This window comes from Macrotis lagotis, chromosome 1 (genome assembly GCF_037893015.1).
Source record: "Macrotis lagotis isolate mMagLag1 chromosome 1, bilby.v1.9.chrom.fasta, whole genome shotgun sequence".
NCBI classification, from domain to species: Eukaryota; Metazoa; Chordata; class Mammalia; order Peramelemorphia; family Peramelidae; genus Macrotis; species Macrotis lagotis.
Genome location: NC_133658.1, coordinates 838969370 through 839033966, shown reverse-complemented (window position 1 = coordinate 839033966; position 64597 = coordinate 838969370). Strand labels below are relative to the sequence as shown.

The 64597-nt window shown below is 36.7% G+C and overlaps 4 protein-coding genes across 6 annotated transcripts; all 4 read left to right on the top strand.

The window, feature by feature from the left end:
* Positions 1 to 4029: 4029 nt before the first annotated feature.
* LOC141489084 (olfactory receptor 51E2-like) lies at positions 4030 to 4992 on the top strand. Its single transcript, XM_074189735.1, has one exon. It carries the CDS (start codon positions 4030 to 4032, stop codon positions 4990 to 4992), a length of 963 nt encoding a protein of 320 aa, XP_074045836.1.
* A 7721-nt stretch (positions 4993 to 12713) lies between these two features.
* On the top strand, positions 12714 to 36578 carry LOC141508626 (olfactory receptor OR51C1-like). Of its 2 annotated transcripts, XM_074217404.1 has the most exons (3): positions 12714 to 12780; positions 13552 to 13641; positions 32176 to 36578. In XM_074217404.1, the coding sequence occupies exon 3, from the start codon at positions 32534 to 32536 to the stop codon at positions 33635 to 33637; it is 1104 nt and encodes a 367-aa protein (XP_074073505.1). In that variant the 5' UTR covers positions 12714 to 12780; positions 13552 to 13641; positions 32176 to 32533; the 3' UTR covers positions 33638 to 36578. The 2 variants fall into 2 exon arrangements, with proteins under 2 accessions (XP_074073505.1, XP_074073506.1); XM_074217405.1 differs by lacking the exon at positions 13552 to 13641 and having other exon boundaries at positions 12732 to 12780.
* A 7439-nt stretch (positions 36579 to 44017) lies between these two features.
* LOC141489073 (olfactory receptor 51I2-like) lies at positions 44018 to 48957 on the top strand. Of its 2 annotated transcripts, XM_074189713.1 has the most exons (2): positions 44018 to 45111; positions 48844 to 48957. In XM_074189713.1, the coding sequence occupies exons 1-2, from the start codon at positions 44042 to 44044 to the stop codon at positions 48914 to 48916; spliced, it is 1143 nt and encodes a 380-aa protein (XP_074045814.1). In that variant the 5' UTR covers positions 44018 to 44041; the 3' UTR covers positions 48917 to 48957. The 2 variants fall into 2 exon arrangements, with proteins under 2 accessions (XP_074045814.1, XP_074045823.1); XM_074189722.1 differs by lacking the exon at positions 48844 to 48957 and having other exon boundaries at positions 44018 to 45211.
* Positions 48958 to 53887: 4930 nt separating this feature from the next.
* LOC141489068 (olfactory receptor 51I2-like) lies at positions 53888 to 54847 on the top strand. The gene has a single exon (XM_074189701.1). It carries the CDS (start codon positions 53888 to 53890, stop codon positions 54845 to 54847), a length of 960 nt encoding a protein of 319 aa, XP_074045802.1.
* Positions 54848 to 64597: the final 9750 nt, after the last annotated feature.

The window sequence follows — 64597 nt, the reverse complement described above, 5'->3', positions numbered from 1 at the left end:
GTTTGTTTTCTCTTGTTTAAACCTCAGGGAATAGAGACCACATCTGAGCTGCTATTCTTCATCTACTAATCCTAGCCCTTGGAGACTATTAGTCTGAAAGCCATAGAGAATTAGAGATTGGAAGGGTGTCAGGAAGCCAGAGAAAAGCATCTCTATGCTTAAATCATTTAAGGATAGGTCCCAAAAAGGAAATATGATAGGACAATGTAGTAATGACATAAACCATTCTTTCCTGGAAACAAGAACTTAAGTGTCTTCTACTTTCCTGGCAACAATAGGAAGAGTAAATATTTGAGCTTGTTCTTTTCATTGCTACTGGAAGAAACAAAGTGGAAAAAACTGGTGTATATTGAGGTCTCACCCACTTCTTTTATTGTTGTTAAATTATTTCAGTCATGCCAGATTCTGTGAGACCTCATTTGAGGTTTTCTTGATGGGGATACTGGAGAATTGTGCCATTTTCTTCTCAGATTCATTTTGTAGGTGAGAAACTAAGGCAAACAGGATTAGGTGACTCACACAATTTCATGGAGATAGTAAATGTTTTCAGTCAGTTTTGAAATCAGGAAGATGAGTCTACCTGACTTCAGGTCTGACACTCTATAACACTGCTCCACTTACCTACCCCATTCAACTCTAGGGGAGCATCAAGGAGGTAGATAGAGACCAAGATCAGGAGGAAGAGAATTCTTATTAGGAGAATAAATTCATCTCAAATTAATTCAATAAATATCTCCCAAGTGCCTATACAAGTCCTACACTGATCTCTCATTCATAGAACAATTAGATAGCGTTCCCCATACAAAGCATACTGTCTTAGTTTATATGTAGACATTGCAAAGATGCAATACCAATGAGACATCTTTTTCCCTGGGTTTCCCAATCTGTCTACTTTTTTGGGGATAACTGTTTTTGTTTGTGTGTTTTCTTCCCATAAACCTCATTCTGAAGGTGTCAGATTTGATTCTCTAAAGCAAAAGCTTCTACCTGTCTCTCCTTGATAAGAGGGGGCCCTCTATCTCCACATCTTATGTCAATTAACTACATAACAATGACAAAGGGACAGTGTTAAATAGGAAATAATTGCCCTTCTCCATATTCAACGGACTTTTTCCCTATCTCATTAGGTAAGAGGAAAACTTGGCTGGAATATTAAACCACAGATTTAGTAAACCATTAAGACCATAGCACCTTAAAAAGTATCTGGGAAACATTATATCTTCATGACTGAAATATTATAAATGCATTACTTACATGTTCACACACAATATTAAATGATGGTTATACAAACAGATCTATAACTAGGAATTCTGAGACTGGGACAAGGTATATTAAATAACCTAGGAAGAAATCAAGAGACCTGCCTAGGAAGGGAACGGTTTAGGGGCAGAGTCACAAAAAAGGAAAAGGAGAAGCAAAATTTTCTGATTCAGGAAGGGTCATCTCTTTTGACTCAGAAATATAGTGAGGACTTCCAGCCAAGATGGTGGAGAGAAGACAGGCACAGTTGTAAAGTCTGATCTTTCCCCATCTATCATATGAAAAAAACCTTAACAGAAATCCAACCCACAAAACCCAGAAAGAAAAACCAGAAGAAAGAACATCTACCTCAGGATTTGTCTCCAGCAGCAGCATTGGCTGAATTCAGGCAGGTGAGTCTGGGCTCAGAGGGAGGATCAGCTCCAATCAGCGAGATTAGCAGCTGAAGTGGATCCTGGAGTCTGAGGGCCTGAGAGTTGGACCTGCTGGATCAGCGGTGGGGCTAGAGGTCAGGGGCTTGAGTCAGCTAGGGAGCAGAGGCACTGGTGTTGGTGCTAGCCCCCCGAGCTTGCAGACAGGGCTGGGGGGGGGAGAGTTCTGGTGCAGGAGAGCTGCAGACACCATCCCTGGGCTCCTCTGGTCAGAGGAACTCTCCTCCAAGCCTCCATTACAGCTGAGACCTCTTCCCAGAACAAACATTTGCAGACTACTTCTGCCTCAGGCCCAGGTGTGTGAGCAGAAGAATCAGCCCAGCTGACAATCCAGAGTGAATGACCTCAGGCTAGAGTATAGCCCACCGTTGATTGAAGGCTAAAGAATTCAATAGCTCCAAATCCTCCCTTCAAGCAAAGGGAGAAGGCCTCAATCAAGGTCACAGACACTCCAGAGAAAGCAACCAACACCTCCTACTGGCCAGCCAGAGAAATTGCATTCAGTGAGAAATATAGTGAGAATTGGCATGGGGGGCTGCCAGTGTCAGGGTAAAGAGAAACTGCAGAAACAGTGGGATTATGGGAAAAGTAATGAGTGAAATGGGAAAATATTCTCAGTTTTGGTTCTTAATCTTCATGTTTTCAATTCTTTCATACCTTTCTGAAGTTATTATGGGCAAAGGGCAGATAAAACTCTTCCAAACATATTGAAAATCTCCTCTTTAGTCTGGGTTAGGAGTTGAAAGGAAAGCATTTTCTTGTTTGTTTCTAGAATAGAAGCCCAGGCAAAAGGTTTTCACACCTCACATGATCTACTCCTGAATCTGGACCACAAAGTGAATGAGTTTGTAAACTTGGAGTGTGACTTAAAATATAAATATGAAGCAAATTTTAATTAATTTTCAGAGGCCTTACTTCCAAAAAAAAATTTACTGTGAGTGTAAAGGGAATGATTTTTGAAATGTTCGTCATATTAAAAATATTCAGATCAGAAAAAAGCTAGGGCTAAGAATCAAGAAACCATTTACCTTAACAATATCCCAGATGTTTTTGCATGTGATAATATTAGTAAAATTTTCTGTGACTACAACTAAGGGAGAAAGTAGTATCCCATGAGTCAAAACCCTGCCTTCCCCTTTCTTATACTAAGTCTGGATCCATGAATCAATGTGGAAAGCATCATAAGAAAGCTATAAAAAAGTCTTGTTGGAGTTAGAGGAGAGAGAGAATATTTAATTGGCTGGGAAGGAGATAATGAATTGGATCTTGGAGGATCTCGGTGGGAAGAGAAAAAGAGCTTTCATAGGAAAACCAAAGGGAGGAAAATGTTATATGAGTATGAGGAAGCTGAGTAGAATTATGGGATTTAGAGCTAAAAGATAACTGAAAAAACCATCTAACCATTTTTACCCAAAAGAATGAACCATGTGACTGGGGCCACACAATGATTGAGAAACAATCAAGATTTTGATCTAAATCTTTTGATTCTGAAGTTAATATTCTTTCTACCCTATCAAGTGACAATTTGCTTGGAAAATAGAGCATATGTAGGAGTATGGTGAAAAATAAAGCATGGAATTAGATCTTGAATGAATGAATGAATAAGGGAGTTGGAATAAGTAAAGGGTTAAGGAGTTTGGACCCTATCCTGTAGAAGTATTTGAATAAGATAGTAATATGATCAAACTGTTCTTTAGGAATATGAATCTGTCCATGGATTCCATGATAGATTTGAGCCAGGGAGACAAGATAGGAATCTGCTATGATAGTTTATGAAGTTCATAATCAGTCTCTGAATTGGATAGAAATCATAATAGAAATGTGGTTGAAATGTGAGCAGAATCTTCCCTTCAGGATATCACATAAGATGTAACTGCCATTTTAACAAATATATTTTCCAGGATTTCTCATCCATCCATCTACAAGACAAATGGAAGTGTTGTGTTCTGAATGCTACATAAAGGGCAAGGTACACTCTCAACACCAGAGTAATAAACAGGACAGTCTGCAAAATTGCCAGATAGTGCCTATGCCTTAAATTCTCTCCTTTACTTACCTAAGTGCTTCAGACCCTGAAATTGACCCAATAGAGGGTCTTTCTTTTAAGGTAGCATTTCTTGCTGAACTACAGTAAGAATCAGTTCATTTGACATTACTCTCCATGACATAGCCCTGGATGTTCTAAATTAATAAAAGAAGGAAAGAAGAGTTTAAAAGAAAGTGATGGTGAAGCACTGGAAAGAAGAGCTAGGTCTGCTTTCTCTAATTATTTCACTTTGACTCCTACAGGCACTGTGACCTTACCCCCTTCTTCAGATTCTGTCTCTTACTACCAACTATGAACCCCTGCAACTTCACCCACACCACTTTCATTCTCATAGGCCTTCCAGGACTAGAAGCTGCCCAGTTCTGGATAGCTTTCCTCATACTGTCCATGTATGTTGTAGCAGTGTTGGGCAATTGCACAGTGGTTTTTATTGTGAGAACAGAACATAGCCTTCATACCCCCATGTATCTCTTCCTTTGCATGTTGGCAGCTATTGACCTGGCCCTCTCCACTGTCACCATGCCCAAGATCCTTGCTCTATTCTGGTTCAACTCTCAAGAGATCACTTTTGATATGTGTCTCACCCAGATCTTCTTCATCCCTGCTCTTTCAGCTACTGAGTCCACTGTTCTCTTGGCCATGTCCTTTGACCGTTACATGGCTATTTGCCAGCCTCTTCGGCATGCAGCTGTGCTCACCAACACTGTCACAGCTCGGATAGGCATAGTAGCTGTGGTGCGGGCTTCTCTTTTTTTCTTGCCATTTCCACTGCTTATCAAGAGGCTTCCTTTCTGTGGCTCAAACATCCTAACCCATTCCTACTGTGTGCACCAAGACATGATGAAGCTAGCCTGTGGTGACACCATGCCCAATGTGGTTTATGGGCTTGCTGCCATCCTGTTGGTTATGGGCATTGATGCTGTGCTCATTTCATTCTCTTACTTCCTGATTATATACACAGTGCTTCAGCTGCCATCTCGGACAGAACGGGCAAAGGCCTTTGGAACATGTGTCTCACATATTGGTGTGGTTCTGACTTTTTATGTGCCACTAATTGGACTATCTGTAGTGCACTGGTTTGGGAACAGTCTCAATCCCATTGTCCATGTAATGATGGGTAATGTCTACCTATTGGTGCCTCCAGTCATCAACCCTATCATCTATGCTGCCAAGACCAAGAAGATCCGTTCCCGGGTGCTGGCCATGTTTAAGCTCACCTGTGGCAAGGAGCTTCAGATTGTTAGAAGTAGTTGACACTTTCTAGGTTGAGGCTCCATGATGGTTTCCCCTCAACCACCTGGAAATCACAGACCTTTTAAAATGATTTTTATATTCCTAAGTATATCAGAACTGCCAAAACAGGACAGTGGAAAGCATACTAGCTCTGGTGTAACAAAACCTAGCTCCAAATTCTTCATGTAAAGCTACCTGTTTTAGTAACTTCTTTTATGACCTTGGACAAATAGTTAATTTCCTGGTGTTCCATTTCCCTCAAATGTAAAATAAGAGGATGAGAATAGATGGATTCTGAGATATTTTCTAGACCTAAATCATGTGATCTTGAGCAAATTGCTCTCTGAACTTCATGTTTTTCACCTCTGAAATAGGGATGCACTATTTTTATTCCTTTTTCCCTAGGGTGGTTATAAGATTCAAATGATACCATAGGAGAAAAAGAATCTAAAGAAGTGAAAAAATACTTGAGTGCTTCAAAAGTTCTTTGATTTCATGTTTCAGGAGCCAACATAATCTCCTTAGAGCAGATAGAGGTTTGGCTTTGCAAACAGGAAGATATAGATTCAAATCTCAGATGCATACTGCCTTTGTAATCCTGAACTAGTCATTTTATCTTTGGATGCCCCAGTTTCATTTTTAGTAAAAACAGTGGATAGGTTGTAAGATCTAGAGTCAGGAAGAACTAAGTTCAAATGTAGCTGTAGACGCTTACTATGTGGCCTGGACAAGTCATTTAACTCTGTAAAATGAGTTGGAGAAGGAAATGACAAAATACTTCAGCATATCTGCCAAGGAAACCCCAAATGGGGGCATAAAGAGTCTGACATGACTGAAATGATTGAACAATAACAAAGAGCTTCAAAAAAAGAGTTTCTTCTGTCTCAAATTTATGATCTTATGATCTTTATTGGAATTCCTGCCACTGAGGGGAAGTAATCACATTCAGTTATGGGGGGGAGTATCATGAAAGAGACATTATATTTGTCTGTAGAATATGTCTACTGAACACAAGAATTTTCTTTTGGGACTTCTATTTTGTCTTTGAGTTATGCATGCATGTTACAATGAAAAGAACAACTGTTAGGGACTGTTGTGTGTGGGACCACTGCAAATTATCATTACCTAGTGTCCTTGAGCAACAGAGCCTTATCTTACTAAGTAACATGGGAGTGGGAGTGGATTAGAGACTGGAGAGGTATTTAAGCACTGGTATTTGGTTCAATAAATGGAGACCTTGGAGACCTTGGAGACCTTAGTGTATAGGGAGAAAATTGTCTTCCTTGTCTTCCACCCCTCCAACATTTACCTGGGGAAGATTGAGGGAGTCAAGAAAAGAGACTCAACAAACAACAAATCTGGAGTCAGATAGATTTGGTTCAAATCCTGTCTCTGTCAATAAATGCTTGGGTATATCTGGGCAAGTTAATAAAGTTTGTTAGGTCTCAGTTTCCTTTGAGTGGCTTGATTTAGATGAACTCTGTTCTTTTCATGCTCAATTTTTTTCACTATCATCTTTGTACTATTCCTCATGGCTAATGCAATTCCTTCTAAATATTAGACATCTAATAAATGTTTCTTGAATTAAATTGAATTCTGCTTTAGTCTGCCAGTAAAAAATAGGAGCAATGAGTGGACATTGCAGAAATCCAGGATTCATCTTGTTTTATAACAATTAGAACTGTCCCAAATTGGAAAGGGTTTTACTCATAAGGTAACGAGTTCTCCATACTAATGGTTTTCAAAAAAAAGAATGATCTCTTTTTTCCTTTGGGATTTTGTAAAGGAGATTTCAATTTGGAACATGTTGAGATGGATGATTTCTGAGTCTCCTCACTCTTAGTTTCTTCTGTAAAGTAATTTAACATCTTTGAACCTTAGTTACCTCTTCTATAAATTGACAGAAATTCTAAATAATTACATCATGAAGTTTCTGAAAGAAAAGTACTTTAACTTTAAAGAGTTATGTCACTGAGTCACTATATTCATTGTTAGCATATAATTTTCTTTCAAACCAACAGATTTTTCAGTTCCCTTAGATTGATTATTCAGGGAATTCAGAGCTCCTCCAACCTTCTTCAAACTTGTAGCAGAATTATGAAGGAACATAAGGATTCCCTTTTCCTTCAGGGAAGAGTCTCATGGGTTTGAATATCCTAGAGTACAGATGTGATCACTTTGGGGTCATGCAGTCCCTTAATAAATAAAAGAACCTGAATTATGACTTCTGATAGAGTGTGATGACTAGATTGACATTTCTCATCTCCTTTTGTGAAGATGAAACAACAGAATTCTTGTATGCTATATATCAAGTATCATATTATACATAAAGATGAAGTTCTACAGTTAAGGAATTGATTCACTAACCCTAATGACCTATGGGAAATGAAAGATTGGACAAGATGACTACCAAAATTCCTCTAACTCTAATGTTCTTTGCTAAGTTTTCAGTTTATGACCAAAATAATTTTGTGAAGTCACTGGTCCGTTAATTTCTCACTCCTTAAATGTCTTAACACTTCAGGGCTAGCTTCTGTCAAAATTGAGCAGTTGAGGATGTTTATCATCTTTTTTTATTCAAGCATCTTCTTTTCTGCTCCCCCTTCATTTTTCTGACCTCCTTCAGTCTTCCTCTCATTTTTCTTATATAATTGAAAAATGCATCACTAACTTAAGTGTCATGGACACTTCACTTCCTAAACCTCACTTTGTCCTTTTGTGAAAAGAAAATGAAGAGGGTGATTATCTCTTATAACCTAGGTTATTAGATCATAGAAAAATGATAATTTATCTAAACCTTCAAAAGATATGAGAAGGTGAATTGAAAGTATAATCCTATTTCTCATAGTTATTTACATTTTAAAATAAATCTCTTGAAAATGGGGTGAAATATTGCCATTATCTAAAGAAATGATCAATGATCATTTACTAGTAAAACTTCAGATTCATTGGCAGGCTAATTGAGAGATTTTTGTGAATATCCTGAATAAACAATCCTTAGTCTAAGTACAAGACTAGTACCTGAGATCAACTTGGACAGTATAGAAAAGCACACAACACACACACACAACCCTTACTGCCATTCACTGGGGAACAGAAAAATTGTCTTTTCCTAAGAGGCCAAGAGGGTCTTCCCATTATAGTTCAATAGACAAAGTCCCATGAGACATATAGAGGCCAAGTGTGAATTTAACTGACTCATGACAGAAAGGAGACAGGCACTGGGTTAGGGGAAGAAAAAAAAAACAAAACACAGGCTCTTTTCTTGACAGAGATGTAACTTGAGATGGAAGCTATATGATAAAGCATTGCCAAATAGAGAAAAGATATCCTTCTAATCAATTCTTAAGCCCACTGAGTTGAGGATCATAAGATTTGTAGCTGAAAACAATCTTAGATATGTCATTGTCATATATGTAGTAAGTAGCAGATCTGGAAATGGATTGCACATATTTTTGTCTCCAATCTTACTTACCACTATAACCTAAACATGAATTCAAACTTTTCTGAGTTATTACTTAAAGTTGTTCCTAAAAATTACTTAGAGAAAAGAAACCCTAGGAGGCATTCTTAATGTCTCCCAAATCTTGAAAAAGTTATCTCCTTTTTAACTTTATTATTTTAGGGATGTATCACTGTAAACTTCTTGCATTAAAAGAATGAGGAAATAAGAGTATGGGATACTAGGAAATCTCCCTAATATTAACTCCTCCAAAAGGCTCCAACCATCTCCAAGACTTTAATATCTCACCATTATACTCTTTTCAAATCTTTCCCCAAAGGGAAGCCTTCAGTCATGTCTTCTCAATACCCCATATCTTTAGAGCAACAAAACCCTTTCTGTTCTAGGAATAGTACTATTTGGCCACATATTCTAAATAATAGAATTATAATAGCTAGAATTTATAATAGGATCTATGGCATCTAGGAGTCACAATGGATAGAGCACTGGGCCTGGAGTCTAAGTTCAAATCTACTCTCAGATATTTACTAGTTCCCTCATTTAACTCCAAATCACTTGCATATCATAGTAGCATCTCACTGATATCATGATCCTCTTCAAGAACTAAGAATAGGGGGTAGCTAGGTGGCTCAGTGGATAAAGCCCTGGCTCTGGAGTCAGGAGTACCTGGGTTCAAATCCTGTCTCATTCACTTAATAATTACCTAGCTGTGTGGCCTTGGGCAAGCCACTTAACCCCATTTGCCTTGCAAAAACCTAAAAAAAAAAAAAAAAAACTAAGAACAAACAACAACTATTTGAACCTAAGTCAAATCTGATTCAATGTCTTCATCTATAAAATGGAAGTGTGATGATCAGGTGAGATAATGTTTGTAAATCACTTAGCACAATGACTGGCATATAGCATGCTCTATATAAATATTATTTATATTATGCTTTAAAGTTTACAAATTGTATCTTAATAATTACCCTGAGAGATAGGTACTAATATTATTATTCCCATTTTCTAGATGAGGAAACCGAGGCTGAGAGAGGTTAAGTGATGTAGCTAGCATCATACAATCAGTATCTGAGGCAAAATTTTAACATAGGTTCCCTGTACTCTATCCATTGAACCACCAGATTTCTATCAGCAGAGAAAAACAGTTTAGAGTTCAATAGGAACTTTCTGCAGTAAGTGTAGTGAAGCTATCGTTCTGTATTTAATTATCTCAGTAGTCCCAGAATACAACTATTGAGGTCTTTGTGGTGGATTCCATCTGTCTCTATCTCTGTCTCTGTCCCTGTCTCTGTGTCTCTGTGTCCCTCTCTCTCTGTCTCTCTCTTTCTGTCTCTGTGTGTGTCTGTCTATCTGTTTGTCTTTCTCTTTCTGTCTTTCTCTTTCTCCCAACAACCACCCCTCTGCCCTTTAGTTCAAGGAGAGATAGGAAAGACAGCTCTTTAGCAATAGAAGTCTCCACTTATCATAGTTATGATTCTCACACCCCCTACTCACCAATAAAATTTCTTGCTTGAGTTCCATCCTCTATAAAAAGGGTTCTCTCTGACTACTGGGTGACAACACATTAATGTCATATCCTAATGCTGGAGAAATCCTAAATGAGAATGGCTTCCTCTCAAAGCAGACCTTCCCTTCCTCCCCTTTCAAATTCAAATTAATCTAACTAGTCTTCCTAAGTGCCTAAAGGGAGGTTTAGAAACAACCACAACAACAACAACAAAATAAAACAAACAACAAAAAAAACTTTGCTTAAAAGTCATTCCCTGCCCTTGTGGTGGAATTTAGACTTTTCCTGGAGGAGGGAAAACCAGACCAATAAAATACCAGCCCAGGATGAGTGGAGTCTCCGACAAAGAAACAACTCTGGGAATGTTTGAGAGAAAGAACACTTCTGCTTGGAGGAAGGGATGTGAATTGGAGTGAGGGAGGGGTGTCAGAAAAACCTGCAGGAATCCTTGGAAACTGAGTGAATCTTTGAAGGAAGAAAAGGATAATGAGATGGAGATGATGGGGAGTATATTTCAGATGTGGAAAGACATGTGGGAATACATGATGTCATGTAATGTTGGTTTCAGGAAACAACTATATTTCAGTTTGCCTGAGTCTTACTTGGATTCCTGGAAGGGGAGCTGTGTCAATGAAGCCTGGCCATTTATCTTATAGGAGAGATTCTAATGGGGATGCCTGGGAGTATCTCTCTCTCCCTCTCTCATTCTCCCCCCACCCCCCACCCCATTGATGTGGGGGTGGGAGTGTTCAATTTAGGAATTTTCAGAATCAAGTTCAAGTTCAGATAGACAGGCAAAAATAGATGTCTGGATTCCTGAGAAGCTCATAATCCTCCAGAGAGACATAATACGTATTTTATTGCATTAACAGAATTGTCAATAAGGAAGCTATCAAAGCAAAGATGAGACATCAGAGTGTTCTAAAAGTATTTGAGAATTTCAGGAAAGAGAACACAATCACAAGGGAGGTCGTCAACAAGAAGCTATTAATCACTTCTATATTCCAGCACTTTGAGTGAGTGCTGGAAATGCACAGAAAGGTTAAAAACACAGTCTGCTTTCTAGGAGCTTACACTTTAATGGGGGAGACAATATGAAAAAAAATAAGTACAATCAAGATATGTAAGGGGTAAATAAAATAATCTCAGAGGGAAGGTACAGGCAGGAGGGGAAGGGCACTGAAAATGTCTTTTGAAGGTGAGGTTTTCATTGAATAGAAAGCAAAGCAAGGAAGTTGAGGCACAGGTGAGGAAAAAGAGCATTCTAGATATGAGGAAAAGACTTTTAAAAGGGGACTGGAAGGGTCATGATGTAACTTGAGATGGAGGCATTATACTATGTACTTAAACATTTCAATTGATCTTCCCAAAAACTTGGAAGGCTGGTGCTATTATTAAACCATTTGGCACTTGAAGAAATTGAAGCAGATGGGATAAGTGATGTACTTTATTTAAGATCACACATTTAGGGATGTTAATTTTGGATTCAGGTTTTCCTGACTCAAGACCCAGCTCTCTATATACTGGGTCACCTAGCTCCAGGGAGGATAGAATCTGGGGGTGAAAGATCAAATGAAGTTATTATCACTAGATCACAGAGTACCTGGGAGTAGAGCATAAGATGGAAAATAAGAAAGCATTTAACTATTAGGATCAAGGAAGGCTTCCAAGAAGAGGAGGCACCTGAACTGAAACTTAGTAAAAGGATGTATGAGGTTTTGGGAGCTTACAAGATTCATGTGGTTCTATTAACTTCCCTCAGGGGATGACCGCACTCTGATGACAGACTCTGAGAGGTGGTAAGCACTTCAGGACCTAAGTAGTCTAGCTCAGTCATGGATACTTCACTTCTCTAGTTTCTCATCCTTCATTTAGATAACCAATTCATTTCTAAATTCTCTTCTACTACCAATTTCCTTATTCTATCACCTCTCAGATCTTGCCAACTCTCCTCCCTGTCTTCTGCTAGTGCCTCTTCTTGTTGACTTTCAAATGGATTAGAAGGTACTGTTCAACAATGCTGACTCCATCCTGTAAAAGTCTTATTATGCAATCTCAGCTATGTCCTTATCAAAATAAAGCATTCCCTTCATGCCTACATGATTGATTCTCTATCCTACTACCCTCAAGAACTGTTTCAAATCTTCACTACATTCTCTAATCTCCTTTACCACCTCCCTTAGGCCACCATCATAATTGGAGAATTTAGTGCATATTTTTTTGATAAAATAGACTATTAACAAAATAGAGACTTTTATACGTAAGGTCCCTCTTCTTGTCATCTCACAACCCTCTAATTTCAACTGTCATTCTCTCTTTTATCTCAGAGGCTTATGTTGAAATGCCCCTTCTCACCAAAACCAGTTTCTAACTGTACACTTGGATGTCATTCCTTCCTATTTTGTCCATCTGATTGCCTGTTCCCTTTGGACTTTCTTGTAGAAACCCTTCAGAATCTGAGGCTTCTGATTCTATTCAGACGTCACATATTTCTTTTTTGCACTTCCTTCCCTGCCCCACCCCCAATCCTAGCTAGAGCATAAGATGAAATTTCTCTAATTAATTATTATCCTTGTCATCTCTCCTGCCACCCAATCTTCTTCTATTCCTGAAGTTTCAGTTTCCCAAATATCACTAAATTCTTGGCTCAATCTATCATTTTTTTAACATGTGGACCAGATGGTTTCTGTCCTGTACAGGATTCCCAAGTGGCTGATTGCCTGCAGTTGGACTGGGTCCTAAACCAGGGCTGGAATATAAATACGCTCCTCTGAGTGGCCTGTGCCCTGCCCTTCACTCCATCTCAGCACTAGAAACAGGCTGCTGTCACCAGGAGGGGGTAAGTGACTGTATGGATTTACTAGTGTATAGGGGACCTGGAAGAGAAATTCACTAGGAATACCCATATAAAAGGGTGGAAATGGGGATGTCAGTGGTGGTGGTAGGAGGAAAAGGAGAAAAGAGCTCAAGGTAAGCTGCAACAGGGTACCTGGAAGGTAGGACCTGAAAAGAAGGATCCAAAAGGGAAATCTGGAGAGCAATCTAGGGAAAATTATGTGGAAGACCCTTTCTAAGGGTCTAAAAAAGAAGAGGGGGTTAGTATGGTATGAACTCTAGTTCTAATATCAAGGTTGACTGACCTTAGACCTAAAGACCATTAGGGTGATGTTGGGTCTTGACTTCCTCAGAGGACAGCTGAGTTGAGCAGACAAGGAAGAGAAGGGACTGATAATGTCACAGAAAACAGGAAGTTTTCCTTGTTTTATAAGCTCTGAGGTTCTGGCCATATCCAATGAGTGAGAGTAGAGGGACAAACATGAGATGAAAGAAAAGCAATCAGTCCATCCCTTTTCCCTCCACAGGTCCACCCCTAGAGCAGCAAAATAGTGAATTGGGTGATTGAATCGGTAGGCTTCATCCCTGTCTATATACTTACTCTTCATTTCAATATCCCTTTCATTAATCACCCCAAAGATATTCTCAGACTGCTTTTTTGCCATTTGTCCTGAAGAAGGTATAACTGAACTGAAGGTGCTGCTCAGCCTTGGGTGGGTGGGTGGGGAGACAGTAATTGAATTGAAGAAATGAATTTCTAATAATATGATTTCAGGCCCTATGGTGAAGATCTGGCCCTGCCTATTGGAAGATTACTGCTAGATCTCTAACAATACCATACTTCTAGGTTATATTCCTTCTTGGGGTAAGTTTGGTCTTTACATTCTAGAAAATAGATAGCCATCTTGGTACAAAGGAAAGATTTGGGAGTTAGAGAATGTGAGTTCAAATTTTTCCTCCAATATATACTATCTGTGTGGCCTTGGACAAATTACTTTATCTCTCTGTAGCTCCATTTTCTCTATTATAAAGAGAAGAGGTTGGACTTGAGGTCCTGCTAAATTTAAACCTAGAATTCTTTGAAGCTGGGGAGATGCTGACAATTTGCTAGTAAAAATGTGAACAGAGCAGTGGGGAATATAATGAACAGTGATAGATTATGGCTTGTTATAAGAAAAAAATATTCCTAACAATTCACCTATTCAACAATCATTTATTCAACAATTCAACATTACCCATTGTAATATAGAATGTTATGCTAAGTGCAGTAGGAGATTCAAAGTTAAGATTTGCCAGCCTTCTCTTAAGAGATCTTAAAGTCTAATAGAGAAAGACATACTCATAACCATTAAGTAAAGGAATACACACACACACACACACACACACACACACACAAAGTAGATAATTATAACACAAAACTTAATTTTTTTTTCTTGATAAATGTTTTCCAGATGTCCAAAATGCTATGTAACAGGGTGTGTGGGGGGGTGTCTAAGAGGTAAACTGTCAGGAAAAAAACTAAAGAAGGTTTCATTTAAGAGCTAACATTTCCTTTTGATTTTTAAGGATTAAACAGGGGTTTAAAGGGCAAAGGTGAGTAAGAATGATATTCGAGGAAAAGTGAATGACATAAGCAGAGGTATGAAAGAAGCAAAATACAGGCACTGTTTGGGGATGATAGTAAAGGTAAATCAGAATATAGACTATGTGAAGAGGAAGAATATGGGATAAGAAGGGGAAGGTTCCAAAGTTCCACTTTTAATACAAAGTTTGGAAAGGATAATAGGAACCACTGAAGACTTTTTATTTTTTTTGTAAAAGAGATTCTTGATCAGGTACAGGTTAGATTAAATTGTCTCTGAAATCCCTTCCAATTCTTGTAATTCTGTGAATGAGTTTGGTAACTGATGCAATAGGAAAAGGAAGAGAACTCCAATGTGTCTAACATGGGAGACTGAGTGGTGCCACAAATACAGTTAGTGAAGTCAGATGGAGGAATAGCTTTAGGGAAGAGGTAATAATTTCAGTTCAGGATATGGTGATATTTTGAAATGAATATAGAAGTCTAACACTTGGGATGCTGGTTCATTAACTTGTTGTGCAATCTAACATGCCTTTAAATTTTTATCTCTATCTGTATCAATCTGTTTATCTGTAAGGAGGGAAAAGGATGATAGAGTTCCTAGAAGAAAGTTTTTTTTTTCTTCTAGGAAACAATAACAACAACAGCAATAGATATTGCAAAGTTGTTTGAATGTAAAATCTCTGGATAGATTTATATAAATATTAGTGCCCTAAATAGACATTTAGCAATCATAATCAAGATTGGATATCAGGAAGAATGTACTGTAAGAATCATAATGGTAGGGGCAGCAAGGTGGTGCAGTAGATAGAGCACTAACCCTGGAGTCAGGAGGACCTGAGTTCAAATTCGGTCTCAGACAGGTAATAATAGCTTAGTTGTGTGCCTTTGGGCAAGCCACTTAACCCCGACTGTACCCCACTGCTTAAAAAAAATAAAAAAATAAGAATCATAATGGGGAAAGGAAGCTGAGAAATTTCTTTCACTATCAATCTCTATAAGTGGGTAGAAACTCCAACTTGTCTAAGCTTGTCTAGAATAGCATGGTATAGAGTCAGGTAATTAATGATGAATTCTCTGAAAGAAATCAAGTACCTGAGAAATCTCAGGTTTGATATATGCTTGGCAGCTAGGATGAGCCTCCCTTATTTATTCTGTTGGGTGAGAATTTACCAACTGCCTCCCACCTGTGGATCAGGATTAGGGAAACTGTTTCATGAAAACTAAAGAATATCCTCTGAAAATTGATCCTATTTGAGGGTAAACATGCTATTATTGGCTCTCACTTTCCTCCACAGTTATATGGTTAGCATGATATCAATGAGAGTTACTGTTATGATTAAGAGGAAAGCATAGACACAAGAGTAGAATCCTGTTGTTATTAGGATCCTTCATCTCATTCCAGCTCCTCCTATCTTCCCATACACTAGCTTTAGCATTCCAGGAAACACCTGATGCAGAAGAACCCTGGTTGGAATGAAGGGAAGACTTGACTAGGTCATGGGCATGATGTTATGGTTTCAAGTTTGGTATAGATGCTGTTGCCTTAGGACTGTCATTCTAGTGATATTTTCTTTCAAGCCCCTCACAATGCCTCTTCCTCACTCACTAAACAGAAGACTTCACCTCATGATTTGGTTTTTTTTTTAAAAAAAAGAGCCTTAATGGTGATAAGAGCTTCCTTTTCTTCCCCTATTAGCCCATCTTTTTACTAGAGACAAATATTTTTAATCCCATCTCCTCCAGCAAATTGATCCTGCTGTCACCTCATCGCATCCCCGCCCTCAACCTTTAAGCTTTTGTTATGATAAAGTTGCTTGATGATATAGACAGAGAGTTGGACTTGAAACAAGGGAAAACTTTATTCAAATTTATTCTAAGAAAAATTCTAAGAAAATTATTCTAAGAAATATCTAAGTTGCCTTAACCGTTCTTTTTTGTTTTCTTTATTTGTAAAATGAGGAGGATGGATTTGGTGACTTCTGAGGTCAAATTCAACTCTAAATCTTTGATGCTATCTATTCTTAATCTGTCAGTCAATTAAAAATCATTTGCTAAGTACCAATTCTGAGTTAGACACTGTAGTAACTGAGTCACAGAAGACATCCCTAGGACTGTCTCTCAAGGAGCTCACAAGCTGGGGGGGGGAAACAACAAGTAAATAAATATGCATAAACAAGTTCTACATGAAATAAATAAGAAATGATTAAAAGAGGGAAGCACTAGAATTTGGAGGGTTTGGGGAAAAAAAGTTTCCTATAAAGGATTCAACTTTAAGTGGAACTTAAAAGAAGCCATAGAAGCCAATTCCAGAGAAGATCATTCTAGGCATGGGAGACAGCTCTTGGGGGGCTAGCCTCATTGAAAAAACTATCTACTCTGGCTACCTTCTCCATCTCTTCTCTGTCTCTGTCTTTTCTCCTAAATGCTTTGCTATCTAGTTTCCGATCTCATAGTTCAAATGAAATTGCTCTCTTCAAAATGATCAATCTCTTTATTGCCAATTCTAATGATCTTTTCTAATGTACTTGTAGTATATAAACTTTTGTGACCCTGCTCTCTACTGGTTCTCCTCCCATCTGTCAGAGCATTTTTTTTCCATTTTTGCTGGGGTTTTTTCCTTCTAAGTCATACATATTAGCTTTAGGTGTCCTCAAGATTATTCTGGGTCCTCTTTTCTCCTGCCTCCAAACTATTTAATTCAGTACTCTCATCATTTTCCATAGATTCAGTTATTATCTCTATCCAAATGATTATGTTATCGATTTAGTCCAAATCTATCTATGTAACTCCAGTGAGCACCACCTGCTGCCTTTTCACTACCTACAACTAAATGCAATTCATACAGCATATCCAAAGCAGAACATATTTCCATCCTTTCCAAAATTTTCCATTAATCTCAATTTTTCTAATGTTGTTGAGTATACCACTATTCTTGTGGATATCTAGGTTCACAAATCAGAATTATCCTTAAATCCTAACTCATTCAACCCATATATGCAGTCTTTTGCCAAATATTGACTTTCAATTTCTCAGCATCTCTTCTCTAAATCTTCTGTTCCCTACTCAAACAGCCACTAACCCAATTCATCTCTTGCTTGAAATATCACCAAAGTCTAATTGATCTCCATGGCAAAAAGTCACATACTACTCCCAATCATCTTCCACTAAGCTGCCTAAGTGATTTTCCTAAAGCATAAATCTGGCCTATGATCTATGATCCCCTACTCAATAAACTCCAGTAATTCCCTGACCATTCATGATAAAATACAAATATGGATCCATGTGAATTTTAAAAGGCTTTTCAAGATGACACTTTCCTACCTTTCCAGTTTTAAATACATTATTCCCCTCCACAGTCTATATTATCTATATTTAACTGGACAATGAAATATTTCATCTTTAGTCTCTGTGTGTTTGACCTAGCTAAATCCAATTCCTGGAATATTCTCTCTTTTCATCATTTTTCTATTAGAATTTCTGCTATCAGGACTCAATTCATATCTTCTTTTTGGCTGAAGCATTTCCTGGTCTACAGTCCCATCCCTCCCACCACTGCTCCCAAGAAGTGTTTTTTTGGTTTCTGTTTTGTTTGTTTTGTTTTGTTTTGTTTTTTGGCAAGGCGATGGGGTTAAGTGGCTTGCCCAAGATTACACAGCTAAGTAATTATTAAGTATCTGAGGTCGAATTTGAACTCAGGTCCTCCTGACTCCAAGACCAGTGCTCTATCCACTGCACCACCTAGCCACCCCTCCCAAGAACTGTTAATACCTTTCTGTCAGAGCCTTGTATATATTGAGTGATTTACATTACATTCCTCATCTATTCCAAAGTGAACTCCTTGAGAGAGCAGACTTTTTTTTGCCCCCTATGAATCTCCAGTGCTTAGTATGGCACAAGAAGCTAAACACCTTTAATAAATATTTAATACTGACTAACAGTCAGAATCACAGATTTAAGGTGCCCCAAGTGTGGGAATATTTATAAACAACCCCCTGCCCCATTTCTCACTTTACCATGAAAAGAATGGGAGAAGTAATGCATCTAGGGAAACTCCACTAAGCTATTTAAGCATTTTTTTAATTTTAATTTAAATTTTAAAAATAATTTAAATCTCTATCACAATTTGGAAATCCATATGAAAAGAATCCTGCCTGACTTATTTTTAATCCACAAAGTCATTATTTTCTTGTGTTTCCAGAACACCAATATTGAGAACTGGAAGTATAAACTATCACCCTCTTTACTGCTTCTTTCTGTGAATGATTAAATTAAGAAGTAGGATCTCAGAGAAGTCTGAAGAATTTTCCTTACCCTCCCCCTACCCCCCCAAAAAATCTCACTTTCTTAAAGTGACTAAAATTAGGCACTTTGCTCAGCAGTCTTCACTGGTCCAGCTCAATTCAATGTTAAAAAAGGTCCCAGATTGTAAACTCATGACCACATTGCCTCCTTCTACTCTTCTGTAGAAGGAATTTTTAGAAGAGTAAGCTAAATTTGCAGACCTCTCCCTAGGAGACAGGAAACTACTATTTTTGTTCCAGAAGGTTAAATCCTGGGAGTTTTTCCCTCTGCAAACTTTACTAGTCAGGGTAAAATTTCTTGCTCTTATGCCACAGTTCCAGATGACTGACAGGTATTTCTCCCTCTCAAATCTGCTACATCCCACTTTGAGATTAAGCAACTTTTCTGCACTATTCAATAATATCCAAGAGTGTCAAGAGTCTCTTGGAGCACCTTACTTTTAACTTACTTGAAGAAAATTTTCAATCAGAGTAAATCAACAAGCATTTATTAAGTACCTTCCTTCCTTCCTTCCTTCCTTCCTTCCTAATTTTCTTCCTTTCTCCCTCCTGTCTTTCCTCCCTCCCTTCTTCCCTCTTTTCTTTCTTTCTTTCTTTCTTTCTTTCTTTCTTTCTTTCTTTCTTTCTTTCTTTCTTTCTTTCTTTCTTCCTTCCTTCCTTCCTTCCTTCCTTCCTTCCTTCCTTCCTTCCTTCCTTCCTTCCTTCCTTCCTTCCTTTCTTTCTTTCTTTCTTTCTTTCTTTCTTTCTTTCTTTCTTTCTTTCTCTTTCTTTGTTTCTTTTTTCCTTCCTTCCTTCCTTCCTTCTTTCATTCTTTCTTTCTTTTTCTTTATTTAATGTATCCTGAGTTTGGAGTGACAAGGAGCACATTTTCACTGAATCACAGTGTATTGGAAGGGCTAAATGTATAATAAAAGTGGAAACATAGATAGGGACCAGGTTAGAAGGGACTTGGAAAGAAAAAAAAACCTTATATTTGATCCTCTAAGTCAGGGGTGGGGAATCTTTTTTTCTGTCAGGGGCCAATATTTGGTCAAACATTAAATTAATTTACCCCTCAAAAACCCCAGGATTTATTGAATTTCAAGCCCTTTCTGTGGTTACCATGGCAGAACCAGAATAAATGATTTTGTGGACCATATAAGATCCACTGGCCAGATGTTCCCTGCCTTTGCTCTTGGTGATAAGGGACCATTGAATTTTATTGAATAAGAATGTGGTGTCAGATGTGTACTTTAGGAATAAAAGTTTGACAGTTCATTGGAGGATGGATTGGAATAGAGAGGGTCTTGAAAAAGAAGGCTAAGGTAACAATTGAGATGTGAAGTGGTAAGAGCCTACACCAGGATGGTGATAACATCATAGGAGAGAAAAGGATATATAAGAGATGGATGGAAAGGATAGGTGACAAAGATTTGGATATGGTAAATGAGCAAGATTGAGAAATTGATGATGATACCTAGTTTGTAAGTATAAGTGACTAGGAGAATGGTGGTACCCTCAAGATTGATAAAAAAAATGTTCAGAAGAGGGAAGACTTGGGGGCAGTAATAAATTTAGTTTTGAAATGTCAAGTTCAAGATGTCTATAGAACATCAAATTTGAGGTGTTTAATAGGCATTTAAAGATTTGAGGATGGAGATCAGAGGAGAGGTGGACAAGTAAGTCTGAGATTATTTGCAGGAAGATGATAATTGAATCCATAGGAGCTTATTAGGTCATAAAGCCAAATAATATAGTGGGAGAAGAGGGTCCAAAAAATGACTTGGGGTACCCCTATAGCTAGTGGTTATGACCCGAATGATGATCAAGTCAAGGAAAATAAATATCAGTCAGATGAGTAGAATTAGGAGAGAGCAGTGTCACAAAAATTTAAAAGAAAGAATCAAAAGGAATCAGATGATGAATCAAGTCTAAAACTACAAGAGGTCAAGAAGGATAAGACTTGAGAAAATAAGTTGTGGAATTTGAAGAAAATTGTTTCAATTGAATGGAATCAGAAAATAGAGAGTAATGAAGAGAATGAGAGAAAAGGAAGTGGAAACTCTAATTTTAGTTGACCTCAAAATCTTAGGAATAAAATGGAAAAAAATACAGTATGTCAACTAGTAGGGTTGAATAGCCCAAATGAGGGTTGTTTGAAGATGAGAAGATGTGTATGCTACCATGCAAAAGGGAATTCACTGGTAGGAGAGAGAGAAACTTCATGAAAAAATGGCATGATAGAAGAGGCTTTGTTCTGTAAAATACGAAATGGAATGGGTCACTTGTCAGATAGAGGGTTCTGAACCTTGTTAAGGAAAGGGTTCATCTCTTATCTGAAACATGGATGAAGGAGCCAACAGTGGAAACCATGTGGGCTCTATATCTGAATGATGTGAGATTAGAAGTAAGAGGAGAGAGTCCTTAGTGAATGACCTCATTTTTTAAGAGAAATATGAGAAAGATTTCTCAGTTGAGAGAATAAGGAGAGCTAGGGGATGGATGAGTAGGGATGAAAATGTTTGGAAAATTCTCAATAATATATGACAGTTAGTTAATTAGAGTAGAAGAATTGCTAACTGCAGTGAGCTCCCATTTGAAATTATATAAATTATATAAATATGTAATGAACTCAGCTAGTTTCATGATTTTCTCCTAGTTTGCTCAACTGTACATGAATAGGAGTAAAGGCAACAGATGGAGGTAATAATACAAGGTTGAAGTTTTGCAGGGCAAATATAGTTAAAATGATAGAGAGTAAAGAACTTGAGGGAAGAGGACAGGATAGAGTTGAACTGATATATGAATTTTAGTTGACTATAGTCAATGCAGAACTGAGATACCTTTCTGATCCCTAAATGATATCTGGTACTCTGTTTTATAGTCCAAACTCTTGAAACTCTCCTGCTGTTTGTAGGGTGTTCCTTTTCTCTAATTGGGATCAAATGGTAGCCATATTTAGCCTAGCTCCTTCCCTCCCTCCCTCCCTTCCTTCCTTCCTTCCTTCCTCCCTCCCTCCCTCCCTCCCTCCCTCCCTCCCTTCCTTCCTTCCTTCCTTCCTCCTTCCTTCCTTCCTTCCTTCCTTCCTTCCTTCCTTCCTTCCTTCCTACCTTCCTTCCATTTCTCCCTCCCTCTTTCTTTGTTTCTTTCTTCAAAAATATCTGGATCAACCAAGATCAAATGAAATGGAAATTTTGATATACAGAATATAAAAGATACAGATTGTACATGAAGCTGGATCTTTGTAATGAAGAACTTGCTTTTTCCTTTAAAAAAAATAAAGAATTTATTATATAACTCTCAAAACTCACAGTTCTGCTTCCTTCTAACTTTTATTCTTTTTTATTGTGTTAAAGCAATGTGTCACTCTACCTTTCCCCCCTCTTTTTTTGTGAGAGAAGGGGCTGCTCTATCTCTAATTTATCTATTTCCTACTCCCAAATGAATAAAAAAAAATCACAAAAAACACAAGCCGTTTTACAAATGCCTGTAGTTAGGCAAAGCAAAATCCAAATCACTCAGAGATTATTTCTTATTCTGCTTCTGTCAGAATACTTCATGACTACTTTTCTGTGAGGAGAGTCACTCTGAATATGCATAAATATCAATGTTGTATCCATTATATATGTGGTATCTGTTTTATTCTTCCCCCTTTTTTTGTCCCCTCTTGCTTTGCAAGAGGTGTCTTGAGATTGCCCAGGACTCTCCTCTTTGTACCATATATTAACAGTAGAGGGTCTAATTTCAGGGGTCTTGGAGAATAACATGAAAAGAGAAACAATGTAATGGTTACAATTGCATTATCAAAGTAAAATAAAAGAAAATCAAAAGAAATTAAGCTTCTATCATCTGGAGGAAGTCTTATTGATAATCTTAACAAACAGGAAGGCTGCATAGGAAGGCTTCCATTAGAATCAAATACTAGATTCTGAGAATTCCTCATAGAATTTGCCAATTCTATAGGTATGTTATGAAAGCTTTCTCCTGTTATTAAAATTATAAGTTTCTCCTCAGTTATCTTTGCTATCTCTTTAATAAAATTAATTTTTGCTGGATTTTGTTGATATGGTGTTCCAAAAGACCCACAAATTCTAGGATTTACAAAATAGTTTTCATTTTTCTTTAGCAATTGAAAATATGTGTCCATTCCCTTCTCTGGCCCATTGATCCTTCCCTTGTAACAAAACATTTCAAAGAAAAGGTTTTTAAAAAGCATTTAATAAAATCAATCAACATATTGGCAACTTTTGGCAGTGAAAGCAATATTCAGCATCCATAGTCTTTCTCATCTGCAAAGGTGGAAAAGCTGTTCTGGGCCATGCTTGGTCATTTTAATAACAATATCCTTTTGATTCTTTTTTCTTTCTTTTATATTGTTGTAAAACTTAGAAGAGTACATAAATAAATATGTATGTGTAAAATTGTATATATCATATCACATTATAATAATTGTATATGTTATGTGCTTGCATACACACACATATGGACACTTTGGTTTGTCATTCTTACAGTTCTAAGGAAAAGCTAGATTTAAGCTGCTTAAAATGATGTCATAAACAAATTCTTCATTGAATTGGGTAAATACGAAAAAATCTATGTTGTTCTTCCCCCAGATTAAAAGGGAAAAAATAAGGTAATACAGAAAGAAAAGAGGAGCACAAAATTGAGTTGGGTGTGATAAGAATATTCTGGAAACAACTAATTCAATAAAAGGATAGGATTATAAAAAGCTGAGTAGGAGCAAAAATCCCTGTGGAAAAAATAATTTTTCTTAGTCTTTCAAGTAGCCTCATTTAGGTTTCACATAGTCTTTTTTCAATTATAAAAACATTTTGTAATTTGTAATAATTTAATTAATGTTGCTGTTGTGTTTTAAATTTCAAATAGTCTTCCTCCTTACCTCCTTTCATTGCACTGGAGAAGACTGTTATTTGATATCTATGTGTGTATTTGGGTCTATGTATATAAAGCATGTATATGTGCATTTATGTATTCATGTATGCATGTATACATGCACACATGTACAGTCATATCACGCATACTTCTATTTATCCGTTCTTTTTTATGGGTCCTTTGTAGCTGATTTGAATATTTATAAAATTCAGAATAGCTTAGTAGGTCACAGTTATTCTATAAATAATATTGCTGCCACTATATACAACATTCTCTTGATTGAGTTCACTTCACCCTTGATAATTTCATGCAAGTCTTTCCATGCTTTTCCAAAATCATCCTTATCATTATTTTCATTTATTTCTTTTATTTTTAACTCATAGAATAAAACAATACCATAATACCTTATACAGCACAGTAGTATTTCATCACAATCATAAACCACAGCTGTTTTAGTTATTCCCCGAATGATTATCATTCACTCAAATTCCTCTTTTTTGCTACCAAAATGAGTGCTACTATAAATATTTTAGAAAATACAAATTATATTCTTTTCCCTTTATTACCCAATAGTAATAGTATTGGGTTAAAGGTATATACAGTTTTATAACTCTTTGAGAATAATTTTGAATTACTCTCTCCAAAATGTTTGGATCAGTTGACAGTTCCACCAACAGTGAATTAAGATTTTCCATATCCCCTCCAACATTTGTCATTTTCCCCTTTTATGATTTTAGAAAATCTGATAGGCATGAGATAATATCTTGAAGTTATTTTCATTTGCATTTCTCTAAACAATAATCATTTGGAACATATCTTTCATATGACTATATAATTTTGATTTCTTCATCCAAAAATTTCCTGTTCTTACATTTTGTCCATTTATCAATTTGGGAGAGATTACATATTCTTAAAGGAGTTATTTTAATAAAGCAAACTTGCCCTTCCAAAAAATGTCGACTTTTGAGGAAAGACTTCTCTTTAGAGAAGCATAATGACAAAGACTTAGATCCCAAAAGGGCTGAAGAGACAGTATCCACCATACCCCATGAATAAAAGTAATAATGGTAATACAACATGCAATTGAAAACCACCAGTCATAGTGAAAACACTATCTTACAAGATGGGGGAAGATCACAGGATTTGATCTCTGTGTTCAGAAAGACTTCCTGGAGGCTGGGACCTCTAGGGAGGCTGTTGAAGCCTAGACTTTGTGCTAGACCAGTGGGGTCATGAGAGCCAAACAGGTACTTATTTCCGTGAGGCAATATTTTCCCAGTGAAACAGAGTCTCTGGGGAGCAAGGACAGTAAAAATCCAGGCCTGTATTTTAGCCATGTTTATTTTGGCTGGGTGATCTCAGAGCACCAGGTTAGATCTCAGTTCTCACTGTGACTCAGAGAGGCTGCTGAGAAGACCAGTACTCATACACAGCAGGGATGTAGTTAACCCAGCCTAGCTACAGAGAGAAGGGGAGACAAAAAAGAGAATGCTCATATATGGAGAGTCCAAGGACTTCTTAATTGCAAAATAAAATATTTCTACAAGATACATATTTACAGCAAGGTCATTCTAATGGGACACAGCCTGATATAGTAAAAATAGAGAACTTAGAATTGGAAGAGACGAATTTAAGTCTCATACTAGCTATTTAATGACTGTCTGAAATGGAGTCTTTTAATATCTTTGAGGTTTATTTTACTCATTGATAAAATGGTATGTCACTATAAGTTACTGAGGAAAAAAAGCATTTTATAAATGTAGCTATTACATACAATGCCCTCACATCTGCCCTCTGGGATTAGGAGATGATGATCATAATTTAAAGAGAGGAAACTAGGAGCAGATGTTGATGATAATCTCCCTACCTCCTCTCACTGGGGAAATTAACATTTTCCTTTCCCTGGAATTAAACAAAGTCATGAAAGTTATAGACATACTTTTGGAGATGAATTTTTCTTCCTCCCCTTTGCCCTTGAGATTCATTATTTTCTTCCTTGCCATATAGGGAAATGGATACAAACTTGGTGGCTAACTGCCTGGTAGATTAGTAATAAATGACATGGACATGTTTTCAGTCCTCATCCTTGATCTCTTCAGTATTTGACCCTGAAACCATCTTTTCTTGCTCAGAACTGTCTCCCATTAGGACTTTTATAGGCCGCTCTAAGTTTTTCTTTTAATCATCACTTCATTTCAATCTCCTTGGCTCAGTCATAATACATATCCTACCATTAGCCCTGGGTTTATCCCTGAGTTCTATCCTGGGCACCACCTGCTTCCCTCTTGTAGAATTTTTGAGGGCATCCTAAGTTACAAAATTATGTAGTAATTATGTAGTAATTATGTGGACCCCCTGGTCACACAAGTACTCCCTTCTCATAAGGCTGAGAACTAAAGTCTATGTTGAGATGTTGAGGGCCTAAGGCTAGGGGAGTGTTTGAGTTATCTATTCACCTGCCTTTCTCTGTGAACCTCAATGTCAAATGAACAATATTTTCTCAACCTCCTTGAATCTTTCTATCCTAGTGATATTGAACCTCACATTGCTTAAAATTAAATTCCCTCCCTAATACTTACTGTGTGTTCCCTCATTTCCATCTCTCTTAACCTGACATCCTCCTCTATAAACATTCTCATCCCTTCCCTTCCTACTTTATGGTTAACATGCTTCTTTTCATTTTATACTTCTTTCTCTTTTGGTCCCTTCATCTTCTGGCACATATGCAGATATGTATTCTCAGGGATGACATATAATCCTTGGCATTTCCAGTATGTGTTACAACTTTTCTCAAACACTCCCTTTTCCTCAACCTCAACTCACTGGTCACAAGAGGGGAAACAGAATACCAGTTATTCCCTAACACCAATTCTAGACTCTCCCTCTACCTTGATATTTAAGTAACATCTTCTTTGGGGTTTAGTTTCTTTCTCTAACCCAAATGCCCCTCTTATGTTGATGTGCCTTCGAATAATCTAACTTCCTAGTTCTTTAATATACTCCAATGGCCTATTTCTCTAACTCCAAGTTCAACTCTTCCACTCCACCTCATCTCTACCCAGTCATAGTTATACATTTGATCTTACTATCACTGGCAGGTGTTCTTCCATATCTAAACATTCAAGATCTTTTATCCAAACAAAGTATTTTATCATTTTCAACTTCCCCTATACCTTACTACCTCTAATCCTTTTCTTCATGCTCATATCAATTCCATGTTTTCATCCTTCCATATTTTCTTAAATCATCATCATCCTTGTTCTGATCATACTTTCCTCCCATCCCAATCTAATAACCTTAATAAATCAGTTTGGCTCTGCACTCTCTTTTATTGTTGAATAACCTGTTGTCTTGTCCTATCTCAGATCATTCCTTTCAATCCTTTGGGGATTACTCCCACCATCAGTCTTTGTTCCTACTTACATATTAATGAAAAAAGATGGGAGCTGGGAGCCAGTGGACTGCATCAAAAGGACAACTGAATTGCATCAGATACCTGCCAAGGCTCAGGAGCAGAACCCAGACAAAAGGACCACAACAGCTTCAGAAAAGCTCAGTAGCTGTTTAGAAGGACAAGAGATCTGCTGACCCTTAAGAGACTACCTTGCTTCATTGTTTTCAGTTCTTATCTAGGACATAGAACACCTGGGGAAACATTATCACTTTTGTTCTCTTTGCAAAACTAATGATTAAGGGAGGGGACAGGGGAGACAATTGTGTTCCATGAAGAGAGCATCTCACTAGCTCTTTGCAAATTTATTATATCTGATATATGATATGGAAACAGAAGATTTGATTGTCTGAATAATATTACTATAGGGGGTGGAAATTAAGCTAGGAAATTTCCCAGAGAGAAAGGGGTAAGATTCTAGAGACATAAATTTGTAGTTAGTCAATAAATAGTTATTTCGCATCCATTATGTGATAGTGTGCTAAGTGCTAGAGATACAATGAAAGGCAAAAAGGATATACCTAGGGGCAGCCAGGTGGCATAGTGGATAGAACACTGACCCTGAAGACAGGAAGAACTGAGTTCAAATCCAACCTCAGACATAGAATACTTACTTAGCTGTGTGACCTTGGTAGAAAAACTTAACCCCTTTGCCTCACAAAACAAAACAAAACAAAACAAAAAACATACAAGCAATCGGGTATATACAAGCTATTTAAATCAGAATATAATAAATTGGAAATAATCAGCAAAGTAAACAAACTAGAAGGTAAACAGGAAAGACTTCTCATTTTTTAAAATATTTCTGATCAATAATTTTATGTGAAATCTTAGATTCATTTAAAAAAGGAGTCATCCAATGTTACCTATTGCACCCTTCTAGACTGGTGGACCCTTGGGACGATTCCATGACAGTTCTTGGGCAGAAAGATAATCTTTTGCATACAAAACAAAAGGTTCTTCCTTGTTTGGACCCCAGGTCTATGACTGTAATAGATCACCCCCTGGTGGGCAAAATTATTATCTACATATTCTTGCCGTCATTTTCAAAGACCAGTAACATTATCATGTTGAAGTTTGGGTATAGTACATTTGACTATGGCTGATCAAACCAATATGAGATGAAAAGCCACAACCCAGAGGTCAAGACTAAGTGGTCAGTTAGAACACTTGCAGAAGTAGCTCTGGATTGGCTTAGCTTATGTTTCTCTTCTATATCTATGATTCTGCTTTGCTCATTAAGCATGGTACCTTCTTTGATAAGGGCACTGCACATTGGAGGAATCTTTGCCAGTGTTCCCCATGTCTCACAGTAGGCACTAAAATTCTTCAGAGATACCTTGAGAATGACCTTGATATAAGCAATTGCCTTGTGTGGACTAACCAAACTCTTGTTGCTTAACGGTAAAGTGATAGCTGTAAGTTTAGAAAGGGAAGGTCAGGAACCAGTGTTGGTTGCTATAGGTACTGTCGCATCTCATGTAACATCTGGAATAAACAAGTACATGCCCACTTGTGTTAACATAGATCTTAAAAGCAATCTAGAAAAATAATAGGTATCATTTGTATAGCATTTTAAGGTTTGCAAAACACTTTATAAATATACTCTCATTTTATCTTCAAAAAAATTCTAAGGGTAAGGTACTATTATTATCCTCACTTTATTTTTGAAAAAGTTGAAGCAGAAATAGAGTAAATGGGGGTGGCTAGGTGGCACAGTGGATAGAGCACCAGCCCTAGAGTCAGGAGTGCCTGAGTTCAAATCCAGCCTCAGACACTTAATAATTACCTAGCTGTGTGGCCTTGGGCAAGCCATTTAACTCCATTTTCCTTGAAAAAACCTAAAAAAAAAGAATGACTTATATAAAGCTAAGATAGATCTAAGGCTAGATTTGAATAAGGATCTTCCCTATCCACAATGTCACTTCAATCTAGAAATGGGAATGTCAACCTGACCCCTTTCACCAAATCGCACCCAAATGATTTTTCTTTTGTAACACCTTTCTCAACTGTAAAACAAACAAAAAGTCTTTTGCTACTATTTCCATTTTCCTGCCTCTTTTGACAAAAAGGGTTTCACCCTGTCTGAGTAAGTCATTTACAGATGTTAAAGAAATACTATTAGACAGGAAAGGAGAAAGACCTTAAAAGACCCTCCAGAACACCTTCTTGATATTTTCTCAACATTCTCAACATCATAAATGGGACTCACTCTCCTTAATTTCTTATTCTTAATATTCTACTTTTCCTTACTGGCTAAAACCACTATCTGTCAACCAATAGAGTAAGGTAGAACCTTGATTTAGAAATGGAGAAAGATACAGGGAATCATGGAGAGACAATGTGGCATGTTATGGAGCATGCTGGATGCTGAGTTCTGAAGATCAAAGTTAGAATTCCACTTCTAAGAATTACTGGTATAGTGCTCTTCTGAAGCACTATGCTAAGAACCTCAGGAATTTGACAGAGAAGCAACAAAAATGAGGAGAGAGATATGCTACTTCAGGAAGGAGCCTTTCTCAAGGGCAAGAAGAAAGAGAAATAAATAACTTGCTTTTATATAGTGCTTTGAGGTTTACAAAACACCTCATAGATATCTCATTTTATTCTCACAACAATTCTAATACTAGAAGGTGGATAGAAGCTATTTCTACTTTTTCAAATGAGGGATCTGATGAAACCAAATACTGTACCACTTATCCAAGGTCATAAAGTTTGTAAATGTCTAAAGCAGGACATGAATCCTGGTCTTCTTATATCCATGGCCAATGAATCTATTGGACCACTTAACTGCCTTATTGGATATGGGAGATAGTTTCATTGCCATATTTGGCTACTTCGTCCACTCACCCTGCTTCAAAACATGCTTGCTGAAGTCAGTAATCTGACAACCCTAACAATATAAAATATCAGCTACCAGGGTAAGAAGCAATCCTCATTGACTCCACTTTACACCAGACACCAATCAACACTTCCATTTCTTTGTATCCAGAGTTCCTCCAAATTTGCTTTCTCTGCTTTTGATGGACAAGATTGTCTGAAGAGTAAGTCAAATTTCAACCACTCACACCTTTCCTGAACTCCATGATGCAGCTCAAGATCTTCAGGATTCTTTTCCCGATCCTCCCAACTAAAATAGCTTTGTCTCTCAGAATATATTTTGATCTTTCATGCTCAAAATAATTTTTTCTAATTTCTATCATAACTTCTAAGTAAATAATGGAGCAGGAGTGACTAGATTACAATTATGTGAAAAATGTTTTGGAGTTTCAATGGACTGTTAGTTTCTTAAACTTACTGTCTTTGCCTCTTTATTGTATTTCTAGTACTTAAGCACAGTGTCGAGATAAAATAGGCATTTAATAAATATTAAATTACTGGATGACACATGAATCAAAAGAACCATATGGTGAATCAAAATAATTACTACAAATTTAGCTTTAATTAACAGACATAATACCTTAACATGAGAGAAAATCACAATCTTCTGTTCTAAACAACCCAGATAAGAAATGTCAAATTCAGTGCTGGGTCCTACATTTTAGAAAGAACATTGCTAAGCTGCTGCAGATCCAAGAGGATGGTGATGGAGATGGTTAGCTGTCTCCAGGCCATAAAACACAAAGAGCTGTTGAAGGGATTTCAGATGTTTAACTTAAAGGAGAGAAAATTTTAAAAAGAATTCTGCAGGGGCAGATACACAGCTCAGTGAATAGAGCACCTGCCCTGGAGTCAGGGGGAACTTGAGTTCAAATCCAACCTCAGACATTTGAGACTTACTGCCTGTGTGACCTTGGGCAAGTCACTTAACCCTATTGCTTTGCCAAAACAAAAACAAAAACAAAAAAGAAAACCCCAGCTAATTTCTTTAAAGGGACTGAAGGGAGTATCATATGAAAGAGGAATTGAACATGTACATCCTGGGCCTTGAAGGTAAATCTAATAACATTGGATAGAAATTGATAAGAGTTAGATCCGGTTCAAAATATAAGAGCTGAGCACAAGTAGAATTGTCTGCCTTGAGAGATACTGGCTTTCCTTCTCCTAGAGATGGACTCTCTGAAATCTCTTTTAAGAAATGTAAAATTGATTGTGCAGCATGGGAAACACTGGCACAGGATGGCGCAACATGGTGTGCCTGCATCAGAGAGGGTACTATGTTCTGTGAGTAAGGAAGAATTGAAACAGTTCAAAGAAAACGTGACAAGCACAAGTTTAAAGTACCCACCCAAAAAGTTCATAAGGACTATTTATGCCCTGTCTGTGGTAGAACCTTCTGAGTTCATATTGGTCTGATCAACCACAGTCGGACACATTGGAACATTTCTAACAGTGATGTTGGTCTTTTTCAATAATGAAGGATAAGAATCACCATCAGAGCTCTTCAAGCAAATCCTGAATTGCTACTTTTGGATTATATTGTGTAAAAAGTTTTTGTTTTGATACAAATTTGACTATATAAGCTCTGAGAGCTTTACTTACTATGTTATTTTATGGTAGAGAATAATAATGAATCAGAGATTTAGAGCAACAAAAGGACCCTGTGATTCGAAGATCTAGTCCCTTCTTATTAGTGATTCTGCTTGATTTACTTAACAAGACTGCAATGCTAACCTGACCTATCATGAGAGGAAAGAAAAATTCTAAATAAGGGATATTGGTTAGAAACAACAAGGTCAAGAGGCTACAGTGACCTGAGAAACAAGAATACAGTCTGAGATACTTGGGAATTGCATGACCCAAAAGGTCTAGGGGTTATCACTGAGTAATTTTAACCCAAAAGCATGGGGAATGGGAATCTCTGAGAGTAAATTCATATCAAGATTTTCTGTAAACCCAAGAGTCATGACTATGATAGGTAAATATAAATTAATTTACTTTATTAAACTTAGTTGAAATGGGCCATTGTGGGAAGCAGCAGATTTTCTATCATTGGAATTTCTCAAATGAAAGTCGAACGAAAATTCATCAATTATGCTATAGAAGAAAATCCTATATAATTATGGGTTGAACTAGACCATGGGTTCCCTTTGACTTCTTTGTATTCTTATCACTTAGCTTGATCTGTCACATAATATGTTTATTGACTGATTAATGGATTGTGTCTTAGGTTTCTTGGGGATGCCTTAAACCTATGATTCTATTAAATAAGTAACCAAGTCAAATTAATACTGTTTCTCTTTTCCTTAGGTTTCATCCTCCAGTACAGTAAGGTCATCATTGTACATGAAGAAAGCATCTTGATTACTTTGACACCCAGGAATTTCCTCCTCAGTCACATTTGAATATTACCTTGATGTCAGTTCTTCTGTAGTTCAGCACAAAATAGATTATCTTGGACCAATTTCACATTTGAATACTCCTCAACTGGTCACTGAACCCATAACTACATGTAGAATTTACCTTAGGTCCCTCATAGCTGGGTAACTAAATAGATAACCCTTCTACACACACACACACACACACTCACTCACTCGGAGCTGGGTTGTACCTTTGGAACTCCCTCATCTACTCTGCATGGAGTACCACCACCTTCAGCCACTAGGTCATGTCATCCAACCACACAATGTCCCAATTGCCAGCCTTTTTCCTGCTCGGGATACCCTGGAGAGAAGATATCCACAAGTGGCTCTCCATTCCCTTTTTCTTCCTCTATCTTGCAGCTGCTCTAGGAAATGGTGCCATCCTGGTGGCAGTAGCCCGGAATCCATCACTCCGTGAACCCATGCACTGTTTCCTCTCCATGCTTGCTATCACTGACCTGGCATTATCAGGTACAACACTTCCTACCACATTGGGATTGCTGTGGTTTGGTATCAGTCAGGTGGCCTTTGATGTCTGCTTGACCCAAATGTTTTTCATTCATGTTGCCTCAGTGGCAGAATCATCGGTGCTTCTAGCCATGGCAGTGGACAGATGGGCTGCCATTGCCTGTCCATTGAGGTATTCTGCTCTGTTAACTCACAAAGTGGTTGCAAGGGTGGGACTAGCTGTGTTGGTCCGCTCAGCTCTCACCTTGCTACCACTGCCATTCTTGTTGCTCAGGCTGACTTACAATGATCAACGGAAGCTCACCCATTCTTTCTGCTTCCACCCAGATATTATGAAACTGGCACAGAATGAAACTGAGGTCAATGTTCACTATGGTCTCTTTGTTATCTTATCTACAGCTGGTATTGACTCAGTCCTCATCATTCTCTCCTACATCCCTATAGCAAGGGTGATTCTGGGTCTTGGGACATGGGGAGAGAGAGTACGGGCAGCAGGGACCTGTGTGAGCCATGTGGCTGCTGTCTTAGTGTTTTTTGTACCTATGATTGGACTTTCAGTCATGCATCGTTTTGGGAGTCATGGTCCATTGCCTCTGGCCTTGGTGGCCTACACCTACCTCCTGGTGCCACCTGTTCTCAACCCTGTTATCTATAGTATCAAATGTCGTTGCATCTGGAAGACTCTGATTAAGCTCTGTTTCTACCAACCTGGGGTCCCCAAGTGGACATCATCTCCTCATTCTACCCACATTGGACATAAACCTCTGCCAATTACTTGCTCCCAAAGATACTCTATTCAGATAATGCAAATGGAGACTCCACCCTTGGGAAGTTGCCAGTCTGATGAGAGAGGCATAGTCTTTGGGGATGCTCCAGTATGATGTGATCCAAAATCAAAAAACATGAGAAAATTCAATTGCAATACCAAAGGAAGTGATACAAAACCATCAAACCAAATACTGAGAAGTTGGCAGATGATAAGGAAAGATAGAAAGAGTGGAGAAGCTAGAGTTAAGTATGCCCAGTCAGGCTGAAAACTTTTCTGCAGTAGATGAATTTAAAACCAAAATGACTGGGGTGTAGTAGAAAGAATGCCAGGTTGGGAATCAGAAGTACTTATGGATATTGACTGACATTTATGAGATTATCTATAATCACTTAGCCTCATAAGTTTCCACTTTCATTAATTGTTAAATTAAAATTAGTGAAATCTGTATATTTTAAAGGCTGCTCTGAAAAACAAATGAGATAATATATGTGAAAACACTGAAAACTGTAGAACAGTACGAAAACAGGAATTGTGGAAATAGAGTCTTGGAAAGGAAAATAAATTATTTGACTGTGACTTAGTTCCTTCTATATCAGGATTGTTGAGGGAAAAATCATTCATGACCCTGCCAACCCTCAAGGTTATCCAGAAATGTCCCTATTCTATAGATCTATCACTTTACTAGTGCAAAGCTTTTACAAGTCCAAATTTTGAAGTTCTATTACATTCTGAGATTTATCTAAACTATAACTGCTATCACCACTGATTGTCTGTACTTCCAGTCTTTGTTCCTCTTACAAGCTCCCCCTTCTGCACAACTGAGTTATGAGGTTTAACAGGGTATTTTAAAGCAGAACTCTTTCATAAAATAATATCCAAGACACAAGAAAGTGCAATCTAAAAGTTATCTAAACTGTGAAATTACCATCTGGCACTAAATATCCAAATTCTAAGCTACTACAAGTAGAATATAAATTTCTTGTGTGCCAGGAAAGCTCTGGTTTTTCTTGGCTTGCAGAACCATGATGATGGAGGACTGAAAAGCAAGCCATTGCCTAGCATGATGGACACATTATACTATTCTGTCCAGTTATGGGCAGAAGAAACAAAGGGAAAGATCTCAACCTCTGCCTTCCTGGTATTCTGGTCAACAGTGGCCACTGCATCTATTTTGCTGTTGTTGTCATTGAACATGTTGTCATCAACTTCCTGACTGCACTTCTCTGCTCTCATTTATGTTCATGTGTTCTAAAAGACAAAAGTTGGAGGTTGCCTAAATCCTTCTCTGGTATGATTCATGATGGCGGTAAAGTGGGTAAAGGTTTACCAATGGGTAAAGGTTTTTGCCCTATTAAACAAATATGAGATACTTTCCTTTGTAGCACAACTGGAGAAATAGAAAGAGGGGCAAAGAAGGTACCCATTTGGATTTCCATAGTAGAAGAGCATATTGTACTTATCCCCCTAAATCAGAGGGTCTAAACTGGTCTCCATGAATGTCCAAGAATGTTCATGGGTGAATTTCATGGAAACTGAATTTCTTCTTTTTTCTCCAATAGTTTGAGAACTATATTTTAAAATAATTGATTTCCCTTTTAATCTTGTGTACTTTTATTTTAGACATTTAGAAATAATATTCTGGGAAAGGATTCATTGACTTCACTTGACTCTCTAAGGGTTCTATGACACAAACAAGACTAATAATTGTGGCCTGAGACTAACACAAGCTATCAAGGATAGATTAAACTTTAGACAGGGAAAGGGGTGGAAAACTGGCCTTACAAATTGCTTAAGCAAAGAACTATTTTTAGCTGGAAGGATTTCTATCACCTAAGCCTAGTTCCCCATCAGACCACTCCAATCAAGTAATATCTATATCATTATTATTAACTGGAATCCATATTCATGCTACTTATGAGAGTTCAGGCAAGTATTACATCTAGACTTTTCTATTCATTATATTTGGGAAGCCTTTACTGATTTAAGTTGCTTGGGGGGACTTTTATCTTTCTCAATATTGTAATAATCTATATCCTCCTGTCCATTGTGGATCCATATTATCAAGAACAGGCCCACCCAATTAAAACAATATTCCCATACTGACTTGAACCCTGGAAGAATATATTTGACTGCCAAATAATCACTATGTCAGTAAGAAGTCTTTCTGAGGAAGGCTTCCCTGGAACAAAAGGTATATATTAGTACAAAGAATATCTTTCACATATCTATCCTGAAAGTTTCTAGAGAAATTTCTTTCAGTCCAAGGTATCTATCAAACTAGGAGCCCTGAAGAGAATGGTTTACATGCTTGTTTTTGACTAAAGGCCATGAGGATAAGTGATAATGTATCTTCTATTTTTTTAATGCCCTCATATCCTGGAAGAGAGCAAGAACAAATTTTGTGGGAATGGGAAAAGGACAGACTGTTTGGTGAATTCATTTATTGTCCATTTCTGAAATAAATTATTTTTTCTAGAATACACAGGACTAGGAATAGGTGGCCATAAAGGAGGTAAGATGAGATAGGTTAATGAAAAGTCATCTAAGCCCCAAATGTTTCTCTGTCTGCCAATCAATGACTCCTGAAATCTCCCTTTTTAAAGTTTTCCCTCTGTGAGTTTGTCTTTCTTCTCTTTGGGCTCTTTAGTGCATTCCTTTGGGAAGGCTCACTTAGGCCTTAGTTCTCCATCCAATATCTTCTAAAAGTGGATTTGTTTCACATTAAAAAAAAAAAAGAATTTAGAGGCAGTTAGGTGCCATGATGGATAGAGCACCAGCCTTAGAGTTAGAAGGACCTGAGTTCAAATTCCAATCTCAAACACTTAATACTTAATTAGCTGTCATTTAACCCCATTGTCTTGCAATATCCAAAAAAATTTATGGTAGATAAGCATTGCCACCTTAAAATTTGATAAAATATAATCATTATCATCTCTAGTCTGAACTAGTGGCAATTATTCTATTTGGCTTCTCATCAAGACTCACTCCAGGATAATCCCTTCATGTAGCTGCTCAAATGATTTTCCTAAAATGCAGCTTATATCACCCAGATACCTACCTACATACATGCATATATATATATATATATATACATACACTTATGTATGTATATATACATACATAAACACAAAAGAAATAACATGTTTCTTATCCCTCAAAAAATCAAATTCTAAAAAATCCTCAATTCATTTAAAATTATTTAAGCTTAGTCTTTATATACCTTTCTAATTTTCTTATACTTTGATCTCCTCCTAGCACTCTAAATTTCCTTAACACATTGAAAACTCCATTTCCCACCTCCATTCCTTTGCACTGGCTATCCCCCCATACCTAAAATGCATTCCTTCCTTCCCTTTTTTCTTTTGGAATCCCTGATTTCCTTTAAGAGTTAACTCAGTGGTTACATTCATGAAGCTTTTCCGAGTCCACTCAGCTGCTAAATCTAAAGTTTGTATTATTTTGGGATTTATTGTGTATATTTTCATATATATATATATATATATATATATATATATATATATATATATATACACACACACACACGTTGATCCCTGTAAAATATAAACTTTGGGGGCAAGAACTATTTCAGGTTTTAACACTACCTAATATACAGCAAATGATTATCACTGCTTGTTGAGTTATTGATCCAGCTGTAGACAACTCTCCAGACTTAGTTCTAAGTCTTCCCATCATTGGGAAAAATTAAGGGTACAGTGTAGACAATGATTAGGCTTATTACATAACAATATGACTAATAAAATGAATAAATATTAAAGTCAAAAGTTCTATCCATATGCTCCCTTCTCTGTTTTTCCTTTAATCTTTTTTCCACCTCTTTCCTTCCCTCTCCCCTTTCTTAATCTATTTCTCTCCCTCTTCTTTTTTTCTCTGTTCCTTTCCTCTCCCTTTGCTCATTTTCCTTCCTAATATTTCTCTTTCATTTTCCTCCAGCCTTCCCCACTATAACCATCACCTCCAAATAGTCCCTTTGGGGTTCCCACCATTCCCATTCCACTCAGGTTTCACCTGACTAGTTTACATAAAAGGTGCTATTAGGAAAAGAATATCCCTCTGAGGCTACTCACAAACACTTCTAATCCAAGAGTACTCTAAACTGAAGGGATCTGGGGGGGTTCCATTAGACTTTCTTTTGCAGAGGTAAAAGGAATGGGCAGAGCTTACTTCTGAACTGAAATGGAAACTGGATGAAAATAGACTGATCTGAAGCAATGCAGCATTATGTAAAAGTTAGGGTAAGTGACTGTGCATAAATTTCCCTAGTCCTTTAATTTCCAGATTGTTTGGCTGTATAACTAACGCGTATGAAAAGTTCCTTAATTTCATCAGATCTGTCTGGCATTTTTCATCCTTAATTCGAGATACTTATAAATAATATCTATAGAAGAGCTGATGTTTTTCCCATGCCCCGACCTTTGCTCTTTGAAAAGGTTCTTAGGAAAGGTAAAATGCAGAACATGGAAATAGGTTAAACCAGGGGGTCTACATAATCTGTAGATAAGTACAATCTTGAGTAAATTTGAAAAATAACTGTCTTCTTAAAATCTGGGGACTACCCAGGCAATTTGGATATACTAGTATATATGAGACCATGTTTCTAGTAAGAGTTACATTTTATTCAAAGAAACGGAAAAAAGCAATTGATTGAAGTATGAGAGAAAGGAGTAAATAAAATCAAACATTTTAGTATTATCTAGAAATTATGGACCTTCTCAGATCTTATCTTAAAATTGATTTATTTGTCTATAATGCTATAGACAAAGACTCAACACATTGGTGGATATCACAAATCCCTTTCACAATCTGGTGAAACCTAGAGATTCTTTCAGAGAATAATGTTTTTAAATGTATAACATAAAAACATAAGATTATAAAGTAAATCAATTATGTTGAAATACAGTTACCAAACTATTAAACAAAACCCCAAATTCATTCACATCAGGCTATTATAGACCCTCAGAACCAGGTTTCCCAACTCTAAATTGTTACCACACTCTCTCCTTAAAACCTGGAATTTTACAACTGACCAATAATGATTATTATTATTAGATTTCCCATAATCACAATCTCTGTCAGAAGTCAACTTGTTAAAAATCAATGTGCATATTTATTTCCTAGTTAAGGAGAGTAATAATTGAATCAAATGCTCTTCTTTAAGTTGCCTAGTCTCTCCTAGAAAGAAAATTATATAATAGAATGGAATCAGTTAATTGTTTCTTTTGAGGGACTATGGCACTTTGGGTTAAGTGACTTGTCCAGAGTCACACAGTAAGAATGTCTGAGGTCAGATTTGAACTCAGGTCCTCCTGACTCCAGGACCAATGCTCTATCCATGTGTCACCTAGCTGCCCCCCCACATACATTTATTTCTTTGAATCTTGTCTTTTCATGTTCTTTGATTATCATATAAAACTCTAATGATATTCTCTATTCCTAATTAACTCTCCTTTTCTATCAAGACTCCTATGGATTTAACTATAATCTCTACAGAAGACACCCAAAGACATTACATGTATTGACGATTCAAATCTATACTATCAATTACTTGCAATGTACCAGAGGTGTCCCAAAATAAACACATTCAAAATATAAGTAATCATCTTTTCCTCAAAATCCTTCAACATCATAATACCCCAGTTCCCATTAAGGGTATCATCTTATTGCCAAAATTCAGGTTCTAAACCTGGAACTCTTCTCAGTTCTTCCCCTCTTCCTCTCCACCCTCCTTCCAAATCCAATAAGATGTTGAATCCTATTAATTTTCCCTCTCTAATGTACTTTGCATTTGTTCCCTTTTATTTCTCATACTACACCACCTTACTTCATGCTTCTATTAATCTTATATAAACTATTTAACAAAACACTAAACTGCTAATTAAAATCCCTGTATTATGTCTCTTCTTATTCTATTAAATAATTCCATTTTATTAATTGCAAATTTGATATGAGTAAAGTTCATCTGAGTATGTCACTCCCCTCCACAAGAAGCTTCTATATTTCCCTATTGTATCTATAATAAAATATATATTCCTTTGTTGCATTTTAATTAATCCATTCAGAATCTTAACTGCAACATAATTTTCCAGACTGATATTTCTCCTCTTCTGTTCTGTGTTCCAGTTAAATTGACAAATAGATTATTCTCCATTGAATAAATTCTACTTCCTGCCTCACTACTATTGCAAAGGCATTTCCTATGCCTAGAATATTCTTCTCCTCACCTTTATCTCTATGAACCTGTAGTTCCCTTCAAAGTGCTACTGAAGTACTATCTCTTACAGTGGATCTTTCCTGTTCCTAGTGTCTCTCACTCTCATATCACTAAGTGTATATTTGTTATACATCCTATATTCACTCAATTGTATTAATATATTATTGCCATATTAGAATGTAAACTCTTCATCTTTATTTTTGTATCCACAGCAACATCTAGCATAGAGTCTGGCATACCATATGATTGATTAAGGAAAAGTCAGTTTCTTCCCATCTTTGGTCCTTTACTAGGGCAGCTAGGTGGTGCAGTGGATGGAGCACTGGCCTTAGAGTCAGGAGGACAAGAGTTTGAATCCTGCCTCAGACAACTGATATTTACAATCTGTGTGATCTTGGGCACATCACTTAATTCTGATTACCTCTCCTCTAGGGCAACTCCTGTCGATTTGATTCATATCTGGCTATTGGACCCAGATGACTCTGGAGAAGAAAGTGAGGCTGGTGATTTAGCATGGCATCCCCCTCACTTGAATACAATTCTTGTGCCTGTCATGAATGAAGGACAAGGGGTGGCTAGGTGATACAGTGGATAGAGCACTGGCCCTGGAGTCAGAAGTACCTGAGTTCAAATCCAGCCTCAGACACTTAATAATTATCTAGCTGTGTGGCCTTGGGCAAGCTAGCCTTGCAAAAACATAAAAAAAAAGAATGAAGGACAAACATCAATATCCCTTCCTAGTTCTATCCTTTTTTATTTCTGTTAATTCTGTGCACCTGAATCCTCTCACTTCACCAAACCTTATTCTCTTTGGTCCCCTTGCCTTTCTTTCTTCCTAGATGGAATTTTTTCCATCTGAGAGAACTAAGCCAACCATGCAGAGGCAAGAGTCTTATATGACCTTAGAGGAACAGTAAAAAAAAAAGATGAAAATCCTTCAAGGCAACTATTTCTTGCAGACACAAAATACTGGATGGTGGTTCTCTACTAACTCTTGCATCCTCCATCCCAGAATCCCATATGCTTCTGTTTTTAAGGGAAGAAAAGGTGGGATAAGAAGCTTTAGTCTCTGTTTCCACATACTTCATTCACTGTTCTGTATCTATCTATTAGACCTATATTTTTTAGTTCTAAGAAAATATTGTAATTGTTTGGTGATATGAAAACAGAAGAAAAAGAAGCGGGGATGAGGGTGCTACAATAATAGCAACAACAACAATGATGATATACCTTGGCTGAATTAATATTTGCAAAGAACTTTCACATTGTTTTCTTATCTGACCCAGAAAACATATTTCATTCTGTCTCACTTCCTCCTCAATAAAATGGGGATAATTATTTCTATCCATGCATCCATTCATCTATCTATCTATCTATCTATCTATCTATCTATCTATCTATCTATCATCTATTCATCATCTATTTCTATCTAGATAGAAATAATTATCCCTATTTTCCAGATGAGGTGGTTGAGAGAAGATAAAAGGCACCATACAAACACACACATAAATATAATTTGCCAAAAATTGCTTAGAAATGAATATGAATAGAGATGGAGGAAGACTGGTCTTTGGATATAGTATTTGGCACATTGAAAAATATTCTATGGACAACTAGGTGGTACAGTGCTGGACCTCAGGAAGACTTCTCTTCATGAATTCTAATCTGGTCTCAGATTTGATTTACTAGCCATGTGACCCTGGGCAAATCACTTAACTCTGTTGCAGTCCTTGATCTGTTAAAAATGAACTGGAGAAGGGAAGTCAAACCACTTCAGTATTTATAAAACATTGTGTAGATTTATATGTTACACTCTTGCAAACTTTGAAGCTAGAATCTTCTTTAAGAGCATAAGATTTTTCTGGATGTGGAATATTTATGTCCCTTTTCCCCCCCTCAATAGCCTCTACCTTAAGATTATTCATTCTGCTACATTTAACCTATTTCTTTCTTCATTTTTGATCCCTTCATCTCAAGAGAGGAAAGAGTAGAGTGAGAAATAGGGAAATGCCCTACCTTCTCCCCAGTTACCCTCCACTTCTACTAATATTATAGTTACTCTGTGGAAGTATGGGTTGGGGAGGGTGATGAAACTATGAGCCAAGGTAAAGTTTAGATATTATTTCAACTTCTAGTTTCCAAATCAAAATTGAGATTTTACTGAACTTGAAACCATTTCTATCTTCAGTCTTAATGCCTGAGGCAGATAAAGAAATGAGCTGAAGCAAATAAGTATGACTTTCCATACCCAGAGACAACATATCCTTTTTTTCTGGGAAGATGCTTGGGTTAGAAACTAGTAGAAAGTCAGGAACACACCTTTTTGGGAAACCATTGACCTAAGGGGTAACATAGATGATTCACATTTGGAAAAGAGACTTGCATTTGTAAAAGAAGTTTTTGTATTTTTCATTGATTTCTCAATGGATAAGTGGGATTAAGTAAAATGAGAATTCAAAACTGAAAATTAGTAAAATTGAATAAAATAAATAAAAAAAGAAAGACATGACTGGTAATTTAATGTAGACATCCACAAGTAGTATAAGTCACAGTTTGCAGGTAAATGCTGTGAGACTATAGGATAATTGAGTATGGGCGATATTAATCAGAGAAGGCTTCTTTGAGTATTTTAACTGTGCTTTAGTTTTTATTTCTTGTTATTGTTTTCTAAGGAGAAACAGGATTGATGGAGAAGATGGAAGAGATTAGCGTAGGTGATGCACAAAGTAGGAAACCAGAAATAAGACCAGAGAATTTATAGTATAACCGCAATGAGTGTTTCATTGTTGTTTTTAAATGGTGCATGCTGACTCTAAGTAAAGAATACTGGCAAGTATCTCAAATTTTTTTTTTTTAAATGTTGAGGGAAGAAAAATACAATGTAAAAGAAGCAGTATGGGACTATACTGATGAAAGATTTTTTTATATCTTTTTTTTTAAGGTTTTTGCAGGGCAATGGGGTTAAGTGGCTTGCCCAAGGCCGAACAGCTAGGTACTTGTTAAGTGTCTGAGGCCAGATTTGAACTCAGGTACTTGTGACTCCAGGGCTGGAGCTCTATAGACTGAGCCACCTAGCCGCCCCCTATATCTTGTTATAAAAAGTTTGCTATCATACTGGTAGTATATGGACAAACAGTAATGGTCCATTATGGAAATAGAGAGGAAAATATGGATGAAGAAACACTGACAGGTATATAACGCTCTATATTTCAATTATTTCATTGTTTTATATATCCACTTTCAAGAAAATAAGAGTAGTAAATGGAAAGAAGAAAGGGGAAGAGGAAAAATAAAAGTTAATTCCTTTTAATTTATTAATTGCCGACTTCTTGGAGGCACTCTGCTATATGGATACTGTTTGGTCTATCAAAATTCAAATGGTTCTTGCCAAGACTCTCTATACATCCAAATAAAGTTTAAAACTGAGTATTATTTGCTCAGATTAAAATCTCTATTGTCTAGACTAAAACCATACAATAGAGAATTTCAGAAGTCCTTTCTCAGTAAAATACAAACCAGGAGTGGAATACTGTCAGAAGCCCATTGCCTGGTCCTAGGCTTATTCTTTTATTGTTGTTGTTTTAGGTTTTTTCCCAAGGCAGTGGGGTTAAGTGACTTGCCCAAGGTCACACAGCTAGGTAATTAGTAAGTGTCTGAGGCCACATTTGAACTCAGGACCTCCTGACTCCAGGGCCAGTGCTCTTTTCACTGTACCACCTAGCTATCCCCCAGGCTCATTCTTACAACCCCAAGTTCTGGCAAAGATTCTGCTTCTGATAATGATTCTGAACTCCCCTGGGGTAATGTACTTTTATCTTTCCAGATACAAATCTTCACAGTCCAGAAATGTAACTCATCGCTTCCCAGATTTCCTTGGTATCTGGTCACATATCTTTTACTTTAGAACAGTTTCTGAACTTAGGATCTATAGGTTCCTGAAAGGAACTTATTAATAGATTTCAGGGGGTCTTATCACTTGGAAAGGAAAAAATGGATTATAATTTTCATTAACCTCTTACTGAAATTTAATACTTTCTTCAATTAAAGTCATTAATCTGAAAAGAATATCCAACAGCAAAAAAAAATCTTAAGAATAACTTACCTCAAATTTATTCAAATTAATTTTGGAAATTTTTTAACAATTTATATTCTAGGAAATCTGTCAAGGAAAAAAATTCTACATAACAGCTTTAGACAATATGACACAGGATGGCTACTAATGGATCTTAGACCACTTCCTTCTAACTCGATGGGAAACGAAGGTTTATTATCTGAGATCTGAGAAAAATGTCTATGGTTTTTTCTGAAATCTTGATGAAGAAATCTGTAGATATCGATCCTGTCTTCTGTCTGAATCTATTTCCAAAGTTTAAAGTGGTATCATATTTTGAGAAACACTTCCTGCCTGAGAGACCCTTTCTTTCAATAATGTCCCTTCCTCAGTCAAAAGACAATAGATCTTTCTTCCAACCATCTGCTTTCCTCCTGATTGGCATTCCAGGTCTGGAAGCTGTGCATGGATGGCTCTCCATCCCCTTCTGCTCCATGTATACTCTGGCTCTCACAGGCAATTTCCTAATCCTGCTGGCTGTGAGGAGGACTCCCAGTCTGCACCAGCCCATGTATTACTTCCTTTCCATGTTGGCTCTCACTGACCTGGGACTGACTTTGTGCACACTTCCCACCACCCTGGCTGTGCTCTGGTTTGACTATCGCCACATAGCCTTTGATGCCTGCCTGGTCCAGATGTTTTTCCTCCATTCCTTCTCTGTTGTGGAGTCATCGGTACTGCTGGCCATGTCCTTTGACCGCTTTGTGGCCATCTCTAATCCCTTGCGCTATGCATCTGTCCTCACCAACAGTGTCATTGGCAGGATTGGCCTGGCCATTGTGACCCGTGCCACTGTTTCTCTCTTCCCTGTGCCTTTCCTGTTGAAGCGGCTGAACTTTTGCCCTGAGAAAATCCAACTTTCCCACTCATTCTGTTTCCATGCTGACATGATGAAGAGGGCTTGTGCTGACATCACTGTCAATGTTTTATATGGACTCTATGTAGTGCTGTCCACAGGATTTGTGGATTCCTTGCTAATTGTCCTCTCCTATGGACTCATATTACACACTGTGATTGGGTTGGCTTCTCCTAGAGAACGGACCCGGGCTCTCAACACTTGTGTCTCCCATATTCTAGCTGTTTTGGTCTTCTATATCCCTGTCATTGGAGTTTCCATTATCCATCGCTTTGGTAGGCATGCACCTCCAATTGTGCATTCCCTTGTTGCCTACATCTACCTGATTGTGCCCCCTGTGCTTAACCCTATCATCTACAGTGTCAAATCCAAGCACATTAGGGAAGCAATGTTTAAATTGCTCAGGAGAAAGGGTCAAAGTTGATTTGTCTAGGGAATAGTCCTAGGATCCTAGAAAACTAGTCATGGTTGCGATAGGGTGGAAACTGAACACGGCCAGAACTATGATTAACTTTTATTCTGAGGGAAGAGGTAGAGCCTTTAGTTCATAGAAATTGTAGGAAAGGAATATCAAATTTGAAAGGTGACATAATGTCAATTTTCATAAAAATCCATTAGTTTGAAGTAGAGTAATTTTGAAGTTCCTTCTAAATGTGAATAAAATGCCAGATTTGGAGTCAGGAAGATCTGGCTAAGTCTTTTGAGCTCTTCCAGCCTCAGTTCCTCAGTGAATGAAGTAAATAATAAAACAGGATCAAATAACAAAATATATGGAGAATATATTGTAAATCTTAAAACACTATATAGAAGACTGCTAACTAGTTATTATTCTATTATACTAATCTGGTATGACAACAATCTCCCAATAAATATCTCAACTAGGGAATACTGATTTTAGTATGGAATTATATGTTACTGTTGGCAAGAAGAAGAAAGATAGCACAATATTGTGGGAATAAAATTAGACTTGAAGGCAGATTCTGAAAAAAGACTCAAGAAACTCCATAAATTCAAGTTTCTATTTGCCACTTCCTAAGTGTGTGCCTTAGGTAGGATCCTAAACTTTCCTTGGTCTCAGTTTCTTCATCTAAAAAGTAGTGTTATTAGCATACACACATAGACATACACATTCATACTACATTCACAAGATTTTTCAGTTTTTTCCTACTATCTACTTTTTTGGAGACTATTGTTAGATTCAAATGAGATGTATGTAGGTATGTGATGGGGTTTTGTAATCATATGGAGTTTATAAGTATTAGTTTTCATTCTTGTTCTGAGGAATTAAGTGACCAAAATGACTAACTCCTGAAACTTTTTGAGGAATGTCAACTAGATTCATGTCATTGTTCTGTTGATACACCACTATATGAGTTCAGGGATCTAACCAGTCTTTGCTCCTAAGTCAAACAAAATAATAGTATCTTTCTCTGTACTCCCCATACCCCAAATCTGTGTCCAGTGGATAGCTGTTCTTCCACTATATACTCCCTTTACAAGGATCTCCTTTCTCACACCTCAGCTGTACTGAGGTAAGGCTCTGAGCTCTATGAATGAAGCAGAATTGCAGTAGCTCAAAAGACAAATCTACTCCAAATGTTCATATAGACTATTTGTGTCCAATCTGATCAGCCACAGTCAGACACGTACTTTTTTTTTAGGTTTTTTGCAAGGCAAATGGGGTTAAGTGGCTTGCCCAAGGCCACACAGCTAGGTAATTATTAAGTGTCTGAGACCGGATTTGAACCCAGGTACTCCTGACTCCAAGGCCAGTGCTTTATCCACTACACCATCTAGCCACCCCAGACACATTGTACTTTGACTCCAACATAGTGATGACATTTTAGTCCTCTTCAAGAATGAAGGACAATAACCATATTTATAAGAAGAAAGTAATTTCATAATATATTTGTAAATTCCAAGAAATCATAGTACTAACATTTACTTGGCCAGTGGAACCACTATCTGGTATTAAAATATTATTTCTAAGAAATCATAAGGAATTCTATTGTGTGGATGGGAGAACATTGAACTTTGAGCCATAGTTCTGGGGTTCAAGTCACAATTCTCTTATCCACTTCTTTGTTACATTGGAAAAGTCATTTAATTTTTCTAATGCTCAGCTTCCTCATCAATAAATGAAAAGATTGAGGCAGATTGCCCCTATAGTATCTTCTACTTCATGGTAGAGATTCTCATTTGTTTCTTTATAAACCCAAGTGTCTATCATTATGCTTTTCACATAATTTAATTCATATAATTTACATATTATATAAATTCACATAATTTAATAAATACTTGATGAATTGAATTGGATTGGATATTAATATATTCCAGTCTTGATATCTTTAAGGCATCTGTCAAGTTTCACTTAAGAATTAGAAATATCTTACACATTTTCAACAGCCAAGATTGGCATACTATTCTCAATATTCTTTCCAAAAGTCTTTCCTAGTTCTCTCCTCTTTTTTCTAGAACTTTTGGTAGCTTTAAAATTAGACCACTCCATTACCACCCCATCAATAAGACACTTTAATACAGGTCTGAACCAGGAAATAGGATTACCCCAACCTTGTGATCTTTACTCTATGAAAATTTTTCCTTTCTTAAGAAAGATCTATTAGATGTCAGACCTCGGAGTTAGGAAGACCTGAATGCAAATCCAATCTGACACTTGAAACTTACTAGCTATGTGACCTTGGGCAAGTCACTTAGCCCCATTGCCCCACCAAAATAAAAGAAAGTTTATTAGACCACAAGGTACATATTAATACCAAGAATATCTCTGACCCAAATTCTCTAAAAGAAACCCTACTTGATAAAAAGTGTCTATCAAGGTAGGGACACTGAAAGTAATGTCTTTGTAACTATGAAAGACTATAAGTCCTGAAAACCAATTTCATATTGCCCTCTATATTACCTCTCCTCCCAGCACGTGACAAAAAACAAAGATCAGTCTCCCAGGAGGTTTAGAAAAGACTGATCCTTTGGTTGGCACATAGAGCTATCTCTCAAAAATTCATATTTCCTTCCCCCCACCTTGGAATTCACAGAACTGCTACTTGGTGACCAAATAAGTGGTAAGATGAATGAATAAATGAAAAAAATCTTGTTAAGTGTTTATAATGTGCAAAGTACTGTACTGAGTCCTAGAAATAGAAATGGAATCATTGTTTAATACTCTTCCCACTTCAGAGCCCTCCTCAATCCCCTTCCCACCTGAATTCACCTGATAAATCTCCTATAAATGGCTGCATTAAGCAGACAATACATCCTCTGAGACCTTGCCACACTCAGAGACTCCCATCCCAGAACCTTGCAATTTTCAGGGACCTGAAAAGCTCCATCCAGGCTTTTCCATGTAGAAGTATAAGAGCAGAATAGAACGATTAACTGAACACATGGTTGGAAGAGAATGAACAACACTATGTAAAAACTGAGGTCAGTGATATACTGCACAGATATTACTAGCAATGTCTTCATTTTTCTAGAATGGTAAGGTAAGATAATTAAAATCTATAGAAAGTACCCTAACTTCACCAGATCTGCCTAGTGCTTCCCTCTTCAGACTTTGTTTAGTATTTTCTACAAGAACTGCTCATAAACAATGAATCTGCATCAGAAATTTTCCTCATTCCCTTGACCCTGTACTTGATGAAGGCATTTGTGAGAAAAAGAATGGGTAGAAAATAACTAGCTAAATAATAAGGTATTTGTCATATTAATTTTTTTAATCTTGTGGATTTCTATAGTGGTTTATTGAAACCTGTGTTTTTATTGTTTTTAAAGATATAAAAATTACATATAATTCCAAAGAAAATTAATTAAACTGAAATGAAAAGGTATTTTTTCCTGTCTAAGTGAATAGATCTCCTGATATCTATACCCAGAATTCTAGGAGGTCAGTATCTTTGTCTAGCTAATACAGTTTAGTATAATCAGAAGTGGGCTATAATTAACAGTCTTTATAATTGACAGACTGCTTTTACCAGAAACATGTTCTTATATTCTGGGACAGCTAATCTGATGGTCAGTCTGTGGGTCTCATGAAGGCAGTCAACTGAGATTTTAGATAGTGAGAAGGTGGTTTAGGTAACTTGAGGTAGGAGTGAAAGGGGAAAGAATAAGTGTTCTTCACAGTTTTTCCCTTCTTCAAGCCAATCAAACAATTTGGAATTGGATAAAATCTATATGAGTCATCTCAATCTTCTTGGTCCTTATCTTAGAATCATAGATCATTAGAGTTCAACAAGGGTGTAGTGATCATTTTGTTCTCATTTCACAGAAGGGAAACCCAGGATCAGAGAGAATTGTTTTCTCAAACTTATAAAATCCATAAATATTTGAGTCAGAAGGATTTTCTGATTGGAAGACCAGGGCACTTTCCACAGCACCTCACTATTTCATGAATACCCAAATCATTACTTTGAACATTTGTGAATTATAACTAGAGCTTCCATATCACTAATTCTTCAAGAAAAAGGCAGTATCCGATAGGAATCGATGTATATAAATTTGTTTTGTTGGAAGAGATTATAATCAACCTCTATCTCATCCCTATATTGTAATCATTTATCAAATCTATTCAACCTCCTCAACATCTGCCTCAATATTTGTCATCTCTTCTCCACTCATACCAAAACTACACCAATTCAGACCTTTATTATTCTTTCAATTGGGTTAACCTCCTATCTTCTCTTTTTGCATTTAGTCTCTCTTGTATCTAATCAGTTTTTGAAATATGTCAAATTGATCCTCTTCATGAAGAGGTCAACTATGCTACTCCTATGAAAGTTTCAATGGCTCATTTTTTCATTCAAGGCAAAATACAAAACTGATATTTAAAGTCTTTTAAATTTCTATTCCTGGCTATAATCTTTTCAGAATTATTATAATTTACTTCCCACAACTCACAATTTTGATCATTTTCTCTGGCTGTCTGTTAGGTCTGGATTGCTTTCCCTCTTCATCTCCATTATTTGACTTACCTGACTTCCTTTTTTCTTTTTAGTTTTTTGTCATTCAAGAAAGATTTTATTTATTTTGAGTTTTACAATTTTTTCCCCTAAGCTTGCTTCCCTCCCCCCACCCCCACAGAAGGTAATCTGTTAGTCTTTACATTGTTTCCATGGTATACATTGATCTAAGTTGAATGTGATAAAAGAGAAATCATTTCCTTAAGGAAGAAAAATAAAGTATAAGAGATTACAAAATTACATAAAAAGATAAGTCATTTTCCCCTAAGTTAAAGGTAATATTTTCTTTGGTCTTTGGTCTTTGTTTATTGTCTTTGGTCTTTGTTTAAACTCCACAATTCTGGGGGCAGTTAGGTGGCACAGCACTGGCCCTGGAGTCAGGAGGACCTGAGTTCAAATGTGACCTGAGACACTTAATAATTACCTAGCTTTGGGACCTTGAGCAAGCCACTTAACCCCATTGCCTTGCAAAAACAAAAAACAAAAAACAAAAAACAAACTAAAAAATTGCCTTCCCTGATTTTACAAGTTATTAATTTCTTCTTCCTCTTTACCTATTTGCATTTATTTTGCATATTCTGTATTTATCAGTGAATGTACTTTATTGTCCCAGTGGAAAATAAATCTAAGGGTTAGAACTAGATCTCACTTTTTCGTTTATATCTATAACATGTAGTGCAGCTTCTAGCTCATTGTACATACTTACTAAAGTAAGATTAGCAAAAGTCAAAATTTATTTCACTTCTGACTTCATCGTTTCCGATTTCCTGAAACTCTTGACACTTGATAGTTTCTTCAGTCTTCTTCCCCTTTGTTTTCCTTCTATTCCTTACCTTCTAGATGGCTGTTTCTCTATCCTCTAAGCCTGTGGAATTTGGGGGGAGAACCATGAGGGAAGGAGGCTCTTGTTGCACCCAAGGAGAAAGAATAAAGAACATATTTGTGTGTGTATGTGTACATATATATGGCATGATGTCCATATATTTGTATGTATGTATGTGTGTATGATGCGTACATGCATGTATGCAGATAGGTGGATAGAAAGATAGACAGTCTTTAAAATCAGCTACTTCTTGAAGATCTGACACCTAGTGAAAGGCAGCTTCCCCAGACAACTGAAACCTTTTCCTTTCTACCTTTGAAGAAATGTGAGGTATAAGAGTGGGAATTGCAGGCTTCATTCCCATTCTCCTCTGCTTCTCTTTTTTGGTTTTTCTGGGACTAAAGAGGTAGAATATGTTGAATCCAACTAGGATTATATAAACAGCAAAGAGGGTAGATGGGTAAGAAGTTGTGAATGCCAAAAATAATGGATAAGACCTCAGTTAGAAAATGAACAAATTTAGCAAGTTTCGTGACTAATTTTTCCTTATATTCTAAAAATAATCTAGGTAGGACAGTCATTATTATGATACCTATTGTACAGATAGGGCAGCTGGATGGCACAGTGGATAGAGCACTGGCCTTGAGGTCAGAAGGACCTGAATTCGACACCTGACACTTGCTAACTGTGTGATTTGGTTGGGTAAATCACTTAACCCTGATTGCCTCACACCTAATCATCCTGATTCATATCTGACCACTGGAGCCAGATGACTCTGGAGAAAGTGAGACAGGTGACTTAGTACAGCACCCCCAACTTAAATCCAACTCATGTTCTTGTCGTAGCATCTCTGATATATCATGGTCTTTTTCGATGAGGAAGAACAAACATCACGTATTGTTCAGATGAGAAAAATACAGACCAAAAGGGTTATATGAAAGTAGCTATATGAAACAGCTAGATGGCATGGTGTAAAGAGTTTGAATTCAGTCTCAGACATTCCCTGTGTGACTCTGAAGATAATGATAGTACCATTATCAGAGTTGTGATGAAGATCACAGCAAATGAGTTGATAAAAATGTACATGTAAAACATTTTTGCAAACCTTAAAATGTTTTATACATGATAACTTTTTACTACTACTATACTCCTCCTCCTCCTCCTCCTCCTCCTACTACTACTACTACTATTACTATTACTATTACTATTACTATTACTATTATTATTACTATTTTTCATGCAGAAATAGGAAGGGGGAACATTAATGTATTTGGCACATGCTATAGCATTCACTATAACTTTTCAATCCTGGGCATTGAAATCTCCCTGAAAAGGTTAATTTTCTGAATATAACTTATCATATTTATCTCTCCTCATTCTCACATCTCCCTGCATATGATTTGTATCTATATTAATGGTTCTCTCTTTGAGAAAGAGGGAGAATAAAAATGGGAGGAACTGGACAAACACTCCATCTACTTCTCCACTAATCACTAATATCAACTCCCATCTATATCACCTACCAGTTATGACCATTCTAGGAAAGTTTAGATTGGAGAAATGTTTGAAATTGTGGGACTAATACCTAGCTGTGCAGCCTTGGGCAAGCCACTTAACCCCATTTGCCTTGCAAAAACCTAAAAAAAATTGTGGAACTAAGAAAACATTTGAATTATGCAAAAATGTGGATTTCAATATTAAATCTGAATCAGAATTAAGACTTGTATGGATTTGAAGTCATTTCTAAATTCAGACTTGATGAATGGGATAGAGAGAGGAGAAAAATCACATAAAACCTTCCCCTTCTGGGGGATTGAATTTCTTTTTCTATGGAAAGTGCCTTGACTTAACTTTTACAGCCCTTAAGGCAAGCCATAACAGCATATTTAAAGAGCCATTGGTCAAAAGGAAGGGAGGAGTAACATGAATTGATGGAGAGGAAGGCACATGAAAAGAATTGCCTAGCCAAAGGTGCAGTGGTTGGAACCAAAGTATATGGAGTTGAGGGTCCAGAAAAGTTCTGGGTGAAGTCCTTATCAACAGGACTATATCATTTTAACTATATCTCTAATAACTGCACAGAGCTTTGCCCACAAGAGGTGTATAAGGCATGCCTTTTAAATGTAAAAGAGGCAAAAGAAAAGATTGGAAAAGCAGAATAAGATCCAAATGTGAAGATATTTAAATACTATTGAGGGTCATGGAAGGTTTCTGAGAATGAGGGGTGAAGTACTCAAAGGAGTAGTCTGTAAAATCATTCTGGGAGCATTAGTAGGATGCACGACATAAAGAGTTCTGGAAATTTTTTGTATCATGAGCAAGTTTAGGTCATTGGCAGTGCAATGAAGTCTGTAGACCCTTTTCAGAAAAAAGTTTATTTTTAAAGAATTGAAGGAAATTCAAATTTCAGTGAGTTATTGATGAAAATAAATATGCATTTTTTTCTCATTCAAATTTGTCGACACCCTTAAAATCTATCCATGAACCTATTGGAATCCCATTTCCTGGTTTAGAGGTCTGACAGTAGAGGGGGTCTATTTATTCATCCAGGAAAGAGGGCATGAAAACCTCAATTAGAGTGATGGTCATAGAAAAAGATATGAATAATATTGTAGAGCTGGAGTTGACAGATGGGTAAAGTCATATATTTCAGTTACTCCATCAGTCTCTGTTCTCTGGTATACCACTGTCAGGAAAGTTAGATGGGATGAGGGCAGAAGACTTCATTCAAAATGTCATCTTCTGCAGGTCTTTTCATCCCTGAGCTATTGGAGTCTTTCTCTCTAAAGTTACCTTCCATCAATACTGAATATGTCTTATATGAACATACTGATTTTGAAGTTGTCTTCCCCTTTAGAGTGTATTCTTCTTGTAGGTAGAGGCTATTTTTGCTTTTGCATTACCATGCATTGGTAGACCCATTTTTGTATGCCCACTGATTATCAAGATATGTAGTTCATAGTAAGTATTTATCATTGTGTTAACTGACTATTTGACATTCATTACTTCACAGGATTGAGATGAGATGCAAGCCCTTAAACTTCCCTTGAAGATAAGCCAGACATCTCTCATTCTTCAATTTTTTTGAAATCTAGTTTGGAACTTTTAAAAAATTTCTATCCTTGGACAACTGGCAAGAAAAATGAGTTCCACATGATAACTCCAATAATATAATATAGGATGGCTCTTCACCAGAATGGTTATTTCACTTCCTAAAATCTAAGGTTTAGCATCTTGGAAAATGTCTACAATTCTTTCTAAATTTCTGATTAAAAATTATAGACATTGATCCTGTCTTCTGTATGAATCGAAATGTAAAGTGTGAGGGTGGTGTCATATTTTGAGAGGCACATTCTGTCTTTCAATGATGTCACTTCTCCAATCTCATTACAATGGATCTTTCTTCCAACCATCTGCTTTCCTCCTGATTGGCATTCCAGGTCTGGAAGCTATGCATGGATGGCTCTCCATCCCCTTCTGCTCCATGTATACTCTGGCTCTCACAGGCAATTTCCTAATCCTGCTGGCTGTGAGGAGGACTCCCAGTCTGCACCAGCCCATGTATTACTTCCTTTCCATGTTGTCTCTCACTGACCTGGGACTGACTTTGTGCACACTTCCCACCACCCTGGCTGTGCTCTGGTTTGACTATCGCCGCATAGCCTTTGATGCCTGCCTGGTCCAGATGTTTTTCCTCCATTCCTTCTCTGTTGTGGAGTCATCGGTGCTGCTGGCCATGTCTTTTGACCGCTTTGTGGCCATCTCTAATCCCTTGCGCTATGCATCTGTCCTCACCAACAGTGTCATTGGCAGGATTGGCCTGGCCATTGTGACCCGTGCCACTGTTTCTCTTTTCCCTGTGCCTTTCCTGCTGAAGCGACTGAACTTTTGCCCTGAGAAAATCCAACTTTCCCATTCATTCTGTTTCCATGCTGACATAATGAAGAGGGCTTGTGCTGACATTACTGTCAACATCCTATATGGACTCTATGTAGTACTGTCTACAGGATTTGTGGATTCCTTGCTAATTGCCCTCTCCTATGGTCTTATCTTGTACACAGTGATGGGGTTAGCATCTCCTCAAGAACGAATTCGGGCTCTCAACACCTGTGTCTCCCATATTCTAGCTGTTTTGGTCTTCTATATCCCTGGTGTTGGAGTTTCCATTATTCATCGTTTTGGTAGGCATGCACCTCCAATTGTACATGTTCTTGTTGCCTATGTCTATTTGATTGTGCCTCCTGTGCTTAATCCTATCATCTACAGTGTCAAATCCAAGCACATTAGGGAGGCATTGATCAGAATATTAAAGAAAGATCAGGGTTGATTTATCCTGAGAATAGTCCCATTATTCCAGGAAGCTACTGGGGAGAGGGGGATATAAACCATCAGCACCATAGACAGAGTAACACCTTTGTTAAGTTTTTAAAAGCCTTGCATAGAGGACAAGGGAAGGAAGATGGAAAGAAGGGGGTCACAAATTTGAGAGGTGAGTCAAAAATCTATCCTCAAGGAGATCCAGTTGGTTGGACTAGATGATCTTTCAATTTCTTCTAACTTTACATTTATAAGTCTCACACTATACAGTGAGGAGTCATAAAAACAATTCACATGGTATGTAAGGAATTCAATGTTGAATAATGTGTTTCAATCATCATGGAGGGGTGACAGGTGAAGATTTGTTAAGTAAAACTATAGACTGAGAGCAGACAACAGTCTTAAGTTTTGAAAATCAAATTTCTTTAGGCTATGTGACTTTAGGCAGACTACCTAATTTCACTTAGCCTCAGTTGTTATCATCAGTAGTATAAAATTAATAAGACACACACTCAGAATAAATCATACCAGTTTTGTCCTCTGATGATACCCCCCCCCCCCAAAAGGTTTCAGATTTCTATATGGTCTCTATTTTTCTCATATGACTCTTATCAGAGTTGAATAAGGTCATATTCATTATATGCTTTAGATTAATATAGAATTTATAAAAATGAGCTGAAATAATGAATCTGTGACCAATAAGAGCTCCCATCAATTAAGGAAAGTTTTCTTAATCAATTTCCTCTGCTGTTTGACATTCCCCCTTTCTCACCTAGAGAACTTCTTGTTCTTCCTAAATTCCATTAAAATTCCTTGCCTCTGAATTATGTGTGATAGGAACCTTTCAGTGTTCAATCATGTCTGGGTCTGATATGGGTCTCTTGAAATCTGTAAGTGTAAAGTATTTGTATTTACATCAGTGTACCTAGTTTAGATTGGTATCCCAGAGGACATCTAACATTATATTATATTCAAAGGAGTGTCTCATGAATTTAGGTACTGAATACTTTATTATAACAAATATGGGGTTAATGTAGATGATGAAGAATGTCATTACGGCAATAGCAATTTAAGCAGTCTTGTGTTTTCCAAAAAAAAAAAAACAGTCCTGGGATTAGAGGACCTGATTTCCAATCTTTGACTACCCCTTACAAGGCAATTTTTTGCAATTTATTTAATCTTTATGAATATTCAATTTCAACTATGTCCTATGTAAGATGGAGACATTCCAGCTGCATAGAGTTCTTGGGAAGATCCAATGAGCATCAAAGTGAGAGGACCTTCTATTCCAAATGCTATGTCATTGTAAAATATAATTGTCATATTCAATGGTAGAGAAGAGATTAATGATTTTAATTCAGTTACTTAACTTACTTATTCATTTATAGAACATACCCCAAATATAGGCAACATTGCAAATCATTATTTAGATAATTTTTACTGTAACTCATATTGTCACATATTGTTTAATTTCATTTTTATTTTTGAGAAAATCTTCAATGATTTCATTGTTGATGAATTAAGCAATAATTATTTATTTGAACTCTTTATAAAGGTTTATTTTTCTGCTCATATATTCAGCAGTTCAAAATATCAAATTATTTGTTTTTAAAGTGTATATACTTCTAAATTTTTTTATATTATTGATTATTTTTTCAATATCTGAATGTATTCATTATCATAGAATTGTGGGTAGTCTCTTCAATAGATCAGGTTATAATCTCAACATTTCAAATACATTGCTCAACACAGTGGATGTGTGAAAATCAACATTTTGGGCATACCAGTGAAACAAATGGACTATGCAACAATTATCCTGGACATATATCATGTGACTGACTGCTTCTCATCAATAGTTTCCATCAAGATTTTTATGGCAATTTGGGGCATAGATATGTGCAGAGAATTTTTGACAAAAGACAACATTCAATATTGTTTGGAAAAAAACTCTATGAAGCATAAGCATAAAAGATTTTTAGATATTATTTTTAATATCTTTCAAAACCCCAAAGTTGTATTATATGCAATAGAAAACACTGAAAACTTTACTTATAAATTCATAATGTTCCCTTTTTGTGTGTTTTTATCATAGTTTCAGAAGTTATAGAAATAGCAATAAGAAAAGAAAACTAAATTAAAGGCAGAAACAAGGAAAAAAGAGGAGATAAAACTATCACAGAAGGTATAAATAATCATTAACTTAGTATATATCCCATATGATATGTAAAGAAAATAATTGACAAAATAGTTTCAATCAAGTAGGATACAAAAATTATCCATAAAAATAATTGGTTCATTATATAGCAATAAAGAAGTCACTCGCTACTCATAGGAACCTTTCTCTTATTAAAACCATGGGTTTTAATAGACAAGGAGCAATAAAAGCAGGGGTGACAAAGGATAGAGTAAGACTGAAATCAGCAAGACCCAAATTCCTGAGTTCAGTTCTGACTTCAGACAGTTTATAGCTATGTAAGTAGCTGGACAAGTAATGTGTCTCAGTTTACTCATTTGTATGGTGAGCTGGAGAAGAAACTGGCAAACCTCTCCAATATTTTTTATGACTAACACTCCCCCGAAATAAGATCATGAAGCATCAGACGTGACTGAAACAACTGTCCAACAAAAACAATAAAAATGAAGACACTGTAAATTTTTTGTCCCTGACTCTTGTAATTCCTAGCAACACTTTCTGAATTTCTTTCACTGGTCACTTTTATTTTAAAATCAGAATCTCAGAATTTCTACTATGGTCTTAAAATTGATATGTAATATAGATATAATTTATTCCAATTCTCAACCAAAACAATATTTCCCTATAATATTCCCATCAAGTAGTCATCTAGTTTTGGTGAATTTCAATGAGGGATCTTGTAGCCGCTGATTTGTTTCATGGGTTCAGTTCTGCCCCACAAGGAATCATGACTCACACTCGGGAATGCAGGTTTTGAAAAAAAAATTGAGATTTATTAAAGGAAGTTACAGCACATTAAGAAAGCGATAGAAAAGTTAGAAAGAGTTTTAAGAGAAAACCACGTGGATTACTGATTAAATTTTGGCCAGGCCAGCTGGCCAGCATTCCACAGGAGACTGGAAGATCAAAGAGGCCAGGTTCCCTCCCAGACCTCTTAAATTCTTTTGCATAATCCATGGGAGAGGGTAGTGACCTGGGCATGACCTAAGTCCCTTATTGGAGATTTTGACTTTTGGGGAAGGGTCTCTTTTGGGTGGTCTTCCAGGACCTATACTCCCTGGCTGCCACCAAAAAACAAGGTAACCCAAGTCAGGTGGAAGGTCAGATCCTCAGGTGTGGCTTAAATTAGAAGATACAGGAAGGAAGATTCCCTTTACAATGCCAACAAGTTTTACAAAGTTTGTCTCCAACTGATCTCATCACCCCCTATGCCCAAGTTTCTCTGTATCAATCTCATTTCCTCTCCAAGCACCTTGTTCCACTTTTGGATAGCTCTAATTGTTAGGAACTTTTTATTTATATTGAATATAATTATTTTTCTCTGCAACTTTCTAGTACTCTCATAGTTCTTCTCTCTAGGGTCAAACAAGTATAAGTCCTCTTCTTCTTGAAAGTTGTTCAATTACTTGAAATTCATTTGTTTACTTTAAGTCCCATCTCAAAACTAAATATCCTTTAAACGTACATTTTAGATAGTTCATCTGGAAAAGATTAGTATGCTTGCATATTGTCTATGTCAGGTAAAACAATAATAGCCTTTGTACATGTTATTAGGGAGTCATACAAACCACCTTCATAGCTGTGATAAAACTGTAGCAAAAGAACTGATTCCTACTTGGAAGGTCTAGTTTTACTCTGTGCAGACCAAAAAACCCACTTCATAATTATTATATAACCCTGAGTGTTCTATTTGTTTCTGTCACAAGATTCTTCTCAAACTCTTCAGATATATTTTCTTCTTCAATATTTCTTATCCTTCTTGCTTAGCACTTCAAAGAATTTTATTAGATAACTTTCTGGATTTAATAACAGGATACACTAATTAAAATCTTGCCCTAGACATTCACTACCAGTGCAATCATGGACGAAAACATCTAAATTCTCTGAGCCCCAGTTTCCTTATATGTAAAATATGGATAATGCTACCTGAGACCTTCACAGTCCAATTGTGAGGAAAATGTTTTAGAAACATCAAAGTACTATCTAAATATGATATGTTAATCTTTCCAGGGCTATTTCATTCTCCTGAAACATGAGAGCTAGAAAAGCAGTTTTTTTTTGTCTTCTTTTCCTTTGGAGGAATCTATACTTTGTTAATATATAACTATTGCTTATAACTAGTAGAAACACAATCATAAGATCCTCTTTACATTTCCCTGTAGAATTTCGCTTACCTAGTATATTTGCTTTTGTAACCTCTTACCTACTAGTCCTTTGGTATCAAAGACCAGCCAACCCTATGACTGATGGCACGAGTTACATACTTATGTTTATTATAATGAGGGTTATGCTGTGCAAGCCACCCTTCTTACTTGCCTTATTCAGAATTGTTCTATTCCTTGACCTGGTTTATAGGAAAAAAAGATTATTGGAGATGGTCTGGCTGCTGTAGGAGTCTCTGGGTCTTGAATTGTTTTGCTTCCTCCTGTATTAGTGAGGCACCAAGGTGCACCATAAACACAGGGCAAGTATCAGCATGTGACACCTGGTGATAGAATGCAATAAACCGGTACATCCTAATGTATCTCCCAGTCTGACCTTTCCCATCAGACTTTCCTTGGATTTCCTTGAGGTAATCCCAAGGAGAGCTCTTTTTCTTTGTAGTCTCTTAGCATGAAGGCTAATGAGGGCTGATGAAGTTTTTCCCAGCAGGAAAAAGGTATTGAAGATTCATGGGATGGTACTATACCCATGTGTAGTATCTTGCATACACCTAGATAGATAGATAGATAGATAGATAGATAGATAGATAGATATAAATGTAGATAGTTATATAGATATAGATAGATATATGATAGATTAGTTAAATATAAATAGATATATAGATATATATTAGAGAATCTTTGAACTCTGAGAAGAGGAAGATCCTGTGATACAAATTCATACCAACAGTGAATCAGTTATAAGGGAAAAACATGACTATCCCTACCTGAATAAAGTCACATACAGTTGGAGGAGCTTTATCAGTTACTGTTCCACTTAAGGAGGGATCTACCAGAACAGAACTTGGACATTTCCCTGACTTTTGCTTCTGGGTACTGGTGAATTTTTCCACTTTTTACTTCTCCCTTCTAACCTGTCTCATAGGTAGCTGGCATGCTTGGAAGCCTTCTTTTTCTTCTTAATTCTGATTTATTTTCTGTATGTACCTTTTTTCCCCCAAGTAGAGGTTGAGATATCCTGCAAGTGTTACTTAGAATTGAATTGTGAATTAGCAAAATTTCTGATAAAAGGGTGAGTTCCAGCCTTGACTTGTTTTGCCAAATATATGAAGTCATTTTTTTTTCAATGTGAAGTTAGTCATTTAGATATCTCAGGGTCAAAATTAAAAGAAAAATGCTTCTTCCAAAATTCTAGCATTAGTTTATGTTTTAATAGTTTGACTTCTATTTTAAATCTTTTTTTTTTCAATAAGCACTAGTGGAAACTTTTTTGTATTAAACATATCTTTTCATGTAAAGGAAATTAGTATCTGTCCCATATCTGGTTTAAAATTATGCTTTAAAAATTTTTTTTCAAGGCAATGGGGTTAAGTGACTTGTTCAAGGTGATAAAACTAGGTAATTATTAAGTATCTGAGGACAGTTTTGAACTTGGATCTTCCTGACTCCAGGACCAGTGCTCTATCTACTGTACTATCTAACTGCCCCTTAAAATTATACTTTGAGAATTTTTCTATTCCATCATTGGATAGGATACCAGACAAGAATCAAAATCTAATCTTTAAACATTCTTCCCAAAGGTACTAGTAGTATTGTCAAATTAGACAGAATACTCTATGGAAAAAATAACAAATCACATTAAGATTTCTAAAACATTTTCCTCACAATACGATTGTGTAGGTCCCAGGTAGCATTATCCACATTTTACATATGAGAAAACTGGTTTCTCTTCTAGGTAAACAGGCTGCCTAAGACTGAACCTAGTCTAGAATATATGTACAGTAAAATGCTATCCACTTTTCAAATATCTCTTTATCCTCACAATAACCTTATAAGTTAGGGGCCGTTATTATCCCTATTTTATAGTTGAAGACACTAAAGTGAACAAAGGGTAAATGATTTGTCCAAGATCACAAAACCTGTGAGTGTCTGAGGCTGAATTTGAACTCAGGACTTTGTTTCCAGTATAAATATTATATTTTCCCAATCTCTCAGGTTTGCAACCTTAAGGGTTATCCTGGATTCCTTAATATCTCTCATTTACTATGTCTAAACTCTTGCCACAGTATGTAGATTTTTTCTCAGCATCTCTCAAATATGTCCCCTTTTCTTCTCTGACACTGTCACCATTCTACTGCAGACCTTCAACACTTCTCATCTGGGTTATTGCAATAATCTGCTACTAGGTCTGCCTGCCTCTTGACTATCTTACTGCACCATCTAGTTGCCTCATCAGCTGAAGAATATTTCATACCTACTTGTCTGGTAGTCATTGATCAAAAAAATTTTTAATGACATATATGATAGTTTTCAAAGATAAAAAAAGAACTTGATGGAACATTCACCAGTTTTTTTCAAATAAAATTTTAACCCTATGGACTTCAACCATTTTAGAGGATCCTGAATTTGTGTGTGAGGCAGAAAAAAAAAATTCATACTAGAGGGGAAATATATTTTCACCAAGTCTCTGTGGAAAGGAACAAACAGGACACTGTAAAGCAAAAACTTAAAAATAAATAAAAATAAAAGTCAAGAGGGTTCACTACTTTGCCACAACTTCCCACCAAGGATGTTATTGATCATATGATTGAGTTAAAGGTAGTTCTTTTCCAAAAGAGTTATGTAAATATGAAAGGAATTTAATATAATCTAAGAATAAAGACTATCCTTTTCTTATTTTCATACCCTTTATGGTTACTGTATTACAAAAAACTCAAAGGTTTAGGGATCATTAAATAATTTACTAAATATTAAACACCTTCTGATTTACCAGGATTGTCCCAGATGTACAAAGATTGTTTCATCATTCTCTTAGTAGTTATAATGAACAAATCCTGAGATACAAAGGAGAAATAAACATTTCTTGCTCTCAAAGAGATTACAGGCTAATGAGGGAAATTATGTATATATATATATATATATATATATACATACATACATACATATATATAGGTGTATACAAGATGCATGCAAAGAATATACAAGGCAATATCAGAGGGAAAGGTTCTAGAAGTTAGTAGTACTATTGGAAAAGCTTCTTAGAGAAGTTGAACAGTCTTGTGGAAGTCATGGATTTTAATAAGCAGAGATGGGAAGAGAGAAAATTCCAGGATTAGGAGATGGCCAATAGACATGGAAAGTCATAGAAAGGAGGAAAAGATTTTTGGGTGAGAAATAGCAGATAGGGCCAGCATGTTTGCATAGTAGATTGCAAGGAAGGCATCAATGCATAACAACACTTGAAAGATAGGAAGTATGTATAGCTTTAAATGCCAAATCGAAGAGCTTTATTTGATCCTAGAATTTATTGAGTATGAGGGGAGATGGCATAAATTAGGAAATTCACTATATCATCTATGGAGAGGATAAATTAGAGGACAGGAAACCTGAATCAGGGAAGCAAATCTGAAGGGTTGTGGCAATAATACAGAAGAGGGGTGATGGAATCTGGAACCAGGGTGGTTGTTGTGTGAGGGTAGAGAAGAGAATGTATGCAAGATACTGCAGAGAAAGAAATGATCAAGATCTATACAAAATAAATTCTAATTAATTAGGACCAGTGAAGGGCACTTTTAGCTAGTAAGGATTTAGGAAAGAATCATGTAGAAGATAGCATTGAGCTGATCTTTGGGGGAAACTAGGGATTCAAGAGTAAGAGATAAAGCAGTACATGAAATAAAGAACTCTCACTGCAAAGGCATGGAGATAGAACAAATAATACCCTTGAAGGATATGCCCAAGGACGCTCATCTGGCTATACTAACTAGTGTGAAAGGGACTCTTATTTACTGCCCAATTAGACTCAGAGCTCTTTAAATAGAACAGGCTCTGACTTTTTGGCTGACTTTGTAGCTATGATGCTTAACCCAATGTTGCCACATTCTAGACCCTTAATAAATGTCTATTGACAGACTGAAAATGAAAACTCAGGAAAAGTAGGTTGGAGTCAGGTTCTTGATGCCAATTATAATTTATTCTAGAGATAACAAAAAGTCAGTTTATTAATCAGGAAGTTTAATGATAAGGCTATAGTATGTTCAGCCAACTGGAAGATGTATTAAAGAAGATTGATCCTTGAATCAGGAAGTCCACTTAGAAAGCAATCACAATAATCTAGGGAAAGGAATAGATGGAAGATGTTACAGAGGTAAATATACCATCAATATTTAGAAACTGATTAGATATGTGGAATTAGGGAACATAAGGAAATGAATGAGATGTGTGCTTAGAGTTAGAACAACATAAAAGTCTCATGAAATATAGGAAATGAAAACTTGTCTAGGAATTAAGAGATCCAGATTCTGCTCTTAGTTAGATCATTGATGTTCTCTGAATCATAGGTTGTTGTTATCGTTGTTGTTGTTTATTGTTTCTGTCACTTCTGGTTCTTTGTGACATCCATTGGGATTTTCTTAGCAAGGATACCAGTGTGATTTGCCATTTCTTTCTCCAGTTCATTTTATAAATGAGGAAACTGAGGCTATAGGCTATAGGACCCTGTGTGCTCAGGGTCACACAGCTAATAAGTATCTGAGGTTGAATTTGAACTCATGCCTTCTTGTCTTCACACTCAAGGCAAGTCAACCAATCTTAAAGGAGAGCAATTCATTCCTTAGCCATAAAATGGAAGCATAAACCATCTCCACTGGCTTGTGATATTCATATGAACCTCTAATAAAAAAAAAGTAAAGAAAACTCTTTGGAATGAATTTAACATCCTAAAAATGGAAGAATTTTTCAGTTATTTTTTCATCTGAGTCTCTTGGGGGCTTGTTTTGTATAATGATTCCCTAGGTAGCAAATTATTACAGTAGAGCTCAGAGGCCCTAAGGGAGGGCTTAAAAGAGAGAGACGTACTACAAATACCCTATAACCTTCCATCAGACAACATGAGTGGTGCATCCATGCCATTTTATGTTCCTGGTAACCAAGATCTCTACACTTAGCTTTGGGCTCTAGGTAAGGTCCATGGGGACTGTGGGAGATGTTTAAGGTGATAAACCAAGAATCATGCAGTAAGGGTTTTGGCTAGTATACTAGCATGAATAGCATAGTTCTCTAGGATAATATCAGAGGATAACATGGTAAGGAAGACTGGTGGTTATAGGAGATACTTCTTGAAGTCTATTGATGACAAGAATTGCTGCATCATGGTACTCAGAATAGCCATTACATGCAATCCGAAATAGAAAAGACTGGTCAAGAGGCAGTGGGTTACAAAGAGAATGCTCATTCAGATACAGAGAAGTGCAAGACTAGATGACTCAGTGGATAGCATTGGACTTGAATTGGGGAGGACCTGGGATCTACTACTGCCTCGGTCACTTTTTAGCTCTGTGTTCCTTGACAAATCACTTAAACTCTCTGAATCCTAGTTTCCTCACTTGTAACTCTTGCACAATTT

What these genes read in the sequence shown, in the direction of transcription:
- LOC141489084 (XM_074189735.1), top strand. Translation starts at nt 4,030, where the DNA reads ATGAACCCCTGCAACTTCACCCACACCACTTTCATTCTCATAGGCCTT.
- LOC141508626 (XM_074217404.1), top strand. Translation starts at nt 32,534, where the DNA reads ATGTCATCCAACCACACAATGTCCCAATTGCCAGCCTTTTTCCTGCTC.
- LOC141489073 (XM_074189713.1), top strand. Translation starts at nt 44,042, where the DNA reads ATGTCTATGGTTTTTTCTGAAATCTTGATGAAGAAATCTGTAGATATC. An exon ending in AAGCACATTAGGGAAGCAAT is followed by an intron (nt 45,112 to 48,843) that starts GTTTAAATTGCT and finishes GAAAGGGGAAAG; the next exon opens with AATAAGTGTTCTTCACAGTT.
- LOC141489068 (XM_074189701.1), top strand. Translation starts at nt 53,888, where the DNA reads ATGTCACTTCTCCAATCTCATTACAATGGATCTTTCTTCCAACCATCT.